The 72,089-nt window shown below is 36.2% G+C and overlaps 3 protein-coding genes, 1 long non-coding RNA gene and 2 pseudogenes across 5 annotated transcripts; 3 read left to right on the top strand and 3 right to left on the bottom strand.

The window, feature by feature from the left end:
* Window positions 1-1,681: 1,681 nt before the first annotated feature.
* Window positions 1,682-3,988, top strand: LOC126628551 (transcription factor DUO1-like). Its single transcript, XM_050298286.1, has 3 exons — window positions 1,682-1,939; window positions 2,397-2,652; window positions 3,376-3,988. The coding sequence occupies exons 1-3, from the start codon at window positions 1,749-1,751 to the stop codon at window positions 3,889-3,891; spliced, it is 963 nt and encodes a 320-aa protein (XP_050154243.1). The 5' UTR covers window positions 1,682-1,748; the 3' UTR covers window positions 3,892-3,988.
* A 106-nt stretch (window positions 3,989-4,094) lies between these two features.
* Window positions 4,095-6,471, bottom strand: LOC126628550 (uncharacterized). Its single transcript, XM_050298285.1, has 4 exons — window positions 5,904-6,471; window positions 4,956-5,114; window positions 4,755-4,863; window positions 4,095-4,571 (listed from the first exon to the last, which is right to left on the bottom strand). Exons 1-4 carry the CDS (start codon window positions 6,414-6,416, stop codon window positions 4,384-4,386), a joined length of 969 nt encoding a protein of 322 aa, XP_050154242.1. The 5' UTR covers window positions 6,417-6,471; the 3' UTR covers window positions 4,095-4,383.
* A 9,327-nt stretch (window positions 6,472-15,798) lies between these two features.
* On the top strand, window positions 15,799-17,612 carry LOC126630745 (uncharacterized). Its single transcript, XR_007626092.1, has 2 exons — window positions 15,799-16,215; window positions 17,388-17,612. It is a non-coding gene; the product is annotated as an uncharacterized LOC126630745 (long non-coding RNA).
* A 3,161-nt stretch (window positions 17,613-20,773) lies between these two features.
* LOC126630744 (60S ribosomal protein L9-like) lies at window positions 20,774-22,113 on the bottom strand (annotated as a pseudogene).
* Window positions 22,114-33,886: 11,773 nt separating this feature from the next.
* Window positions 33,887-41,067, bottom strand: LOC126627900 (uncharacterized). Of its 2 annotated transcripts, none has more exons than XM_050297468.1 (7): window positions 40,897-41,067; window positions 38,504-38,569; window positions 38,074-38,227; window positions 37,054-37,259; window positions 35,125-35,416; window positions 34,782-34,945; window positions 33,887-34,365 (listed from the first exon to the last, which is right to left on the bottom strand). In XM_050297468.1, exons 2-7 carry the CDS (start codon window positions 38,517-38,519, stop codon window positions 34,175-34,177), a joined length of 1,023 nt encoding a protein of 340 aa, XP_050153425.1. In that variant the 5' UTR covers window positions 38,520-38,569; window positions 40,897-41,067; the 3' UTR covers window positions 33,887-34,174. The 2 variants fall into 2 exon arrangements, with proteins under 2 accessions (XP_050153425.1, XP_050153426.1); XM_050297469.1 differs by having other exon boundaries at window positions 33,887-34,294.
* A 16,870-nt stretch (window positions 41,068-57,937) lies between these two features.
* On the top strand, window positions 57,938-59,683 carry LOC126630082 (peptide-N4-(N-acetyl-beta-glucosaminyl)asparagine amidase A-like; annotated as a pseudogene).
* The last annotated feature ends 12,406 nt before the right edge of the window (window positions 59,684-72,089 follow it).

Below are 72,089 nucleotides of genomic sequence, written 5' to 3'. Positions count from 1 at the left end.
AAGTACAAACCAAATGGCTATTTGTTAGTGATTTGTTATAGGCGAATTGTTGATGGCTTTGTCATCCACCACTTGTTTCTTCTTCTCTTTTCAGTACGTGGGCATCCATATTATTACAACACTGCCCTTTGATGCCTACACATCATTGATAAAATAGTACGCGTGTGTTTCTTTTCGAAGCTACGTACTTCTGGAGACTCCCCCATATCAATATCTCCCTTGATTATGATAAGGTTTAGTGAAGCAACATGTTCAATTGTTGGATGTTGATATAATATATCAGCTTTAGGAATGTACACTTTGATAGAGATTTTCTAAATAGGTTCGCCATATTACCATTAGAATGGGATTTGTCTAACTTCAATCACTTTAGCCTTTTTGAGCTCATGTGTATTGAAATTTTTAGGAGATTTGTATTTATGTACTCTTATAGTCTTTGATGAAATAATACAAGTTGCATTATCTCCGTGAATGATAGTTGGGGTGTTTGTCTCTAACGGTAGACCATATTGCCTCCGATTATGAATAGAAAATGGTCTTAACCAAATAGATTCATGAGAAGCTTCATGGAGAGAAGTATATTTGAGAGATATGAGATGTAGCAACAAATGTTTCTTTTGTTGAGCATTGTTTGATCAATCTATTTTTATATGTATGCAAATCATTTTTGTGAGCAATTTTTATGCAGAACATTGCATTTACAGCATGCCAAGGAAAATATGGTGACGAAGGGATGGCTCTTCATGCATCACTACTTGCCGGAGTCACTTTTCTTGCTTCCTATAATTTTTCGGCAGTTTTTTTGGTTGAACTTAAAACTAAACATTTTTCTCGACTCTCGCGGATTGGTGAAAATATTATAAGCGAATCATTGACGGAAAAAGACTGAAGACATTGAGAAATTTTTATCCCAGGATTTAGTTTTCCTTGTCCAAACCAAATAGCTCAATAACTTGATAGGTAAGGGTTTAAGAGAAATATTCTATCAACCAAGCCAATGCACCACTTTATGGATTCGATTCCTTTGATACCAATTTAAAACATTGTGCAGAAAATATAAGTTTTCTGTGGAACACTTTTTTTTTTTTTGGGGAACTATCAAACATAAGTAAAATTTTTTGGGAAAAAAAATATAAAGAAATACACATAAAATCTTCAAAATAAAACCTACAGGGTTTTTCCCTAGAACATGATCCTATCCGGATACTATTTGCGTGGATCTTATCCGGATTCTTGAGATCAATCCATTATATCCGTTCATCAGTCATTCTGCGGTAAAAAATTATTTTAAATTTTTTATTTAAGATCAAACACAAATAGTATCTAAAGAAAGCTGACCGTAAGATATACGATGAACGATTGAGATAAATAAATCCTTATGCTCCTCACAAAGAGGATGTGAAGACGATTCTCATCCTTTTTTTCTCCCTTGCCCAATCAGAGAACAATAAAGGCTGGAAATTAAAATTTGCCACGTGGTCAGGGCCATTTTTGCATTCCACCTAGACCATTTTTTAATGGACACCTAGACAGATTTTGAAACAGAGAAAAAAGTGGGAATGTGGGCACATTAGTGGGGAGGGCAGCGGAAGTAACCGCCTTAACCGCCACTACACAAAACGATAAAATAAGTTTTACAGAGAGTTGAAGAACTCAGTGAAGAACAAAACCCAGAAAAAGTTCCCCCCAACAAAAGATATTTACTTCTTCTCTGGGTGCATGAGACAGGGTAAGGTAATTAATTAAGAATGGAAGGTAAAAAAGAAGAGGGTATAAGGAAAGGGCCATGGAAGGCAGAGGAAGACGAAGTGCTGTTAAAGCATGTGAAGAAATGTGGTCCGAGAGACTGGAGCTCCATTCGATCCAAGGGTCTCTTGCAGCGTACCGGAAAGTCGTGCCGGCTCCGTTGGGTCAATAAGCTCCGTCCCAACTTGAAGAAGTAACCCAATTTACTGTCCGCCATTTCATTCTCTCTTTTGTTTGCACTTGTTTTTCTTTTTCTTTTTTGTGGCACTTTTGTTTCAAGAAGTTGGTGGATGATAATTTGTTCAGCATTTCAGAAACGGGTTGTTGGGTTCCCTTGGTAATTAGAATTTACGAAATGGGTTAACAAAACGGGTTATTTGCAAGTGGTGGATTACTTGGTGGTTAGGGTCTTCCCCTTCATCTAACTTTCGAATTTTCTCCTCTTCCCATATTCTAGTTTAGAGCAAGAATATCGCATATAATAAAAAAATGGGTTGTCGGGTTTGGTTGCGAATTAAGATTTATGAAACGGGTTCGCGGGTTTTGTTGCTAACTGAGATGTGGGTTTTTTTGCTAACTGAGATTTGAGAAATGGGTTGCTGGTTTTTATTCTAATTATGATTAGAGTGTGTGTGTGTGTTTTTCTACAGTGGGTGCAAATTTTCGGTGGAGGAGGAGAGGGTGGTGATAGAGTTGCAAGCACAATTTGGGAACAAATGGGCAAGAATAGCGACCTATTTGCCGGGGAGGACGGACAATGACGTCAAGAATTTTTGGAGCAGCAGGCAGAAGAGGCTGGCTAGGATTCTGCAGACATCAGCAGCAGCACCAGCCACACCCTCCTCCAAATCACATAAAACCAAAGGGGAAGTCTCTGTTTTTCATGAGCTTCCCACCATTGTGGAGGTAATTGTCCTTTTCTTCTTTCAAAAGTTAATGTACAAAAAGAATATGATATGTTATAGTAAGTGACGCAGTCAGAATTTTATAACAATAAGATCATATAATTTTAGAAAAAAAAACTAAAACTTCATCGATTCATTTTGTCGAGTTTTTAGTGAGTACCTGGCGAGTTATGCCACATTATGTCGGCTTTGACGAGGCCTATCGAGTGAAGTTTTTTATCGAACACAAGAAATTGAAAAAGAAAGACAAAGGAAAGAAAAAAGAAAATCTATAAACAACAATACAGGGGTTGCATAAAAGCAGTAGCAAACTATAATTTAGTGTTTTTGACTCATTCTTTCAGTTCATCGCAATTACGCATAGATTTCATACACAAATATATAGATAAATATACATTAAAGTTATAAAGTTATTGGGGTCATGAGCAACCAATGACCCATGTTGACTCTACCATTGTTATAGTGAGCCTTGTTAACATTTTATAGGAAATTTTAACTCGGTCGAAGGAAAAAAGGTACTACCACACACCTAAATGATGTTACAAAATAGTACTATCCTCTAACAGGAGATCAATGATTATATCTGGAGGCTTCTCAAACCACACAACATTTCTTCTTCTTTAGTAATTTTGGTTTGTAATCACTTGGGAAAGCGAATGAACTTTCTTCTAGAGACAGTTAACTGTGTTATTAGATGACACGTTTTATTCTTCTTTTTCTTCAGGCTACAAAATTCAATTGCCCATCGGAGGGAGAACCATCGTCGCAGGCGCAACCATGCTTGTCACCGCCACCTTACGTTCGGAACTCCGAGATCATCAAAATGGTGCCGCTGCCGGATATTGTTAAGCCCAAGTCTCTTTGCTTCGAAACAAACCCCGTTCAACATGAGCTCCCCATAACTGATAAGGATCCATGGACTGATTCCCACTCTGTAATCCCCTTCCTGCAGAACCCACAGCCCCAAACAGACCAAATATTCTCATCCGAAACGCAAGAATTCTTGGCAAGGTTCGACCCCTATTTCGACATGTTAGGACCTCTGGATGCTTTGGAGCTTGGAAACGGAGGAGAACCACTTGTCATGGAGCCTCCATTGTTTGAACCAGTAGGAAGCTGTCTAAGTTGTGAAGGGGAGAAAATCGACCATACCATGACTCCGGATTGTGTGTTCGATGACTTCCCGACAGACATGTTTGATCAATTTGACCCGCTTCCGAACACATCAGGATCAGGGTAGCATTGATTGACAATAACCTTGTACCTCTTCTATAATATTTGTATTAGTTTCTTTAGCAACGTATTGACAAGGACCTGCTGGCATGGTAATGCTTGTTACTGCCATTCTTTGTACTAGACACTCATCCGCTTTTCTTCTTTGTTTCTCATTGAAAAAAAAGACGAGTTGGACTAAAATTAACAGCAAAGGAATCAGATCAATAGTTCTGGTAAATCACAATTTCATTTATCAATGTTTAAAGCAGAATGTGATCATTCTGGTTCTGATACAAAGGAATCTATCGTTTCATTTCCTTCTAACCGGACCCTTTATGGTCTGGTAGCAAATACATGGGAATTCCGAAGTTGCGAAAACAAATGAAGAAAACTATTGTCTGATTAATTTGTAAATCCAGTAACCCTGGAATGATCTTTGACAAGAGGAGTTTGGGGGTAAAAATGCAGTCAAACGTGCTAAAGGGAATGCGATTATTACACTGCAGTCTTGTTACTCTTATGTTCCAGAGGTTGGGAGTGAGTAACTGACACCAGTCCGGCCACGATTTACCATTACCTCAAACTTTCCTGCAGCTGATGACCGGTTTTTTATGGGCCTTCTTAGTTCTGAATATGCGCAGTATTCTACTTCGTATACTGTGGCGCCTTCCAGGAAGGCAGAAATTGAAGAACCAACTCCTTCACCTGCACAAGGATGTTTTCTCTTAAATTTGAAAGGTTCTATGTCTTTCCTTTTGAAAGAGGAACTCATCACTAGAACTCGACTAACTAGAGTAAATTCTTTTAATGAACTCCCGGAAAAAAAATTCAAGAATATAAAACAGAACATGAAAGTAGAGAAAGTGTTGAACCAAATTTGAAGCATACCATGACTGACAAGGAGCAAGTTTTCTGTAGGGTATTTGTCAGCCAGAGCCTCAATGACATGAACATATCTAGCCCGGGCGCCCGTCACGCTCTCCCCCCACTGAGGCAGCTGGAGTTCATCACAGGAAGAGGCTCCATCAGACAAAATAGTCATTTTACGTCCATATACGCACATACGTACACCGAGAAATTCTCACTTACCTCTTTGTACACCCGTTCCGCAGTTTGATCCACTGTCCCAGCCGGGAACATAGCCTCAAGATCTGCAATGTTGAAGCCCCATTGTCCATCTTTCGGAGCCAAATCACCGCGAATCGCCTCTTTGTTTAGCATCTCACTTAACCCATATTCAATTGATACCTGCAAAATGGGAATAAGAGATGGGATACTACAATATCATTATCATTCATATATCAGTCCCAAGCTTAAATGTCAATAAAGCTCTTTCTTAGCCTATCGATATGTAGTATGTTATATTGTCAGACCGTGAATCATAACTTCTAATTGTGCAATTTTGTTTACAACGACAATTTAACATGTCAGATTTCTACCTTGTTTGTCAATAACATATACTGTGACAACGACAATATAACATACATACATATAGGAGGCCTTTAAGGGAAGGGATCTCTATTTTTTTTCAAACGATTCGAACATTTTATTTTTCAAGTTGAACCTCATAGATTATCCTTGCAAAATATGCCAAATCGAAAATATTTGAGACATTTAATTGAGTTCAAAGAAATTGACGAATACTCTGTTCTACAAGAAACAATGAAATTTCATCGTGATAATTAAATAGGCAAATAACTTTGAATTAAATTGAATTTTTGCAGGGATGGTCTATGAATCAGAATTTACAAAATAAACGAGATTGTTGAAATTCGATATGAAGTTGGCCCTACAACTAGTCTCCATTTTTACACAAAATTTGAAATTCTTTAGATAAAGGGGTCTGCATACATACATATTATACATATACATACACACACACATATATATAATATCAACGTCAATACATGTACATGTTGTTCTCACCAATAAGAAGAGAAAAAAAAAATTTATATATACGATGCAATCACAAAGTTTCAACATTAGTACTAAAATATCAATATAAGCATATGTATGCGTTTAAACGGTGGGACCCACCTTGAGCTTAGAGGGGTCGACTGGGACGGGCTGATCGCTCTCGTATTTGGAGAGAGACGGGTCTTCGGTGGCGGAGAGGGCGGTGACGACTTGGACGGCGGTCTCGACGCATCGCACGAATGGCGAGACGAAAACGCGGTGGATTGGAAACCCGAGACCCGATCGGAGCTTGGTACCGGTGCAGAAGGCCCGGACCTTGCCCTCTTCGACCAGAGGCGGGTCCCACGGCCTCGGCGATTGCGATGTCCACAGGGGCTCGAAGTTGTCGATGCGGTCGCCGTGGCGCATGACGACGACGTTTTGGAAGCGGTGGTCCGTGGGATGATCGGAGGCTTCGCTGATCGATTTGGATTGACTTTTGTCCGCGTCCATTTCGGGTAAGTTTTGAGAGAGAGGTCGAAGCCGGATGGAAGCAGAGTTGGCAGAAACGAAGAGAGCTTTTCTTGTGAATGATTGAGTTGAGAAGGAAGAGGAGAGCATGGGCGTTAGTTTTGTAAGTTTCGATAACCACATTTTACAAATGGAAATTATTCTTGTTGGGATAATTTCGAAATGATCGATGAAATTTTCATTTTCTCGTTTTAGACCGCAAAGTTTTAAAATGTACTACTTTTCATATGGTCAAACGTGTAATCATGTTAACGCGGCATTGAAAAGCTCTGGTTCGACTAAAATTTAAGAATTTCTTGGGTTGGAAGAATCAAGAACTAACATTATATTTGCACGATGAAAATAAATTTGGAATTTGGATAAAAATCAGAATTTATAAATTAACATGCATCAATTTTTTTGTTTGGATTCATAAACAAAGAAATTTAGAATTTTTGTGTGAAAAAAAAACTTAGAATTTGGGACCTCTAATTTCCAAGTTTAAATTCCATGTAAATAGGTGTCATTCCCAATTTCTATGATTAAGAGTATAAAAATAACAAATTTTGTATTCAATTTCATTGTTCTTTTAGGTTAACAAAACAAGAAAATTCACAAATTTTAGAAAATAAAATCTCGTCATTTCAATTATCATCATTTTAAAATCCCTTAGACCAACTCCAATGGTGGGTTAAAAGTCAAATTACCTCCCAAAATTCCCCCCCAAACCCACTTCAACCCAAGGGGAAAATTTGGGCTAAATGCTAAATACTAAACTAAGTCACTGATTCCCCCCGAAATTTAGCCTATAAATCAGAATTTAAAATTTTTTAGATTAAAATGTTCATAAAATTAATTTACAATAGTCTACTTATTTATTTAAAAAAATTAATTTAACAAAAAAATAGTCTAAGTTCATTCTTTAATAATCCCGACTAAAATTTTAGGCTAGAACGGTTGGAGCAGAAAATCTGTTTCTGGGCTAAAAGCTAAATTTTCCGGGTTAAAATATTTGGCTTTTAGGCCAACCATTGGAGATGGTCTTAGTAATCTTAAATTTCTTCATCTAAACATAGTGTAAATGAATTTTCAAAATAAGTATTGACGTCAATGCTTTTTTTTTTTCTTTTACAACAGCAAGTGACCTAGTGGTAAAGGCGCGGACTGTAACTCCTTAATAAAAAAAATGTGAGAGGTCTTGAGTTTGATATTTTGAGCTAGTGAGTCTGCCCGAGTTCAAAAATAATGATAAATCGCAACTTGTCACCAGTTGTCCCACTTTCAAAAAGAAAAAAAAAGCCTTATTAGTTAGTCATTGTGCAAGAATATATCCAACATCATTTGAGTGTGAGGGTTGATCGACGTAGGCATTTTGATTAGGAGATCCGTCATTGTTGAGCTAGAATGTCATTCTTATGCTTGGTGTGACAAAAATATATATAAAAAAAGAATAATTATATTCTCATCTTTCATTTTGTTACTCCATTAATTAAAATCTTATTCATTTTCAATTTTTGATTAAGGTCATTGGGTATTAATAACATCATTAATTATTTCAATAATAAAATATTTTTTATTTCTAAATATATTTATTTAGTGTTAAAAATGTTACAATTAGTATATTTATATTTATGGCTAAATTTTTTATCATATATTTTTATTTTTAGTTTGTATCCATTTTTAATTTGCAAACCTTTTTTAATTTGTACCCATATATTAATTTCTTTTTGTGCCCATATTTTTTAAAGTTTTATTTGTATTTGTGCCTATATGTTTACCGTCACGCGACATTGTATAATCAATCAATGATAGAAAAATTACATATGGTATATTTATGTTTTATGCCTAAACTTTGTATCATATATTTATATTTTTAGTTTGTACCCACTTTTAATTTGCAACCTTTTTTTTTGAAATTTGTATTATTTTCTTTTTAGTTTTAATTTGTACCCATGTATTAATTTCTTTTTGCGCCCATATTTTTTAAAATTTCATTTGTACTCATAATTTTTTAATTTTATATTTGTACCCTAATTTATTTATAATGTACCCATTCTTCTTTATTTATTTATTACTTTGTTATATGTGAAATGTACCAATTTTTTTAACACTATGGATACATTCTTTTGCCATTTATTATTTCTTATTGTTACATAGTTTTTATTCATTTATTCAATCAAAACGTTTGAATTTTTTTTATTGTAGCCGTTTCTAATAGTATTATAATGAGGGATTTTAAATTTATAGGATTATAAATCTCATAAAATATCAAACAATTAATGTCAAAATTATAAAAATATAAATATTAATAGTAATATAATGAGGTGTACAAAGTCAAGGAATTTTGATTAAATTTTGAATACCATTAAGGTTTTAGTCAAATAGTGTTAGGGACTAGGGACTAGAGACCGCATCTAAAGTATCAAAAAAAAAATTTAAGCTTTATTTTTTATACAAGCCATACATATTGTTGAATACATTATCCATATTGAATACATTGTGCATTTATTTTTTAAATTAAAATTTATCTTAAACTTTTTACCGATTGTACTCTCACACTCCGCACCTTTTACATACACCTGACACTTTCTACATACACCCCGCATCGACCTTGTGTATACCATATTAGTCTGTTGATTTCAAATTAGAAGGTGACGATACTTAGGGTTGGTTTGGTATTGCTGTGCTTTGAAAAAAAACTGCTGTGAGAATAAGCCGCTGTGCTGTGAGAATAAGCAGCTGTGAAATAAATCAGCAAAGTGTTTGGTAAACTTTTTTGTAAAAGTGCTTTTGAAAAAAAAAAAACAGTCTGATAGTGGGTCTTTTCATTAAAGGAACACTGTAGCTCCATGTGCTTTGAAAAAAAAGCCAGTTTTCCAAAGCTGCAAATAGACGCTTTAGCTTTTCCTTTGATTTCAGCTTATTCTCACAGCAGCTTCCAAAATAAGCCATTTTTTTTAGTTTACCAAACGCCTAAAACCCTCATAGCTTTTTTTTCATGGATGCTTTTTTTTTAAGCACCTCACTCCCAGACTACCCCTTACACTCCGGCTTGATTTTCAGAAATGGGGTCAAGACTGAAGCTTTGCTTCAAGTCCCTCTCACTTCATGCACTCACCTGGTGCTATTATTTTTGTTGTGCCATTTCTATCCTTTCCTGTCTCTGTTTGTACGTCCTTGGACATGGCCCTTCTTTTTATAATTCACCTGCATGACATAGCTTAACAGCAAAAGCAAGTCCTGGCTCAATATTGTCAATGATGTCGTTGAAATTACTCAAATAACCAAAAAAAAGAAAAAGAAAAAAGAAGTCTATGTGAAATCTATAAAATGTCTATTCTATTCTATGTTTCATTAAAAATAATTTTATCTTATTAACGTGTTTTTATTTTTATTGATTAGAGTTTTGTTCTAGAATAGATGGTTGGATTGCCTTTAAGAGCTTGAAAAATAAATTTGGGATACACGTTGAACATAATTTGGGGTGCATTCATAATTTTTGTTTTTATTATTGAAACCTTATAGGGTCTAAATAGTCATTTCATATTAGAGTATATATGCTATTTAATAATAAATCCTAATGTAGGTTGTATTAACAATATGCGAAGTAATATTAAAAAAATCTACAAAAAAGTTTATGTAGAATAAAGATTGAACGAAGCGCAAAATTGTGTGATTGTGCGTGTTTTCAATACCACCGAATACTAGTTATACCATAGGCTTATATTCAATGACAAATCATAAGACTTTGTCATATATTCTTATATTCCAAAGTGCATGTGTTAGGTTATAATGGTAAGTAGAATCTGATTCAAGAAGATATTTAAATCACTTTTGTAATTATATTGAAGAGTTTGATTCACAGTCTATCTTAAGTCTTGTGCTACTTCTCAGATTTCAAATTTGAATCCCTCATTGTATACACGCTATTAAAAAGAAGAAACAAAATTCATTATGATATGAATAAGTTGCATATAATAGAAATGAAGTTTGCACACTTGTTTTAACTACGGCTATTTGTGGGTTCCAGTTTGGGTTAACGCATCGCGATATGTTAGAGAATAGAGTCAAACATCGAAGATATAACAAAATATTGTACAGTTTATATTTGAGAGATTCACTATCATAATATCACCATGACCTTTCGTATGTAAAACCCCAAACCATGGGCTGAGCTAGTAAGGGACCAGAGTGCTTTCTGGCCCGTCCTGACTACTGTGTAAGAAATTTCTAGTGAACTTAAGCCTGCAGTTGTAGAACCATGAGATGTGAGGAAGAAGATGAATTGTTCTCCTAAAGAAGTTAAGTCGAAATGTGTCGTGTCTTATATTTTTCCCATAGTTTTGTTTCTTTGTCTTTTCGGTTTAGTAAAACTTAGGGATGAGATTTTAAAATCGACTTAATGTTATTTTAAAGCAACCTAATAAACTATTATTCGCAGCCCTCCTCTTTGCCCTACTTTTTCTATCAAACTATCCAAACTAGATTTCTTTGAATTTCCTTCGTATAATTTTAATTTTTTTACTGGTTGCCATGCTCTCTACCTCCCACTTAGTTCTATTGTACACTTCTTTTGATTATCGCTTTAAATTTAATGGGTCTTTCAGCTTTGTGAAGATTAATTCAATTGCACATGTTATGAGTTCAAAATATTTTCTCAATACATCTATTGAAGGGCCCTATCTCACAAAATTTTATGACTCTACCACTGCCCCAAACATAATAGATTGCACACGTGATTAAGTTGAAGATAATGTGCGTATAATAATAGTATACTACTGGACCGTCTATAAAACTTTATCAAAACTCCTTTTTAAATTTTCATGATCACGATGAGAATATCACTCTTTGGTTCCTTCAAATTTTACACTTGCGAAACTGAGTTTTTACTTACTTTTTTTTTAATTTCATTATTTTTTGCGGGGTTATGATGTGATTTTCATTGTCAAATTTAAATGGGATCGTTGGACGAAGAAAAACTTTTGAATCCGCCATTGATTTTTCTCTTGGTGATCATGTTCAGATACTAGTGATGGAGCCACTAAGTCGAGATAAACTTTTCTGCAACGGGTGCAATGCCCACTTCTCTCTGCATCTCTCATATTTACATTATAAGAAATGGTGAAGCGAAGGAAACTGCACCATTATTTTCCACAAGTATACATGACTCACAATGATTTAACAAAAGAGACATAATTAAAAAAAACAATTAATTGTATTTATTGACCAAGAAAATACCAAGTGGATCGGGTCTTAAACAAATAATATAAAAATAATGAAATCGAGAAACAAGTGGGTTCGGCAGTTTGGTCACCTGCCTGACTTAGACATACCAACGTTCATGCATTTTCACACAGACTGCCATTGGCACGTAGCCTTTGTTTGTTATTGGTTTATTAGATTCAAGATTCTTAAAAACGCTACGCTCCAATCGCACGGCATGCTGGGATTTAACATCTAGACGGAGCATAGGTGAGAATCTAAGCGGGTTTAACCGTGATCACACAAAACAGGAGGGCATGGAAATGTATAGAAAAAGAGAGGGTAGACAATCTTTGTCCAAGCGGGTTAAACGAATTAAGTAAATTTATTATATGTCATAAAAATTAAATAAATTTACTATATAGAATAATAAAATATTATGATTTTTAAATAATATATTTGTAATGTAAGGAATTAAATACATAATAATAAAATATGAACTTAAAAAGAAAAAGAATAAATAATAAAACATTGAGAAAAAGATAGAAAAATAAAAAGTACGATTGATTTAAGTGAAAAAAAGAAAAGAAATAAAGGACTATAAAACTTAATAAAAAAGTTAGTGGGGGAGTCGGACTAGGAAACCGTGTAATTCAATAAAGGTCGTGGGTGGGACCATAAAGAACACGACCATTTAAATTGAAAATGACGATGGTGGGGACCACCGGTTCATCTTCCTCGCGCATGACTCATGGCTCTGCAAGATTGTTTATAATGAAACAAAAGTGAGAATTTGGGCCTAGCTAGTGGGACTAGAAAGATATGGATCTGAATTCAATACGCAGTCAAAGGATGTCTCCTGTTTTGTTTTCGGAGATAATTAAATAGAAGACCAACTACATTTAGGGGCATTTTAGACCATCTTCAACTGAAGAAGGGTCAGATGGCTCGTTTTAGCCATCTGATTCTCCAAGAAATTAATATTTTAATGAATAATGCAAGGCTATATTTCTTATCATCTCCAACCGAGCGCCAAAGAGCCATATGACTCATTTTAGCTATGTCACAAAAAAACGTCTCCAACCGAGCGCCAAAGAGCCAAATATAATTTATTATTTAAATTTAAAAACTACAACAACTTAAATTTAAAAACTACAACAACTTGATTAGATATTGTTAGTGTTGGAAAATTTAATAATAATATTATTATATTAAATTTATTAATTGAATGGAAATTAGAAGTGAAGCTTTTTGGTAGATAGATGTGTACTAAAATAAATAGTTGCAACTTTTGACTCTTCATGAATAGTCACGTGCTTTCCAAAGAGGTATCTCACATTCTATAAATAGGGAAGCCCCCTATAATCACAAAATAACTTTTCATCATACATACATATAGTGCATTAAATATTAGAGAGTCTTATTAAGTTCATATGAGAGAGTTTTCAACACAATGGTGGTTCATGGAGCCTTGTGATTTGGAGTGCTACTATTACAAGGACGTGGTCATTGTATCTTGGAAGACATGCGCCGATCAACCATGAGAACCGTAGTGGGGCGTAAACTTGTCTTAAGGACGAAGTGTCCAACACTTGTCTTAAGGACGAAGTGTCCAACACTTGTCTCGACCGTATTTTCTAAGTTTTTCTAATCCATTATGTCATGTTCATTTAACATTAGTTACTCATGTGCATGCATTAATTTTGATAAATAATTGCATGAATTATTTCTTAAATTTTTATGTGATTTAATATAACAATTAGACCCCAATTATTCCAACAGTTATATCATTGCCTATGTTATCCAAAACTAATATTTTTCTTGTTTAATCAATTGTTAATGCATGGCCCACTCAGTCCTCATAAATTAATATTAGGGTTATTATACAAAATAGTCCCTGTGACTTGCATGATCAATAGAAATGGTCTCTGAGATTGAAAATCAATAGAAATGGTCCATGAGATTGTCCACCATCCATGATTTTGGTTATTCCGTTAAAAACTCTTTGGGCAATTTTCAAAGATTTGTAACTCAATCGTTTCTTAACCATATTTGACCCATAATATATCAAAATGAAGATAGGAAAGTATAGAATAAGATTATACCTATTTCGAAGCCCAATGGTTGCCGGAGATAGCCAGAAAATAGCCTGAAAGGTGATTGGTGCGTGGGAAAACTGGAAAACTCGCCGGAAACTGGGTAAACTTTAAACGTTCATAACTTCTTCAATACTCAACGAAATCGAGTGATTTAAAAAACGAAAATCATACTTCTTGACGAGACAAAGAGAAGGGTACCTTTTTCGAAGGCTAAATCGCCATGGTTTGGTCAGAAAACGGTTCGAAAGTGGCTAACCATTTTCGAGTTAGCCACTTTCGAGCAATTTTCCGGCCAAACCACAACGAGTTAGCAGTCAAGAAAGATGCCATTCTCTTCATCTCGTCGAGAAGTATGATTTTTGTTTTTGAATAACTCAATTTCGTTAAGTATTGAAGAAGTTATGAACGTTTAGAATTTACCAATTTTTCGGCAAGTTTTTCAGTTTTCCGGTGGATCAGTCACCTTTCAGGCTATTTTCATGCCATCTCCGTTAATCATTAGGCTTTCAAATAGGTATAATCTTGTTCTACACTTTCGTATCTTTATTTTGATATATTATGGGTCAAATTTGGTTAAGAATCGATTGAGTTACGAAGCTTTGAAAATTGCCCAAGAGTTTTTAACGGAATGACCAAAATCATGGATGATGGACAATCTCAAGAACCATTTCTATTGATCATGCAAATCTCATGGACGATATTGTATAATAAGCCTTAATATTAATCACTTCACATTGTTCACAACCAATTACTTATTACTGTAATGGAGAATATTGGAGACCAACTCGATGGATGGTCAGAGTGCATGTGCATGCGCAGTTGACGTGGTGATGTAAAAAAATGGCACTGGTGGTACTAGTCAATCTCTACTCTTATCATTTGTCCCAACATCGGCTGTGGGAGAGATTTAGGCAAGCAAACATGCTTATAAAAGGAACACTCCAACATTGAACTAATCATCTTTCTGGGCCTATAATTAAATATTTAAAAAAAAAAATTTGGCCAAACAAGAAACTCTAAAAAAACCAAATATGATGTCATCATGACGTCAACATGTGGCCCGGCCCGGGGCTGGCTGGTTGGGTTGGGCTAGCCGGTTGGCCCTTTAGCCCTTTTTTGTCCAGTGGGACCCACGAGCCTTTTGGCCTGGCCCTCGGTTGGAAACGATTTTCGGCCTATTTTCGGCCTTTTGACCATCTGGACCATTCAGTTGGAGATGATCTTAAGTCTAGGTCCAAACAATCAACTAGGTTTTAGGTTAAGTCTAGTATTATCTTTTCTTCATTTTTCTTCTTTTTACTTTTATATATTTTTTTAAATATTACAGTTATATTAATATCTTCTAATTTCACACATCTTCTAATTCCAATAAATTTACTTATTTATCTTTTAACAAAAAGATAGTATACTAACTCAAATCCATAGGCATAACATACAACCCTAACTCAAGTAAGATAAATATGAATATACATGATACCTATAAGTGAGATATAAAACCTAACTAAAAGGTATACAAACATAATATATCTACAAGTAAGACATATTAATCTGTAATACAAGTTGATTGTAGGAAAAATTACACATAGAGTATACTTTTAGGGGTGTGATATCCACACACCCCATTTTATTTCTCACACACCTTTTTAATTTTCGGCCGTCAAATCGGATGAATTGAAGAAGATAAACGAACAAAAATTATCAAGAAGAGACAAAAACTAATAATGTGAAAGATGACATGATTGATTTTTTTTTTCTAGAGTGTAAGTTACGAAAATACCCACTCTTTTTTTGGGTGCTTCTTCTCATTGCACATGGATTCTCAGTAACTCACTTCTCACAAAATCCACAACCTCCTCTCCATCTTCTCTCAAAATATTAATCATGCACTCGTCCTCTTCGCCACTCATGCCGCGCCCAATCAGATGTGGGCAGTGACTTAAATTTGGAGGCGCGTATTTCTCATTATAAATACCTCTCCATCTCATTTCGAATTGTTTTTCTCACCCTATCCATCTTCTTCTCCAGAATTCGATTACCAAATCTGCAAAACTCAAATTTTTCAAATTTCGCAATTCAACTGCCCTAGCATTTCTCCGAAATTAGAAATTCGAACTTAAACTAAAACCACACCAGAAGAAGATCCCTGTCAAATTCCATGGTTGATATACACTTATAAGTGCCAAAAAAAAAAAGGGAGCTTTAATGAAAAGGGCTTAGATCAAGATTATTTTAACCAAAAACCAACCTAAGATATTGTTTAATCAAAAGCTCCTCAAATTTAATCATAAGGACAAAGACCATAAATTATACACGGGCTGGATTACAAAGCCCAACACGCTCAAATTTAACTTGCCATAATTGCCCCTAACGGAACAAAACTTAGCCCGTTAAAAATTTCCAACATATCTACAATCCTGCCCTACGTTCTGACCAGCTGCCATAAATGCAAAATCACTAATTCAAACCATAACTTCCATTTCAATGTTCTGTTTCGCAAAACACAAGGGTCCTTTCAAATGCCAACTCGAGCGTTGATCACTCGCTCCATGGAGTCGTCTCGGGGAGCCATTCGCTACTTGAGCTCAGGCAAAGGCAAAATCCTCAGCGAGGAGGAGCGCGCCGCCGAGAATGTCTACACCCAGGTACGCAACCCCAAGCTCTATCTCCTCTCTTTTAATTTTTAATTTTTTTTAACTTTGTTCTATAATACTAATTTTTCAATCAGATTTGAATCTGTGTTTATGTTATTATTATGTTTTATCCGATCAAAAATGATATTTTGAATTTGTTGAATTTCTGTAATCGAATCAACTTGTTCTGTTTTTTTTTTATTTATTTAATTTGTGAAGAGAAAGGAGAGGGAGATATTGGGGATATGTGAAAGAAAACGCTAATAAGGTACGAATTAATTCTTTATTGAGGATATGTGTGTTTCTGTGTCTGTGTGTGGATTTTGCACTGTCCCGAATGAGACTGGCACAAATTTACAGAGATCTGTGATTTCTTGCGGTGTCTGCGTAATTACGAGATAGTTGAAAACTGTTGTTGTTGTATGTCGTAGTGAACTGTGCATTTAGTAAGCAAGAACACACACACATATAAAAATGACATTTGGAAAGTGTTCAATTGCAGAAAGTGAGGCGTAGCTTCGCGATGTTTGATCACTCGAGTTAGCGTTATAATATAATGTACTCAGAAATTACTGGAGGAAAGGACACGGTATTGAGTAAATGTATGCATGTAATATCATTTACTATTACTTTTATGTATGAGCCCTGCTATAATGAGGTTTCTCTAGTATATGTCTGTATATGAGATAAAACTGTTATGTATGAGCTCATAAAAAACTTTTTTTACTCATGCATCTTCTTTAAATTTTTCATGAATATGGAGCATTTTAAAATCTGCCTTGATGATGTCTTGTTCTCCAGTTCTTGTTTTCAGAGAAGCTTTTGTTTCAATTCTTGCATTGAATCTGCAGTGATGAAGTCTTGGAACGAGTCTGTTATGTTTTCTTGTCCTTGACTCCCTTTACAATTTGTGAAGATGATAGTGTATTTGTTGGATTGATTGTGTATCACCTAATGTTAAAAGTCTGTGTAATGTAATTGAAGTTTCTACTTCCCCATTCCAACAGAAGGATATCTTCTAATTCATATATATTGCTTCAACCAGATACTTGTGCTAGTGATGAGTTTTGACTGGTTTATTCTAATTTTACTCAGTTATTACTTCTAAGACATTCTTCCTATAGTATGACTGGATTTCATTCATTATTTCAATTCCACATAAAACGGTCGTTTCTCTTTTGCAGAAGACTGATGGGACACATTAAAAGCTGAAATGGTGATGGCACCTTGGCAGTCTTGAAAAACTTTTCCTTTGGAAGTAATCATGAATAATAACAGTGTACATAACTTTTGTGAGAATCGTTCTGCATAGAGTATCGGTGTTCTTCGTGGCATCTTTTCTTAAACATCAATGGGATAACTTGGTTTTTGTATGATCTTCCTGTCTTTTATGTGATTGTTTTTACTCAGTTCCATTGAGTCTGTTGAGTGTGTCATTTTATGCTCGTATCATGTTCGTGGCTTACTTTGGTTCATAAAGTTCCACATTTATGATGAAACTTATATATGTTATGCTGCGAGCAACGGAAATAGGATCTCATTCAAAATTCAGCTTGCATCGCATACTGTTTCTTAGTGATTTTTTTGTTTGCTTTTGGTTGATTTGCTTATTTTCTGCTGGAATGAATATTGACGAATTGCCTATTTGTTTCGTATGTAATAAAACGTTTTAAGCCTGCTAAGTTTTGGATAGTTTTTTACTAAACGTGGTTGATCCTTATGAATTTTATGTATTACTAGTGCTATGGTTGTATTAGATATACATGTCCTGTGTTTGGGGTTTTTGTGTTGACAGTAGGAGTGGGTTTTTGTGAAATGATTAAACTTGGGAAACGATTTTCGCACCCTCGTATCCGTCTGCACATGAGTATTATCATTATTTCTTAAACTAACACTGGTACTATCACTATCTCTTAAACTGAATACGGACTATTTCGTAAACTGAACCGACTATTTCTTAAACTGAACTGACTATTTCTTAAACCGAACACTAGTAGTATCACTATTTCTTAAATTGAACACGGGTACTATCACTATTTCTTAAATTGAATACGGACTATTTCGTAAACTGAACCGACTATTTCTTAAACTGAACACTAGTGGTATCATTATTTCTTAAATTAAATACTGATTATTTCTTAAATTGAACACTAACTATTTCTATAACTGAACACGAGTATTATCATTATTTCTTAAACTGAACACTGGTACTATCACTATTTCTTAAATTAAATACTGATTATTTTGTAAACTGAACATTGATTATTTCGTAAATTGAACCGACTATTTCTTAAACTGAACTGACTATTTCTTAAATTGAACACTGACTATTTTTTAACAGAACACCCACTATTTCTAGAATTGAACACGTGTATTATCATTATTTCTTAAATTGAACACGTGTTACTATCACTAGTTATAACTGAACACTGACCATTTTTAGAACTGAACACTGGTACTATAACTATTTTTTAAACTGAACACTAATACTATCACTATTTCTTAAATTAAACACTGATTATTTATTAAACTGAACACTAACTATTTCTATAACTAAACACAAGTATTATCATTATTTCTTAAACTGAACACTGGTACTATAACTATTTCTTAAACTGAATACTGACTATTTCAAAAACTGAACATTGATTATTTAGTAAACTGAATCGACTATTTCTTAAACTGAACACTGACTATTTCTTAAACTGAAGTAATCAATGTTCAGTTAAGAAATAGTGATAGTACTAGTGTTCCGTTTGAGAAATAATCAGTGTTTAGTTTACGAAACAGTGATAGTACTAGTGTACAGTTTAAGAAATAGTTAGTGTTTAGTTTACGAAACAGTGATAGTACTAGTGTTCGTTTGATAAATAGTCAATATTTAGTTTACGAAACAGTGATAGTACTAGTGTTCCGTTTAAGAAATAGTTAGTGTTTAGTTTACGAAACAGTGATAGTACTAGTGTTCGTTTGATAAATAGTTAATATTTAGTTTAAAAAACAGTGATAGTACTAGTGTTCCGTTTAAGAAATACTTAGTGTTTAGTTTACGAAACAATGATAGTACTAGTGTTCCGTTTAATAAATACTCAGTGTTTAGTTTACAAAACAGTGATAGTGCTAGTGTTCTATTTAAGAAATAGTCAGTGTTTAGTTTACGAAACAGTGATAGTACTAGTGTTCGTTTGATAAATAGTCAATATTTAGTTTACAAAATAGTGATAGTACTAGTGTTCCGTTTAAGAAATAGTCAGTGTTTAGTTTACGAAACAGTGATAGTACTAGTGTTCCGTTTAATAAATAGTCAGTGTTTAGTTTACAAAACAGTGATAGTACTAGTATTTAGTTTAAGAAATAGTCAGTGTTTAGTTTACGAAACAGTGTAAACAGTGATAGTACTAGTATTTAGTTTAAGAAATAGTCAGTGTTTAGTTTACGAAACAGTGATAGTGCTAGTGTTCTGTTTAAGAAATAGTCAATGTTTAGTTTACGAAACAATGATAGTGCTAGTGTTCTGTTTAAGAAATAGTCAATGTTTAGGTTTAGAGCCTGCAACAATTTTATTTCCCGCAAAATTTTCAATGGTATACGATTAACCCTCTATGATTTAGTCTACCAAATTAATATATGATAGTGCTGCTCATTGAACTTATATATGCATATTTACATTATATCATGTTTTTCTCCTCGATGTCTACCAAATTAATGGCTTAAGTGGACTTCTTCAATGAAGGCAGCAATAGCCTCTTCATTCTTTTCCTCCATGTCTGCCAAATCAATCTTAATAGGTTCCCAACATCCAGCAACATTCATTAGGCTCCATGTGAATGTCTTTGTTCTTTGTCCAATTATATACCCCTTGAAGGCTACATTATAAAATTAGATATCCAATTATTTTACAGGATATTGATAGAATTGAACACTGATTATTTCTTGAACTGAATACAAGTATTATCACTATTTCGTAAACTTAACACTAACTATTTCTTAAACAGAAAACGGGCACTATCACTATTTCTTAAACTGAACACGGGTACTATCGCTATTTCTTAAACTGGTTACATTGTGTGCATAACACATAAGAATGTAAAATGTGAAAGTTAAATCAAATAATAAATTGTAAGTAGTAGATTACTCTAATGAATAAGACAATTTCTCTTGAACTCACTGAGTAGTTGGTTCAAATATTTCATTTCTTCTTTAGCGTAATTTCTTGTAAATTATAATGATGAAAATTTATAATTAATCAAGTTCTTTAACATAATCGATCGATCTCTATTCGCTCTAAATGAAATGGGTTAAATCTCACTGTCTCAAATGGACATACATACGTAGGTACACACATAGTAGCAGTCAGTCCACACACACACAAAAACTACAAAAACAAATATTAATTCCTAAACTAAACAACGACTATTTTTGTTTAATAAAATTGAACATTAACTATTTCTAAAATTGAACATTAACTATTTATATAACTGAACACGAGTAAGATCACTATTTCTTAAACTAAACAACGACTATTTTTGTTATGCATGAAACAAAAACACAATTTCAAAACACCTCCAAATACACCACATAAATTTTCATTTACAAATTTATTATTTTCATTCACAAACTCACGACACAGCACCCCAAATGCACACATATAATGGCCAACCATCATCAAAGGTTTATAAACTACATCACAAAACAAATCCTTGAGAACATGAGATATTACAAACAAACAAAAAAATTAAACGAACCAAACTCTCATTTTTATTTTAGCATTCTAATGGCTTATTTTCCTAATCAATACAACTTTGCCTTAAATCTGCCTTCCATTCCAATCAATGCTTCCTCATTTTTATTTTAGTGATTACAAAAGGGAAGCTTTCCCTCAAGTACTTAAATCCATCAGTTTCTCCATTACTCCTCTATGAACTGAATCAAATATATCAACCATGACAGATATTTAATATTTTTCACTCTAATTTCTTACCAAAAACAGCAACACAATCAAACATTCAACAGAACCCGCAGCCCGCATCTACCCCTTGATATATTTTCTTCCACATGTACTTTTCAACAAAAGGAATAACTAGCCAATCCCATGAAGAAATTAAACTACATTCAGAAAGAACAAAAAAACAAACACCCTTCATTCCTCTGCAACAATGGTTCCCCTCTCGCTCACATAGATACCATCAAGAAACTTCCTAATATACAAGATGGCATTTCTGGTTGATCAGGGCACAAGATCGAGAAAAATTCATTTCCATCCAAGATGGGGTTATCCTTGACCTTTTCACATTGGGTGGTAGAAACATCATCATATCCACCTTACTCACCTTCTTTCAAAAAGTTACGTGTGTCAATCGACTTGGCCTCATTAGTGATGGAGGCATTGATAGAAAAATTAGCATACACAAACGCATCTTGTAGCGATACCCCTTGGTGATGTCGGTGATGAGATTTCCGATGTGGGAGAGAGCGGTGCGGATGGCGGGGCTGATTTTGAGGGAGCCGAACCAGGCCTTGAGCTTCAGCTTCAGCTTTCTGGTCTTATTCCCGTGAGGACCTCGATGACCTTAGCGTCGACCTTGATCTTGACACCGTCGGGGATGTCCATGGTCTCAGAGGAGAGGATGGTCATCATCTTCGCTGCTCTGGCTGTTTCTCTCTCTCTATCGCTTTGCAGCTCCGGTTGGTGATGAAAGGAGACGAGGAATTTGAGGTTATGGAGGCAGGGAATAGCAGAGAAGAAAGGAAGAGAGGATAAACGAACAAAGACTTGCCGTCAGGGCAAAATCGGAAATTTATAGTTTGGGCCATTTTAATTGGACTAGTTTAACATTGGGCTTTGTCCTAACCATTAAATAAAGTTATTACATGGTTTTTGGTTAACTTTCAAAGTTTTCAAGCCCTTTTCATTAGTTTTCCTAAAAAAAAAATATACACTTATAAGAATTGGGGTTCAGATCCCCATGTGTTTGATGTTTTCTTCTAGGCCCTTGTTGAAACTGGGATACTCAATGAAGCAAGAAAGCTTTTTGATAAATTGTTGAGCTATGGGTTGGTTATCTCTGTTGATTCCTGTAATTTATTTCTTCATCGGCTATCAAGCACCTTTGATGGAATTGAGATGGCAATAAAAATTTTCAATGAATATCCCGAAGTGGGGGTTCACTGGAACACCATATCATACAATATTATCATTCATTATCTTTTTCGATTAGGAAAAATAAAAGAAGCCCACCCCTACAATAAAAAATTGAACATGGAGGACTTGTCTCTGACAACGCTTTCGAGCAAGCTCGGAAGGTCAATCTGGAGGCGACGGAGTCCGATGATGGTGTGGATACACTAATATACACCATAAGTTCATAGTCTCGCTCTTTTTTTTTTTTTGTTTTCAAGTTTTCATTTTCATTTTTCTTATGTAATTAATTTAAATGATTAGGGGATTACTATTAGGAGGAGATAGAAAGGGATGCAGCGTTTTGGAGAAATGCGATGAAATGATAAGCACGAGTTGAATTGATTCTACAAAAATGGTTGAGGATTGATGAACTGGTTTTACAAAAAATGGTCCAAGACAAGTTGAACTGATTCTGCAAAAATGGTGGATGACTGATGAACTGATTATATGAAAATGGTCGAAGACAAGTTGAACTGATTTTGCAAAAATGATCGAGAACAGGTGCAACTGGTTTTGCAAAAATGATCGAAGACTGATGAACTGATTCTGCAAAAATGGTCGAAGATGAGTTAAACTGATTCTGCAAAAATGATCTAGGACGGATTGAATTGATTCCGCAAAAATGGTCGATGATTGATTGAACTGATTATGCAAAAATGATCGAAGATGAGTTCAAATGATTTTGCATAAATAGTTGACGATGGGTTGAGCTTATGACACATTAATTTTGGAGTTGTGAGGGTGAGGTTATTAACAACCCGAAACCCTTAGGGGTATGATTGGTATTTTAAAACATTATTTCCATGTTTTTGTGCTTGGTTTAGCTGTTTTTATATTTTTGTCTCTCCTTAACATGTTTAAAAACTAGTAGAGTTCCTTAAAATATAGTGAAATTTTTTGTCTCTATATAAAGCTCCCTTGATTGTATATAGAATTTGTCATATGAGTATAGATACATCCAATTAACCTGTAATATAGGTTGATTTTATAAATTAAAAATAAAATCTGTAAATTGGGCTTAGAGCATAAAGAAGAAAAATAAAAGAAAATAAAAGAAAGAAGATAATTAGTCATCTTACAAACGAACAACAAACTCCGACATTTTACATGATGTTCAATTTAATGGGCGTCACGTTTAGACAAGCATTTAGGTTGGTTAACCACACAAGCCTCTTTTTGAACATACAAAACAGATTCGAAAGGGATAATAGGTTCATTAACATTAAAAACCACATGATTAGAATTACTAAAGGGAATTGTTATTGGCACTCCAAAAATCTCATTCTACACTCTAAACTTTCTATATTTGGAAAGAAAACACTTGTGAGGAGTGTAGAATGAGATTTTTGGAATGCCAATAACACTTCCCATACTAAAAATGAGTTTCACGTTATTCGAACCTAACAACATAGGTTCACTAGCAATAAGCATGTACGTCTATGTAATTGTTGACCCTAAAAACTACCTAGCCTACGTGGCACACATGCTGAGTTACTAATGAGCTAACTACGTCATTCGGTTGAATGCGGGGCGTGCCAACTCATCGACCGAGTTCGGCCGGGGAGTAAAATATGTTGATGTAGCGTTGGGCGTGTTGCTGACTTCTTGATCTCGCGACTACAACCGAGGAAGGAACATGTCTCGGCCTTCAAGTTCTAAAGCCTAAAGACAAACCTACTAGTTCTACAAAGTTCAATATCAAATTCGGCTCTCAGTGTGCCTAATGTAGTAACTTGGTAACACTTCATTTCGCCAAGAAGGCTGATGAGATGACCTCTTCCAACAAGGATGCGAAAATCCTTGCTGGTCGAGATTTGGATAAATAACCAGTCAATCTCAAAGCTATGCTGTTTATCCAAACTGAAGGTGTTCCTCGAGGTGCATAGACATCAAAACGTCTCTTTATACTGATTGTGCCTTAAAGTTCGCCGTCACATGCAATTGTGCAACCTTAATTTGCGTGCTTTTCGATCTCTTCACCTGGATTTTTAAATTTCACAATGATTATTAAAGATTTCGACCGGATTTTCCCTTCAAACCTTAGATCTAGGACCGTTGATTTTCTCTTTGTTAGTCTTTCCTTTAAATTTTGCCTATCTAATGTTTCTTCTATGCAGCCATCCTATGAGGTCTAGCTCGACGCCTATTTTTCCAATACATTCAGGATAACTGGTCCTTTTATAGCCCTGACCGAGTCCAATGCTCTAACCAAGCTTCAAGAGATTATGTCTCTCTCAGCTCTGCAAGTTCTCCAAAACAAAGGCCTCGACCTTGTGGAAGAATGCTTGAACAACCTTGTCGCTGATGGTCTGGTGAGCAATGAAAACGTCATTCACCTGACGATCGTTTCGGAGAGAATTCGGCTATACTTTGATATTTTTGAGAAAGCTCTTCAAACCGATGAGGACCTGAAGGTTGCAACGACCGCTCAAGAAGCTACCCTACCAGAGCTCGAGGCAATGAAGGCAAAGAAGGAGAAAATGGCCGACCTTGATCGTCAGATTGGTGAACTTCAATCCCAAAGGTCTGCCATTGCCTCGAGCTTGAGAAGGACTTTGAGGTAAATAAACCTCGGCTGGCGTAAAACAGATACAAATGCTGAAGGCTGACAAGAGGACTCGACAGGTTGAGATCACTACGGGCGAAGTAAAATGACTGGAGCTAAAAGCTACACTTGAAGCTTTCTTTCCTTCAACCGTATAGATTATATTCCCGATGCCGACTTGTGGGGCGGTTGACTTTTGTTGCATACATGTACTTTTTACTGACTTAATGAAATATTTCCTTATTCTTGCATCTCCCAAGTAATTGTATAATACTTTTTTAAAAACTTCCCATTGATTGACAACTTATGTATCAAACCAGTTCGATCCTTGAGATGGTATGCTCTTTTGCCAAGAACCTTGTGAATGATAGATGGTTCTTCCTAATCTAAGATCCTTGATCCTTATTGGCAACACCAATTGCTAGACTAAGTCATATTCGCTTAACGTCTTTTACTTTACTCGTTGATTATAAGCTAGCTCGACAATCTTTTTCTGCGCTGCTAGCAGGTTATAGGCATCAAGTCGAGCCTCTTATAGATCTTCCAAATCTTGCCTCATTGCTTGACTATATTCGGCCCTAAACAAACTGCTTTGTTCGATAATTAGCAATGAATTTATACTCAACTTGACCGGTAACATTACATCGTGCCTATAAGTTAAGGTATAATGAGTTGTCCCTGTTGTTGATCGAAGTGAAGTTTGATATGCCCATAATGCCTCATTTAACTTTAAAATGCCACATTCCAGGCTTTTCCTTCACCATTTTTTTTGAGAACATCAATCAAAACTTTGTTGCTTGCTTCGGCCTGCCCATTCGTCTGTGGACAATACGGCATGGACTGTTCGAGCCAAATTCTCAAACTCGCTGTATAGTCTTTAAACCTATCAGCCGTGAAAATCGTGCCGTTGTCCGTGATAATCATCTCTAGCACACCGAATCTTGTAACAATATTTTCTTCTACGAAATTGCAAACTTTTTTGGACGTTAACTTGGCGTACGATTTTACTTTAACCCACTTGGTGAAATAATCAGTCGCTACGAGTATCCACGCATGTTTCATTGATCTAGATGACAACATGATTTTGCCAATTACATACATGGCCCACCCTCTGAACGACCATGGTTTGGTGACCGAGTGAAACAATTCGGTCGGGATTTTCTGGATAAGCCCATGGATTTGACATTGTAAGCAACTCCATGCATATTTTATGCAAGGTTTTAAAATACTCGGCTAGAAATATCCGTGTCAGGGAGCAGCCAGTGCATTTTTCGGTCAGATTGATGAGCATTGCATATTTCTTCATGCACATCTGTAATAGCTTGAGCGGCTTCTTTTGGGTCGAGACACGAACAACAGACCATCATCGCCTTTTTTATACAACACATTCTGATATACTACATAATTTGTAGCATGTATCGTTGTCTTGCAGTCGTGCTTGCCACCAGGATCGTCAAGGTACAGTACAATTGATTTTCTCGAATCATCTGGTAATGTCTTGACCACGCAGATGTCTATAAGAACCTCTTGTTCGAGTAACGAAGGCAAAGACATAACTCGTGTCCGGATTACACTGTCCTGTTTGAGAGCTTGTTGATAAACTAAGGTCGGGTATGGACGCCGATCAACTGGTATGACCCGGCCTACCTCACCCCCCATGAGTTATGCTATAAAAGCTATTTGGGCTAACTCATATGCATCAGTATTCTAAATTTAAGAGATATGTTTAAACGTGATGCCTGCAAATGATTCGGCTAAATAGGTGGCGACCATATGATAGGGTGCCAGAGTACAACTCATGCAACGGAAAGTCCAATTGAGCTGGTTAATCACAAGTTCTGAATCGCCAAGGGCAAGCACCCAGGTTGCCTTTAAGTCATGAAGAATATTAAGGCCGATGACAAGGGTTTCGTACTCGGCTTGATTATTAGTACAATTGAAATATAGCTTGAGAGAAAAATACCATTTGTAGTGGTCAGGTGATTAGACCATAATGCCAATTTCTACGTCGTTGCCCCCAAAACCGTATGGAGAAAGATGCTAAGCTAAGAAACTGGCTAGAGCCTAAACTTTGATGGCTTTTTGGGCACGTACTGCAAACTAAATTTGGATATCGCCATTGTCCATTTCTCAATTTGACCTTTTGACTATTGGCCAAGTGAGCATGTATCGAATAACATCAGTTTGGGCAATGACTTGAGTAACTGAATGGAGCATGTAATGCCTGAGTTTAGACGCGACAAAGAATAAAGTTAAGCAAAGTTTCTCGATCGCCGAATAATTCATCTCAGCCGAGTTAAGATTTTGGCTGAGATAAAAAATGACCTGCTCTCGACCGGTGTCATTGTCTTGCGTAAAAAGACAACCAATGGATTCTTCAGCAATCGAGATATACAACTTCAGAGGTTTGTCGCGCCAAGGTGGCATAAGAACATGGGGTAGTAAGAGAGACCTTAATTTGTGTAAAAGCATCCTGTTGTTATTCTCGCCATTTGAAGGTTGGAATCCTTGAGTTTCAGGAGCGTGGAAAAAGCCTTTGTTTTTCCCGCTAAGTTAGAAATAAATTGACGAAGAAAATTGATCTTGCCAAGCGAGGATTGCAATTGCTTCTTGGTTGTCGGGGGTGGGGCCCCGATGATCGCATGAGCCTTGTTCTTGTCTAACTTGATGCCTTGATGATGCACAAGAAAACCCAGGAAATTTCATGCAGATACGCCAAAGGCACATTTCGCGAGGTTCATTTTAAATTAGTTTTGGCGCATACAAAGGAAAGTTCGTCGAAGATCATCTAAATGTGTTCGGCCAGCGTTTCGACTTGACTACAACATCATCGATGTACACTTGAACAATTATGCCAATCAGGTCATGAAAAATGGTATTCATGGCATGTTGATATGTGGCGCCGTCGTTCTTAAGTCTGAAAGGCATAACGACCCATTTGTAGGTCTCGAGTGCCCCAAGGCATCGAAAAATGATTTTATGGACATCGACCTTGGTGATGAAAATGTGATTGTAACCAGCGTTGCCGTCCATGAAAGATAGAATCTCGTGGTTTGCTGCAGCGTCGATTAACAAATCTGAAATTGGCATTGGGTATTCGTCTTTGGGAGTTGCAAAATTTAGATTACAAAAATTAATGCAAATGCGTAACGCACCATTTTTCTTTAAGATTGGACGATATTCGCCAACCATTCGACGTATCGAGTTGTCTGAATAAAGCCGGATTTTAGAAGTTGAACAAGTTCATCTTTTATACGTAGTACGTGTTCGAAAGGGTTTACAGCCCGCTTTGATACGTAGTTCGTGTTCGACCAGTGTTCGATCACGACATGCATTTCATGGTAGCTCCAAGCAAAACAATCTTTAAATTCCTCAAGTAATTTACAAAGTTCGGCCTTCATGGATGAAGGCAATAAGGTGCTAATAAATAAAGGTAAAGGTTCATTAGCTATTCTGACATTTATTTCTTCCAAAAGGTATTTCACTTCAGGCCGATTATCTTTGAGCTCGGCTGGTGCAACTTGGACTTTATCTAGTGACAAGATTGGGCCATCACCTCATTCGACGATGAACTCTACTAAGTTCACGCCAAAATTCGGCTGCTTGGAAATGGTATACAAATGGGTCAGTAGTCGTTCCATAATAGATGAAACTGCGGCTTTGCGTCTGTCCTGTTTTGTATCAGTCATCTAGGTCGGTCAACCCAAGCCTCGTCGAGTCGTGATGAATAATCTCGGCGCCAACCTTAATGTCTTTCTGAACAGAGATTGGGGTTGGCTGTCATTCTTTGTTGAAACTTTGTATGGTGATATAGCTGACTTGGTCGTTATAATAGTGGGCTTCAATCATGTTAGCCTCGAATGACTGATTGTTGGCCAGATGAACTACAACCGATTTGCTATCCCAAAAGATAAGGACTTGGTATAGCGAAGAAGGGATACAACCACGACCTAGCAATGCCTTGTACTCGGTCTTCGAATCGACTATAACGTGGTTATGTAAGTTTGATCTGCGATATTTACTTCCAAAGGAAACGCTATTTTAGTTTGAGACTTTTCGCCTACAAAGCTACTCATGGTCACGTCTGATGGGATGAGCTAACCTTTAGAGTTTCACAACGCCTTCATAATGGAAACAGGCATGATGTCGACTATTGCTCCACAATCGACGAAAACTTTGGATATCGGATACCCTTTGATATGGGCCGTTACATATAATGGCTTCAAATGATGAAGGTTGATGGCCAAAGAATGGGGAAATAGTTAGGCTAAGGCTGCTATAAGCTTGTCTTTCTTGCTAATCATATCGACTTCTTCGGTGGCCACGAAGTCGATTTGCGTGGTCTATTTGGCAACCAAATCACCATCTAAAAAACTTGGTTGAGAGGTGGTTGGTTGGAACTCAGCAAATAGGACATGGACTATGCTGATTTCCATGTTGTCGAGTACCAAAGAGCCCATTGGGTCACGACCCTCGTCTTCTGGATTATTTGGAAGAATGTCCTGATCTTGGGTTGAGCCAATAACATCATCTTCAGCCACAGGTAAAATATGTTTACCTGGTGTTGGCTTGGCCATTTCATCCTCAACTTTGACAACTGGTTCGATTAATGGTGAAACTTGATCCTAGGCTTGCAATGTCTTGCGAGTTCGTTCTTGATATACGATGCGAGCATCTCGTGTGTCTAGATAGGCGTTTAGCCTTTCGACGAGATCGGTTTTTATGTTCGTGAAGCCGAAATAAAGATACGGCGGAAAAAACCTCAAAATAATGTCGCAAGTATTGCAAATCATCTAAAGAGAATGAGATGTCTCTGCAGGATCTAAATCGGTATATGGATCCACATTGAAGCCAAGAACACTAGCTTCACGAATGTGCTGAAACCTGGCCTTCATTCCCAAATCCGACCACTTTTGAATAATTTGTTTGGCTTTAGGGCCTGTCAAGGCTAAATCAAGAGATTCCTGGCATGCCTTTGGGAGGCTATATAGGTTGTTTGTCGAATTTTTCTTTTGAAATTCTCGCATGTATTCTAGAGCCTCACCAAAGAATGGTGGATGATGATTTTGTTTGACTTTAATCAATGGCTTTTGTGGCGGTGGTGGAGGAAGCTTGCTCTCGGCCTCATTCTTGAAATGCTCGATGAGAACTTTCATCTCTTTAGGCTGAAGAAGGAGTTTGATTCGTCTCTTAAACTCTTCAATCTTATTTTCAAAATCGCAATCAATTACCTTTTTTCCTTAAGGCAATTCAGTCATGATTGCCGGAGTTTGTCGACTATCCTTTTTTTTATGTCGTTTCTTTAAGTCGCCATTTTGTGATTGAAACTTCCTGAGCTGCTCATTGATGGGCCATGTAGTGTATTCTTTGTCAGCTACGTTTCTAAGACTTGGACAAAACATCTGAGTTGTGTCTGGGAACTTTAGTTTGCCATTGTCGATCTAGCTTTGGATGGCATCACAGAATACGACACAGTTATTTGTTGTATGCTTGTTCGAGTTGTGATGGTTGTATATTTTCCCTTCTAAATCTTGGCCTTGGGAATGTCATGCCTCGGCCGAAGCTTAATGATCTTTGCAAGTAATAGTGTCGAAGATAGCATCAGCCTTGGTTATGTTAAAAGTGTACACCTTTTGACGTTTTGACAGTTGCTTTGATGGAGGCCTAGCGTTTTGACGTCATTGGAACTAGCGTGAGCTAGTGCCTTGCATATATAAGGTTTGTCAATTACTATCTCGGTCATGTCTATACTAACATATTGGGACTCGTCACATCCGGCTGAAGCATAATTAACTGTTGGATTCTTATAGATCGTCCCACGGGTTTGGGGTTTTCGAGATTTTCCCTTCTTTGAGCAAGTAATCATATTGCTCGATGTGCTGAGCCAACTCATACATATCTCAAAAGTTTGCCACTAAGAATTTCTTCTTATATTCCACATCTAAGCTGTTCTGGGCGAACCTAACAAATTCAACCTTGGGGAGTGGTACTCGGCACCAATTCTTGGCTAATTTGAACCTGGTAAGAAATTCCATTGGAGAATCATCGGTTGACTAAGCCATTCTAGCCAGATAAGATACTGACACTTCCATTCTAGGTCGATAGAACTCATGAAACTTTTCGACCATCTCCTCCCAGTTTTGTATAGAATTGGTGGAAGGTTGATGTACCATGCGAACGTCGTGCCTGTGAGCAAAAAATTAAACAGTCGCGATTTGTGGAAATCACTATTGGCATTTCTACATTGAGAAATAAATCTAGCCACGTGTTCCAATGAGGACAATGACGACTCTCTAGCGAAAAGACTAAAATCTGGGATCTCGAATCCTCGGGGATTCTCAAACCTTTCAACAAATGCTGGATATTGGTGGATAAATTTTGGGAATTTCAACCTTTTTTTCCAAGCCGTGTTGATTATTCTCTAGACTTCAACCATATCAACAGATGTGGTTTATGCTCGCGGCCAAATTCAGCCGAACTGGTGCTTGGCTCACCTTATGTTTTTTTCAAGATCAATTGTTCTTGGCCAAGTGAATCCTATCTCAGCCTACATCGGTGGCAACTTCTCCCCTCCCAATATGGTATTCTTTAAAAAGGGAATCAGATTGGGCTGATTGATAACCCCCCTTTTGTGGGGTATGTTAACTAGGATTTCAAGTAAATTATGAATTGCCGAGGTGTCCTTGTGCATTGTGTCATATAAACTTTTCACTTCTCGGCTACATATTAGCTCAAACTGCTGAGATTATTCTTCCAACCATCATCGAAGGAAAGATTTAGATTGTGTACCATAAATCTCATCTTATTCGTCGTCGCAATCTTCTGCCAAGACTTCAATAAAACCATCTTTCGCCATCCTAGTAGTTTGGGTGATTACCATGGCGTCATGGCTCTGGCCGCCAAGATTAATTTCCATTTCTTGATGAGCCATGTTTGCGGCTTTAGGTGTCACGGCAACAGGGGAAGCCTGTGCCTATGACGTACCATCTTGTACTGGACTTTGAACTATATGTGGTAAACTGGCAGTCGATTTACCCATAATTGCTTTCTTTTTGATTGACGGTGTCTCAATGGTTATGAACTTCATAGCTTTAGCACTAGGTCCCACTGGGAATGCCAAAATGTTGACCCTAAAAACTACCTAGCCTACGTGATGCGCAGGCTGAGTAACTAATGTGCTAACTATGTCTTTCGGTTGAATGCAGGGCGTGCCAACTCGTCGGCTGAGTTCGATCGGGGAGTAAAATATGTTGATGTGGCGTTGGGTGCACTGCTGACTTCTTGATCTCGCGATTGCGGCCGAAAAAGGAATACGTCTCGGCCTTCGGGTTCTAGAGCCTGAAGACAAGGTTGCTAGTTTTGCGAAGTTTAATATCAAATATAGCTATCAGCGTGTGGAATGTAGTAACCTGGTAACACCTAACTTCGCCGATAAGGCTGATGACATCTTCCAACAAGGACTCAGAAATCCTTGCTGGCCAAGACTTGGATAAATAACCAGTTGGTCTCAAAGCAGTGTTATTTATCTAAACTGAAGGTGCTCATCGGTTGGCTGATTCTACAGTTCCAGTGTTATTTGTCTAAATTAAAGATGTTACCGGTTGCCTTCACAGTGCTGTCTATCCAAACTGAAGATGTCTTGGCGGGGAAAAAGAAAATAAAAATCTCAAGGTGTTTGAGAGGTTTGCGCATGGCAGTTGTGTGTTGAATTGGAGGGGCTGTGAATGATGCACTCCCTTTTCTATTTATAATGGTAATATCCCTAATGGCTGAGGTAAAATTTCACTCAAATTAGAATTCCTTAAGCCAATCTGATTAAGTTTCGACAAATCCTAACTCCTACAGGATTCTGAACCAGGCTCCTTAATTGCTCAGATTCAACCCTTTGATCCTCAGCATTTTCCCGTGATTCGAAGTATTCTTAACCTTTGAAGAATCCTTATTGCACCAGGATTCGACCACTTCACCCTTATCCATGTAAGACCATCTTCTGATAAGATCCGGCCGAACTCTACTAGACTTGGCACAGGACAAAGAATATTCCCGATGTTCCTCCCTGGGCTGGTAGCGATTCTAAGCTTGGCCCAAAGTGTTATTTTGGACCCAAACAGTAACAAACCCATAACATATATTCATTAATTTTAGTAATCCTCTCCATTGACTAATTATTCGTTGTAAGGAAGGGGTAGATAAAATGACCGTGCCATTAATTTTATCAAATACAGAAACCAATCGATAAAACTTGGTTTGGATTTAGGGATGAGGTGAGGTATTGTTAAGAGTCGATGGCTTGTGGGGTAAATGTTACAACATATTAAAGAAATGGACCGGAAACTACCCCTTGTTTTCGCTATGCTTGTGTTTGGCACTCCTTCCTCATAGATCTGCATATCGAAAATAAATAAAAAAAGATTTCTTATGCAGTATAAATATTTGATTTTTTTAGCATTTTTAACGGTTTTTTAACGAATTGTTTAAGATTGTTAAAGGAGATAAACATGGGGACTAAATTGATCAAAATGAAACACATGGACTAAATTAAGCGATATGGTGAAAAATAGAGACCGGTTTGACATTGAAGCCTATAAATTATCTATATTATTACCAAGAGAACATGGCTTGGCAATTATTTTCTCAAAATACCAAGCATGTCCCTGCTTTTCCTTCCTTCCCCTTATTTTTAATAAAAAACATTTAAATAATACGGTTATAATAGTAATTTACTTAAAATATCAAAATAAAATGTAATTCTTCACTTTTTTTTATTTTTCTCCCACCTTTTCCTCACTAAGATTTTCCCCCCACATGTATAGCATGTGCGAGATTTGCAAATTGGAGTTTAAAACGGATTTAGCATTTACAAATTATATTCTTATTTTTAACTCGTATACAATTTTTTTAATTGCGAGAGCAGACAAAATTTATATTTGTCGAAGTCAAACATAACAAGTAACAAATAAAGTTCAAACAGTACTTGATACAATCTTCGCAGTTTGAGCACCCGCATATACATATATGGCATGGAATACGGTTCACATATTTTGAAGAAGCATGCATGTTTATTTTACGAGGCAATTACATTTTTATACTATATTAGTGTACCACGTGATATAGCAAATGATTCATATAACTAACATCTAATGAGATAAATCCATTAATTGACATGATATGAACACACCACTTGCCAAATCATATGGTACACCAATGTGATACATAAAAGCGGTCTCCCTAGCATTTTTCTTATTTTACTTGATCACTAGTATAGGCGTTTTGTTTGTTGTTGCAGGAGCTTTAGCCACAGATATAGCAAGGATTTCAACTTCAACAGATAATGCATCATCCTGAATGAATCCTTTCGATGAGTCCTGAAGAGTTTTAAGTGGCATGAAGCTTTGACAACCATGTTCGCAGTTTGATGAACTGAACCAATGACTAACTGAAACAAGAAACTAAATTTTTAAGAGAAGACAATATATACTTGCATGCCAAGTAATATTTTTCTTTAATAATACTTGTGTTCTGACCCACTTTCTGGGGAATTTTTTTTTCAACAAAATCAAGTGACCTACACACATTAGGGTTGTATAAAAGTCAGTAGTTGTTTATTCTAAATTTTAATTTTTTAAGAGAGCTGTTATTGACACTATAAAAAATTCATGTTGCGCTATTCTTTTATACTTTTAAATTAATGCAGAATTTGAACGTAGATGAGTGCAAAATAACTTTTTAAAGTGCTAATATAACAGTATCCAATCAAAATTAATGAATTATTTTTTTCTCCAACTGGAGTTGATAAGTCTTGACTCATGAGGAAGATGACAGCAAACATAGGTGTAAATTTAGTGGTGTTACCTGTTTTTTCAATATTGTCATGGCGGACTTGATCCAATACCCTAAGCTTGAATTCTGCACAAATACTCGGAAAAGTCTTCAAATCTTCGGTTGATCGTAAGAAAAGTGATAGTGATTTGTCCTTCTGTTTCTTCCCTTCTCCTCTCGGACACACCCTTAACTTCCTAGCAGCGTACGGAAAAAAAGAATAATAAAGTGATAATTAATCATTATCCCCACAGTTAGGTATCAAATTCGCCATTTATATGAGAGAATCCAAGTGGAAAAAAACACTATTAAACTGGAATACTAGTTACAAAAATCTAAGTCAGTTGATTTCTGCATATATGTATATTTTGCATACCATTTTCTTCCTTGAAGAGTGAATTCTGGAGATAAATACTCCGGGTCATGTTTTGATTGGAAGCTCTCCAGTCTAAATTGGGCAGCACGCATGGGATTTGTAGGTTTCCAAAGGATAAATGGTTCTTTAGAGATTTTCCTGTTGTTTTTATGAACAAAAACCTCGGCCCCAAAAGTGCAGCAATCATTGAAAAGGTATCCCTGAGATTCGAATGTTGAACGAGGAAGAAATTTTGCAAAACCCCACTCCTGAGTCCTCCGCTCGTTAAATGGCCTTACTTTTCCAGAACCATCTGTAGTAATAAGCATGAAGATTGAAATGTAAATTAGTATGTATACATAGGGTTACACAATGCCATGAGGGGTGACAATCGAATTAGATTTCTTTCTGGCTAGTGTTTCGCTAAGATGCTCAGATATTTTGGTTGACTTGAAAGAGATTTCACACGTCTTTTTTAACTTCTCATACGCCCCTATTTATTTATGGCTTTCGAATTGAACAAATCTAACGAAAATAACAAACATGATTAAACACAAGTGTATGAAAGGCTAAAAAAAATGTCTTTGACCTATCCAGTAAGACTGGTCGAGGCCAGCACAACTTCAAAATTCTTAGGTCCACTACTTTGTGCTCTCGGTCTAGTTTGGTTAAGCCAAAGGTAAAGTTAATTCAGGAATCATATATACCTTTCAGAATTTGGTAGGGGTGGGTTCGGTTTTTTGCCAAAACCGAAACCAAACCGAAATTTCGGTTCGGTTCGGTTCATTTTTTTTTCGGTTCGATTTTTTCCGGTTCGGTTTTGGTTCGGTTTCGGTTTTTTGTTTTGTTTTTTTTAAAAAAATGAAAAACATTGATATTTTAAATTTTAACATATCCAACACAATCATAACATAAACATTCTAACTAGAATCAAAGATAATGAAAATAAACATTTAAAGTTGAACTAAAATCATCAATCAAGTCTTCCAAAGTCCAAACTAACAACCTCACAACACAAAAATCGTACAAATGACTTAAAAAAGTTAAATTGTATGATGTTGTTCAAAGATCAGGGTTGTTTGCTTGTAACTGCATGTTGACAACTTGATTAGTAAAAGTAATGCGTGGGTGGATTTATTTAGTGTGTGTTGAATTTTTTTTCCATAACAAATTACCCAAGTAATCTACCTGAAATAAATGTTTATGGATTCTGTTACATGTTATATGAAAGTAGATTTGGAAAAGAAAGCTGTGGCAGAAGGAGACAGTGCTATGGAGATGGATATAGGTACTTCAAGAGGAGGTTTGGTTCCGGAACCTTATATGGGGGAGAAATAATAGGTTAGGGTTTAGAGTTTTTATAGGCCTTTTTTAATATTTTGAGCTTAAAGTTTGGCAACAGATTGGGTTTAACACATTTTAATTTACAAATTGGGTTTAGAAAATAATATCCAAAACAAATAATTAAATAAAAAAATTAATTTAATTAATTCGGTTCGGTTCGGTTTGGTTCGGTTTCTAGATCACTAAAACCGAACCGAATCGAAACCGAACCGAACCAAAATAATTCGATTCGGTTCGGTTTTTTCAATTCGGTTTGTTTTTTTCATTCGGTTCGGTTTTTTCAATTCGGTTTGTTTTTTTCATTCGGTTCGGTTTTTTCAGTTTCGGTTTGGTTTGGTTTTCGGTTTTTTTCGGTTTTCGGTTTTTTGAACTCACCCCTAGAATTTGGTATTAAATCATTTTTTTAAAGGAATGAGCTGGTGGTAAAACTACGACAGTCTATTATTTCAGAAGCCGGAAAGATTGGGATTTGGTATTAGATAGTTCATATCAACATGTGGGATGAACATATTAGTCAACATTAAAACTTGTTATGGGATGGGATGAAAGAATAATAGAATAGAATACATATGCAGCATTAATTAGATAGGTATTTGGTATACGTACCTTCGACGGTCAAGTATTTGTCCTCCACACTTTTATTATTAAATACAAACAGTCTAAAAGTGGCATATACGTCGACCGGCTTCCTAGATCCAGGAAAAATACTTCTTAACGTCAATGAAGTAGAAGGATTTGTAGATGCTAATGCCAAGTAGAGGGAAATATAGCCCTTCCCATCTATTGTTTCATTTGGGTAAAGTGACAACCTCCTACAACACAAACTTACAATTATTCAACTACATATTCAAAGGGGCTAACATCTTTGATAAAGGACTAAAATCAAATTCAATTCAACTAATACTTAGTTTCAATCTAAAAAGCATCTTATGTACTGAATCTAATTTATCTATGTATCAGTCCATTTTTATTGAGGTATCCTTCAAATACACTGATTTAATTGAGAGAGACCTTTGTTAACTTTTTTAATGATCTGAACGGTAGCGGTGGCTCGGAAAACCAATAACCAAAAATTATTAGTTCAATTTTGGTTTTGGTGGTTCAAAAACTAAACCGAACCGAATAAGATATAAATCATTTATTTATTTATTTATTTGGTTGCGTATTCATTTTCCAAGTTCAATTCCAAGTCAACTATAGTCTAATTTCAATCCAAGGCTAGGTAAACTTAACTTTAGGCTCAAATATGTTGAAAACCTTATTCTCTATATTTTTATCTTCATTTTCTCTCCAATTTCTAGTTTAAAAGGAAAAAAGGAAGAAAATTGAAAATAACGAAATTGAACCGAGATACAAATTGTAAAAATCAAACCGCTTCGAATAGTAATTTCAGTTTAGTTTTCGATTTTGACAAATAACTAATCTGAATAAAACCGAACACACCCCTACCAAACGGTCTATATTTCAATTCATCATTTATAAATTGTCCTTTGCAAAAAAATAAATAAACAAAAAAATCATTTCGATATCTCTTTCATTAAGCACGAATATATGAGAATGCATATAATTTATTCACCAAAAAAAGATCATTCCTAACAAGTCAATGAAGAAAAGAAATTAACCCACCATTTGTATCCACCAGCTTCAAAGACACTTGACTCATATATTTTTGCTTGCGGGTTTGATAGTAAGGAGTAAGGCTTTATTTCCATCGTAAAGTGATCTGGCGGAAAGGATCTTTCGTATCTTTTAATATTCTCTGGAATATCTCCAACTCTATCTGTACATGCAAAAGCAGAAGAAAATTAGGGCAAAGAGCTGGTACTCTCTCAAACGTCAATTGTTGACAATACAAAAAATAATATCATTTTATGCAGTGTTTCTTCAATGGGGCGTAATAGTTATATGAAAAATGAATGAATTAATATTGAAATTGAAAATCTAATTTGTGGAAATCAAATTTAATACTAAAACACCCGTAGCACTGTGTGTTACGTAGTATTGAAGCCAAAACCCATTTTATGATAAGGAAACATTTAGCTAGTAAAAAACATACCAATTCCTTTTGCCATTGCAGAATACGAGTTATCAAATGCAAACTGACTCAGCTGATGATGGATTACTGCAGAGTTAAGGCAGGGTCATATATATGGAGATAGAGAAAGACAACAAACAAAATTAAAATAAAACGACGCTGTGGTTGACTTTACTATAAGGTCTATTCAAATACACTGGCCAAATATAATTTCTATTAAAATATAGTGATGTTAAGCCTTCTCAAGTGTCTTATTTTACCACCTATTTTGAAATAATAACTTTATTGACAAATGTATCCTAATATAAAATGACTTTAAAAAACCTAAAGACCAACCAATCATGTCTTACCTCATAATTATTAGATATATTGACAAAGAAAACCTAAAATATCATAAATAAGAAAAGGCAAAAAAACATGATAAATCCCTTCACCTCCACAAGCTTTACTGGGAGAGATTTTTCAGTGTGACCGGTACACGAGATGGTACATCACGTGTCACTATACATATGAGGGGATATGTGTGCTAAAAAGTTAATAGGAAAACTAATGAAAAGAGCTTGAAAACTTTGAGTTTTAATGATAAGGACAAAATAAAGAGTAAAGTGAATAGTTCCAGGATTGACTTTTTAGTGTAAAAATATGGTTTTTCGTTAAAGTGAACAGTACCAGGTGTTTTTCGTTAAAGTTCCCAAAGTTAATAACTTAAAAATTAAAAATTTCCACCACTCCTATTAAAATACGTGGTATATCATTTGTGTTTCCGTCACAACTAAAAATTTCTCCTTTATTGGGAGAGATTTTTCAGTGTGACCTAATTTATCAGGAAGAAGTGTACAATTGGCATGATGTGGCAAAACGGACAGAAATTGTTTATTACCGTGCTTTGAAATGCTCAAATCCATATCTTTTACAACGCCTCTCACGGTGTGTTTTCAGAATTTACATCTAAATTGCATGCTCATAGAGATGTTTGGCTGAGTCTGGTTCTTAGAACAAATTCATTGTGCATAGAAATGTGATCATCTATTCTCTACATCACATCATTTGGGGGTGAAAAGGATGCATCAGTGGTTATTTTTGCATTCTAAAGGCTGAATGTTGCATCTCTAGATCCATTAGCTTAGTAATGATTGCAAGCTGGAGTGGGAGAGCAAGTCTTTGTCTACTGTTTTTGTTATTAATTAAATGGGATGGCGATTTTTAGTTAAGCTGCCTTAATTGGATGCCAAGACGTAAACTTGATCAGGAGGCAGTGATGTTTTGAGAATGCAAAAACATCTTAGGGGCAAGGGTTGCTAATTGCTTAATTTGTTTATTGTAGATACCTCTGGCGTGGAGCTTAGGCTGGAAACATTTTCTGCTTGGTGCCGTGGCTGAGGATTTGGGGGTGTTTTGTAGTTACAATTCTGGGATTTTTTTGGGGAGGGGGATGCTGTCTGGTGATATTTGGAGTTCTTGGTAATGGTGATTTTTTAAAAAAAATTATAATAATTTTTCAAAACAAGGAAAATTTGAAGAAGAAATATGTAGGGTTATTTTGGAAATAATGGTGCATGGAAAAGAGTTTATGTATTTTTCAACTTGTTATGGTGGGAATAAACATAAGGTGAATGGGAAAATAAACCATTAGGATGGGTATAACACCACTCTTAAAATAACTTGATTATGTAAGAGAGCTGTTATCCCGTCCAAATGTTTTATTTCTACACCACCTGTTTATTAAAAATTTTAATGACCAATTTATCCTCTTGTAAAATGTCATATAAAGACGGAGAAAAAACAAAAGCAAATCGTTCTCTTCCGCCCACACCCCCTAAAAACTTGTAAGAGAAATTTTATTCGAACTCATATAACCTTTTTGTACACCCAGCTTACTCTTTACCTCTATGTTAATTTTATAGCACGTTTACGTAAGGGTAATCGGAATCGGAAAACAGAATTGAATTCTGATTACGGAATACTCCGATGTTTACCAAATTTAAGGGAATCAAAGTTTAGTGGGTCTCACACAAATTTTGGAATCCAATTCCGAAATTTGGAGGAATTAGACTCCTAACAATTAGATGGTATTTGGATTCCGGAGGATTGAGGGGGTGAGGAATCCATTTTTCTTACCCATTGTGCCCTCGCATAAAAGTTGAAATTCCAAATAAACCCAAGTCTCGTCCCCAGTGTTATCCCTCTCCTTCTCCCTCACCAAACAACAGCAAACCCAAAACCAATTTAAAGAAAAATCTGAACAGAATCGACAGCTCATACAAATGAAAAGGATTGAGAGGAACTCACTCAACATGAAAGTATTCTAAACGAAAAAAATGGGAAATTGATTCGGAAGCTGGCATCAAAATTCGAGGAAACCCATGTACTTGGATAATTCCAATGATGGATGATCAGATGAGAGAAGCACGTACCTCAATCAAGCAAAATCGAGGGTAGCAGTCGGATTGAGGAAGATCGAATGGAATCGAGGACGCAAGAAACAAAGACCTCTTCTTCCTCTCAGTCTCCAAGTCGTCCTTTCTTCTGTCTCTCTCTTACTTTCCTCAGTCTCCAAGTCGTCCTTTCTTCTGTCTCTCTCTTACTTTCCTTTTTCTTTTTCTGTTTTCCTATTTTTCAATACTATGTAGTAGCACACTTTTAAATTTGTGTCGTGTTGAGGCAAGTCTACAACATATGCACATCCAATAACTTTATATGAACATAATTTACTTATTCAACTGAATAAGTAAACAATTTATATGAACTCAACATTATTTATACTTCGATTTCAGACAGTTTTAGTAAACAACTTCAACAGGAATCTGATTCTGATTCTACTTCATTTCAATTCCTCCTCAATCCAATTCCTCCTCGATCCAATTCCTCTCAATTTGATTATGGATTAGTAAACGCGCCATTAGTGAAACTATCAATATCTCTTTAGACCATATTTACTACCTAAACTACCCTTACAAACCCAATTTAATTTGTAATTTATCTTAAACCCATTTAAAAAAATAAAAAAGCAAAAATCAATGCATTTTCTACACATCCTCTCGTTCCAACAATTGCTTTTTGATGGAGTCTTCATCAACCTCTACAGCGTTGTTCTAAAAAAATCTTAGAATACCTTGCATAACGATGTATGTTGCAGATGAACTTGAGTTTTTATGGTTTGATGATATAAAAACTTATAAGTTATAACCTATAGGCATATATTGCTAGATGAATCATGTCTTATCGAACAAATTGAAGGAAGTAGAGGAAATTAAAAGACATACACGCACACTTATGAATGAGAAGGCCACTTCCTTTGCCTACAAAATAATACTGAACACCAGAAAAAGGACAATCAGTTGTCTTGTAAATGAAGCAAAGCTGACCACAGGCCAAAAAGAACAAAAGAATAGGGAAACTTGCACAGGCAACGTTATATATGACATATAAAACAATAATTCAATTCTTGCATAAATCCATTCATACTTAGTTGAAGGATCAAAAACTTCAAGATTAATGTCCACCTATAAAAAAAAGTGAGCTTTTTCTCAATGGGAGAGTCTTATGATTTTTGTCAGAACAGAACGTAGAAGAAAAATTATGTAATAATTAGAGTTTGATTATTAAAGGTGGGTTTATTGATAAATCTTATTTTTCTTGTTACTTTTATTTTGTACTTGATGGTAATTATGCAATAGGGTAATAAAGAAAGTTCACATTTAAAATTTAAATTGGGTGTAAAAAGAGGTTAGATGGGTTCAAATAAAATTTCCCAACTTGTAATCTCAATTTCCTAAAACATCTCCTCTTCATTTTATTCCTTATAATTTTTTATTTGCGTTTATTGGAACATAAATAAATGAATATATGATTGAATCACGAGTTGATCTTGTTGTATTCGTCGGGCCAGTCATAATACGCATCCCAAAACGCGTTGAATGCATCAGTTACCGTATCAATTGTTGGCCTCCGGCTTCTCTGGTGGCAACATAGATAGAGTCGCTTTCTCTACCGATTTCGCTTCTTATTCTTTTGGCTTGGATTCTTTGATTGTTGAGCAACTGTCGTTGCATCACCTGCGTTGTTGGCCGTGGGATACTCGGGATGGTGGTAAAAGTGCAGAAGAGTGGTCACGGTCTTGCTTCCGTTATTTCACGCATATAGATATAATCATTTATAAAAGAAAAAAGTGTTTAACAGTAAAAAATTGATTCAAATATTTGAAAAAAATAGAATGGAAGAACAGGCTATAGAAGAAGAAATCATGCAACATGAAGTCATGGATGTGATCGGATTTGGGCTTCTCATGGGCAAGGGAAGAGGGAGTTGTGCTGGTGAGCCATGTCGAAGGCGGAGATTGAAAGGGTACTTTGGGGATAATGGTAGTGGGTGGGAAGATAGTAGGGTGTTTTTATTTTATTTTTTTATAGTAGGTGTGAATATATGGTGGGTGCGAAGATAAGACAAAGAAGTGAGCATAATATCACTCTTATGTAAATAGCAATAATTGGATGATAAAAAAAATACCACATGTTGTGACATAAATTTACAAAGAAGAGAGGAAAATCGGCAAAGAGAAGATCGAGAAAAGGGTTTGAAGATTTCTATGAGTTGATATTCCTCATTTTTGTGCCTTTCACTACTACAAAAGTGGCTTATTATGTCAGTGGTTGGTGTCTGTTTTATATAATATACTGACGGTTAAGACATTTCCGACAACTTTTTTACATGGTGTCAGAATTACTGTTGGTTATAACCGACATAAACTGTCTATGTCGCTTATAACCGACATAAACTGTCTATGTCGCTTATAACCGACATAGATTGTTAATGTTGCTTATAACCGACATAGTTTTTAATCTTTTTAAATGGTGGTGTTGTATAAAAAGAGAATCGTGTCGCTTTTGACCGACATAAAGTTAAAGTCAGTTAAATAAATTGAAATAAATTGATTTTAAATATTTTAAAACTTCTTGTCAATTGAAATAAATTGATTTTTTAACAGTTTATCCAAGGGCAATGGGCGGGAAATTTTCTGTGTGCTAAATTTTGGGCGGGCCATTCTTTGCATAGAAAATATTGATGTCGGTTCCATCCGACGGTGTATTTAAAACCGACATAGAGAGATTCGGTGAGGGATTTGAGGGGAAATTATAGAGAGATAAATAGAAAGGGAGGGATTGGGGGATTTGAAGGATGCTTACAGAGAGAGAAAGAGTGAGGGAGGGAGGGGGGTTGATTTTTGGGTTCTTCCTTCTAGATTTTTTCCGTAAAACCTCTTGGGTGCAATTCAATTTCCTCCCCCTTTCCTTGAACAAAAAATTTGAACCCCATAACTCAAAACTCACTCATATGTTGCCACTCCTTGTCTTGTCGTTCTACTCTTCTCCCGGTTGTTCTTTCTCTCTGCTTGATTCGATTTTGGTGAGTTCTTCTTTGTCCTCATGATTTTCCAATGAGATTGAAATTTGGGACTTTGTGGTACTTTCTCTCTCTCTCTCTCTCTCTCTCACTCTCTCTCTCCCCTATATGTATGAATCGAGTTCTGAAGTGCGTGTGCAAGTGAGCGCGTTCTCTAACCAAGCTTTCAAGGGGAACCCATCAACGGTTTACTTGCTAGGGGAAAACGTAGACTACTAGAATAGATGAGATATAGTCTCAAAATTTCATCATATATCAATAATGGCTTTACGAATTCACCTGTAGAAATGGAGTAGATATCATGCCTTGACAATTTGTCAAATGACACCCAAAATTTAGCACGTGGGAACGGGGTAAAATTTGAAGACCTCAGAAACAGGTGAAATTTGCTTTTGAACTCTTATGAATGTATATTTGCAGATAATTATTAGTTTTGTTTATTTTTATTTATTCAAAAATTGAAATTGTCATTTTTATATATTTTTTTAATTACTAACATATTTTATGTCGGTTATGAAAGACAAAATGTGTCTTTATCCGATGGGAAGAAAGTGTTAGCTTTGTTTATTTTTATGTATTAATGGTTAGTGGTGTAAGTTAGGAGTGACACAAACCTGCTTTACCTGACAGTCTATTTCAGTATTTAAAGTCGCCTGTAACTGACACTACTGTCCTTTTTTTTCATTTTAAAACACTTTGCGTTTTCTTGGCTGTTTAAGGGGACTAACTGACATCAAAAGGCTTTTCGTGATGCTAGCAATGATGTCGGTTCTTTTATCCGCCAGTACATGATTTTGTGTCAGATTTTTGCTAATATCCGACAGTAATAGGCTTTTCGTGTTAGCAAAAACCTAGTGGAAAAAATGCTTCTGATATGAGGGGAAAAAAGTATTTTAATGTCAAGTGAGTATACTCCAGGATACTCCCCCTAAGTCGACAACCTTGAGAATTACAAGCATTGCAAATAAGAAGCATACCAATTTCTTGGACTAGTTTTTGGAATGTTGACTTCGGTTGTTACTTTGTGAAGAGGTTGGTAAGGTTGTCTTGGCATCATATTGATTGACTTCAATCTTTTGATGCTTTGCTGATATGAGGTAGACGAAATAAACTTGGAATTGATTTTGTTGATGTATCCTTGTTTGTTTTGGTTGAGACACGTGGCGTTGTCTTCATGGATCATTGTTGGGACTTAACAATGATGAAAAACTGCAAGTGCTTTGAATATCCTCATAGAAAACGGCTCTCACAAACTTGAGTGGTTTCGTGCATGGTGGTGAGCTCAGCACGGTTCAAAGATGTCATAACTAAGGTATGTTATGTGGACCTCCAAGATATTGTGATGATCCTAACGATAAAGACATGATCCATCTAGGAACATGCATTATGTACGTGAGTCAAACAAGTAGTTAACATCAACAAATTTACAAGACAAACATCATTGGAAGACCAGGGGGTGTGATGTATTCTGAGATGCATTGTGCTAGAATAAGCTTAAATCCATTAGTAACAAAAAAACGTCCTTTATTACCAATTTTATGGTGGCATGATGACGGATTGATGCATCTTACTAAAAGATTAACAGCGAAGGAGATGTCTAATCTAGTGCACTGATTTAAGTACAATAAATGCCAATTGCACTCATATATGGAACTTCAGGCTCTATTACCTCTTCAGAGGTCTCATTTGCATCTAGCCTAAATACATAGGTCTTGATTGCGGGTCGATAGGGTTGAGGTACAAATCCCATTGAGATTCATCTAGAATCTTGGTTTTAGTCGTTGAGAATGACAAGATATCACAAGGGGGATGGCCACAGGTAGTGGGGGGTGTTAGGTTCACCAGAAAACGATGAGGGAAGGTCAGAGCTCGACTATAGGTGATGTGAAAAATAAGTTAACACACAAATTAAACCCTCTTTTTATCAATTGTAGTAAAGTATGTAAGTAGGGATCGTTCTAGGCCGGGGATTAGGAGGGATTGCTAAATCACTTGGAAACTGACTTGAAAACGTGAAAACAAAGTTTAAAACACTAACTAGACTCAAAGAATGCAAAACTATACTTTAAAACACTAAAACAAACCAAAAGACTCAAAACAGCCCCTAAACACTCAAAACTACCTTAAAAACACAATCTGGGCAATTTTGGGACTCTCACACAAACTTGGACAAATTTTGGTTTTCTAATGAACTAAAACACTTAAAAACATAATCTAAGACAAGTTCTAATTAATATGACTCAAAGAAATAAGATGGGGTTGATTTTCGACGAAAATAATTAAATTAAGACAAGAACAAAGTAAACAAATTCTTAGACAAATTTGGGTGAATCAAAACACTCTAACACACAACCAAAACAGAAATTAAACACTTTGAAACAATAAAGTAAAAGGGGGATTTTGGTTTTAATGAATTTGAAAACAAAACAAACTTTGTAAAACAAAACAGATTGTAAGTGAATTTGAATGAAACTTATGGATGGAAGATTAGCTAGGAGGTTCTTCTCCACATATGTCACACTTGCATACAAAACGATTTCCAGTTGCTTTTCGATAAGCTATGAATACTCAACGCCCCAAATTAACCGTGAATTGTACTAATTAACCCTCAGTTTTTTTCCACAAGTTATTAGGTTGGATGATTGCATACGACAACCCAAAACATTCCCTACAAGTTCCCTACATGAATTGCATAATAGAGATACAAGCAAGAATCATTAAGTTCTATGAAAAACATAAGCATTGACGAGGCACTCGTTACTATGATTTGCATGAAACTTATGCCAAGAGTTTACTTAACGTGATTGTGACTAGCAACCTTCACTACTTGTGAATATAAGTTTATAACGATTAGGTGAAACTCCCTTATATTCTAGCGTCAAATTCATGCATGAAAATTAAGCGTGCACTCTTAACCAACATACACAAATTAGTTTTTATATGAACGGATAAGTAAATTGAATTCACAACTTATGAATCACAACTGGATGTAATCAAATCATATTGCAAGTATGAACATAGTTTCGAATCACCCCCTAACTAAGAGGGGTTTAGTTCCTCATACTCACAAAGCAAAGATACATAAAATTAGACATTAAAATCAAAGGAAAGAAAACACTAAAATGCTCCAACTTGGTAGCAAGTGCATCCAAGATTCCTCCTTTCCCTTGCTTGCGGCAGATTGGGTTATGGACAGATTTTGGGTAGTTTTATGATGTAGAATGGATGGGGAATGCTATGGAAGGGTTTAGGGTGAGTGTGGAGGAGTGTTTGATGGTTGGAGGGTGGTGGAGAACTAGGCAAAGAGGGTGGAAGAAGGTGGAGTGGCTGTTATGTTTTCTAGGCACTAGAATGGTGTTTTTGGGGTGTTTTGCTTCCTAGGGTGTGTATGGACGAATTTTTGTGATAAAATGATGAATATGGGGGATTGTCCTTTGGCCAAGGGGTGTAAACATGTATTTATAGGCCCCAAAAACCTTAGAAAATCAGGTTAGGTTAAGGATGAAATGCATGGCAATTTGTGTGTGTGGTGTGCAATGGTCCAAGGGTGAAAATGAAGTAATGATGCAAAGTGTGAAGGGTAAAATGGAGTGGTGTTGTAGCTAGGGAGCATGAATGATTGTGTACATTGCATAGAGATGGAAAGGGAGGTGAAATGTGTCAACAAATGGGTCAAAGGTGCAACAACATGTGTTGCACATGGCATTGGATTCCAAATGTGAATGATGGAGCATCAATTGGTGCATGTAATGGATGTAAATGTTGTCTAAAATCTAATGAGTGAAGGGAACAAGAGGTATCAAGCAATTGAGTGTAATAATTAAATGAATTGAAGCATGAAATTAGAAATTATGTAGGGGACAAGAGTGATCAAGCATGGCATAGAATCCAAAGGGAATTCTATGTGGTTTGCATGGCAAGAAATGCAAGTTGGGGTGACAGATTTTTGGGCTGTTTTCTTCATCTTTTGGACCATAATTCTTCATATTCTTGGCCTCTTTAGTTCTCAAATTCGTCCATCCACTTTGGCCCATGCATTTGACATGCATTCCAAGCTCCATTTTGCTCCAAAATGCTCCAAAATGCATCTTCTTGCCTACTTTGTCCATAAAATCTGAAAACACACGAAAATGACTTTAAACATTAAAATAACTAAGGAAACACGACATAAATGCACAAGAACAAGCTAACTAAGTCGCATAAATATGCTCCTATCAATAGGCGAGCTAGCAACGACAGCCAGATCTGAAGTACAGGGATGACACAAAATGACATCATTTAAGGTCTTGTAGGGTTTTGGATGAGAGTAGCTTGGCTTGGCAGCGTAATGTGCTAAGGTTTGAAAAACCCCCTTTTTTCTTTGTCTTCTCTTATTCACATATATTCAAATCACCACAATTATAATATAACGATAATAATATATAATTGGAAACAATAATTTAAAACGAACCTAAAATTCGATACCAAAAATTAGGGTTCATTCATCATGGTGAATGTTTCATGAAATCAAAGCCAATAAAATATTGAAACTGAACTCTTGTTTTAGAAGGTACTTGGATTTCTTAATGAATATTGTGAACGAGTTTGTAGAAGTTCAACCTCCAATGCCTTATTGATATCTTCAATGCATTGTATCACGTTCAACATAAAATAAAAAGGAGAAATTAAATCAATAGCAAGTATATTAATTAAATAAAATAGAAAGTTAATCATAATAAGAATGATTTAAACATAACTATCATGGTTGAATATGATCAAGCTCTCTTTAGTGCATCGACAAAAGCATGCAAATAGATTGTTGTGGCATAAATTTAGAGAGACAGAAGAGAGGAAAATCGGTAGAGAGAAGAGAGAGAGAAAGTGCTTGAGAAATGAGCTGATATTCCTCATGCCTTGTGCATTTATTTATACTAATAAGGGAGATATAAACTTGCTCTCCAAGTAATACAATCACTAATAGGAAAGGTCTTCTACATCTTATAGGATCGTATACAATTTTTTTTTTAAATTTTTATTATTATTAAGAGAGAGGGGGGGGGGTTCACTATTACAATAATTTGGGAAGAGGGAGTTTCGAACCCAAAACGCATGAGTGAACACTTCAGCCACTAGGATATTGGACCACATACAAAATTTTTTATACATAATCTACTAGGATTTACACAATCATTTGGTTAAGAAGTCAGATTTATGAGCAACTTTCACAGATTCGAGCCAAACATTGTTGATGAGAGGATTTTATATTATATATTTAACCCTATTCTTAGTATATTTTGGAAGAATTTTGATACTTTGAGTTGTATTTTTGATATAGGACTTTCGACTTCCTCTTGAGCAAAACAGGACCAAATGCATGAATTTTGGAGTAATTCTAGTTGGAGGACGTTTGTGAGTCACTTGGCTTGATCATATTAAAATATCAGATTTTTCTACCAAGCAATGATTTTCTGGCGATAGAATAAAGGAGCAGTGAGCGGTGCTGGAAAGTGACGTTTTGAGCTTGAATTGCGTTTTTGGAGACCAAGATGATCTCGGATGGCTTTGTGGCCTTCTGGAGATGTGTTCAGAACGTCCCGATCTTCAAAACAAGCTATTATGGGCCGGATTGGGATGAGATTTGAGGCTAAAACGTGGCTGGACAGTTTCTGTGCAGATTCTCCTAGCTTAATTAGGACTTTATTTTCTAAGTTATTTTATTATTATTTAGTTTCCTAGTTGGAATAAGAGACCTATGTCTTAGGGTTTGTGCAAAGGTTTAGCAAATATATTGCTTTGCCGTTCTTACTCTTTTCTACGCTTTCTTTTATGAAACTTTGGAGACAGAGATAATTGCTGGAGTTCTTGAAGATTTTCTACTTCAAGGTGTTTTCATTCCTTTTCTTCTAATGATATTTTCTTTGATTTTAATTATGTGTATGCGTAACTAATTCTTTTTGCTAGGGTTAGGCCATGAACCTTAGCATGAATATGTAATTTTATTAATTTTCTTATGAATGGATGCATGCTTGCTTTGAATTATTAATCACCGCGATTAAAACTATCTATATATTTTAATGATTGATCACCATTAGGATATTTAGACAAGTAATTTGATGCAATTTCTGTTGGAACATCACCCTGAAATTGAGAAGGGCTTCTTGTGATTAGTAATTGTAAGTTCACTTAAGGCGAACATCACGCTCTTAAGGGTTGCATGGTTTTTCAAAGGGTTTTTATGAAACTTAATGAGTCTTGCATGTTTATATTTGATCTGAACATCACAAACAGATTGCATGTTAGATATATGTTTTCGCTTGAACATCACAGAAAAATATGCATTAGGAAAACCTAACCTTCAAACCATATATGTGGAAATTCATAAGTAATTGATAGAATTGCATAGGATTGTGACGGTGACGGCTAAACCCTAGATTTCTCTAAATTGCTAATTTTAAAAACGTTTTTCTTCTTTGTTGCCATTATTTCCCAACTTTCATATTTGTTTTATTGTTTATCTAATCTTTTTAAATTCATAAATCTCAAATATTTGATAAAATCTTTTTTAATAATTAATTAAGAGTTAGTTTAATTACAAATTAGTCAAATAATCTTTGGGGACAACGACCTTGCATGAGCATTTATACTAAAATTATCTTGCAAGAATCTTGTATTCTTGCAAGTATTTTCAATGATTTTAACCCTATTTGCACAGGTACTAAAAATCCTATCAATTATCTTTGGCAGCGTACGCCAATTTTTTCTCCCTCAGTCATCCTGTGACGTCTACACCGAAAGCAACACTCGGGGGCAGATATGCGTTGAACTGAGTCCAGATTCCGTCCGAATTTCGATACCAACAACATGGTTGTCGTTAGCTTGACTATAAGATTGGTTTATAATACACCAGCAAAACAACACATTGTTACGTTTAATTAACTCAAAAAAATACCAAAACCATCAGAAACTGCACGTGTACACGTTTATGGAGATCGAAAAGACAATATATGCTACATTAACAAGACACTTTGTTAATTATGCTCCGTTTACGTTAAATATCTTTAGAAGTTGATCTGAACTAAGAGGTTCATATCTTAAGGTGTGCGAAGTTTCCAGTGTAAGCGATGCAACCATATTGTTGAAAGATATTATCCAATGGTTGCGAGTGGCTTGACTTTAAGGCTTATTTGAATACACCGACTAGCAAAGTAAACAAATTGAAACAGAAATTGAACGATTAAAAAACGACTATACGATGTAATACTTGTCTTAACTAGTCAGCTCAAAAAAATACTAAGGGTCCATTAGAGACACTATGTAGATATTTAATGGTTTAACACCAGCCAGTTAGCTAGGTGATCTAACATAAGATGCTTGTCTATCCTTAAAATGTTTAAAAAATTTTGTCTTTGTTGCAGTCCTATTAGATTAGGAATGTGATTGTGTAAATCCTAGTATATCTTGGAATATCTCTTATATTCCTATTAGGAGTAGATTACCTATTAAATATTGTAATCCTAAAGGGAAATGTTTTTACCTATCCTACTACTATAAATAAAGGTACAATGGGGTGGAATAGAGGACACCCACAATTACACATCTTTCTCATTCTCTCTACCTATTGCCGCACCCCTCTTTTTAAGGCCTCCATAATTGTTCAGTAAATTATGCATACAACACGTTATCAGCACGCTCTTGACGCTGCGCTAAAGAGAGTTTGATCTTCAATCAGGGGAGTATTACATTTTAATCATTCTTTTTATGATTAATTTATTATTTTGAATTGATCTACATGCTATTGATTCAATTTAATTTTTCTATGTTGAACGTGATACAACGCATTGAAGATGCAATTCCGGCTTTCCGAAAAGGATCTTCTACAAATTCAAAGACTTTTGTTGTTTTCTGCCAATCAGGTACGCTTAAAATAAAGTAAGATATTTGAAACGACCATGAAGCATGAAAACATTCCCCATGATGCATGAACCCCCTATGTTTATATTTTCCTTCCGATATATATTGTATATGTTCATATATTTGTCAATATATATATTTGTTTCATGCATTACGCAATTATGCTATGTGAAATATGTGAGTAAAAAAATCGAAATAAATTAGAAGCAATTAGGGGTTTTCAACCCTAGGTTCAAAAAGAAAAAAAAAACAACAAAATTGGGTAATTTTTTGTGGCACCACCGTGCGACAGACACTGGGGTATCTATTTGGACCTTGTGCAGCCCTATGGGTTTGCTACCTTCCTTAAGAACTCGACCAGGCCTCGGCCTGGGATGACAATCACATGGGCCTGAAGCCTTATTCCAAAACCTGACCCACAACCCGCATGCCTGAAGCCATGCTGGGTTTGCCACTGTCACTGGCCTGAAGCCCCTCCATCTGCAACAACTTGTTTGCTTGCTGGACTAGTTACCTACCACAGCCCTCGCTAGCAAGCTTTCATGCTTGCTGGGCTTTGTCTTAGCCCCAACATGCAAAACCAAAAGCCAGCCCAAACGGCTGGGCTTCTTCCTTAAACCCAAAACCACAACCGGCCTGCAGCTGGTTTTTGGCTCGCATGCCTGCATGCCCTTTTTGGGCCTTGTTGCGTGAGCCTACCCAAGCTCAACACGCCAGCCTTCATGGTTGGGCTTCCCAATTGAGACCCGTGGCCTGTAACCATGATTTTGGGTCTGCTCCATACAGCCAACCCGAGCCCAATAAACCTATAGGGCCTTGCCTGCTCATGGCTCTCATGCCCACTGTGTTTGGGCTATGATTTTTTGAACCCAATGCTAATTTTTGGCATTTTAAATAATTTTAACCCGAATGTTATTATTATTTTTGTTTCTACAATCGACCATGTATGGCCCGATTTATTGAATTATTTAAAAGTGACATGCAGTCCATTAATCTGATAATGAATCCAAAATTATTGACCTGAAGATCATTGAACCTGTAGTTTCAAATTTAGTGCCCTTGAAACCCGAAGTTTTCATAAAACAATACACCCATGAAAACCCGACGTTTTTCATGAATACCATGTCTTAGAACTCGAATGTTCTAACTTTGATGCTTATGAATGATTCATTCCCATAATACCGATCACAATCTTGTTCCCTCCAATTCAATGGATTGTCGAATTGTCACAAGTTCGATTTTCCTGATTTGGATGTTTTTAATAGAAACCACTTTATGTGGGTATAAGACGTGAATCTCCACTTGACTATCAAGAAGCTAAGAAACCATTGAAGCCAACAATGGCATGGAAGAGCTGAATAAGCCTCTGCCATGATCTTTAATTGAAGACTTATGCTCAAAGCATTACAAATGGAAATACCTCCTGATTGAGGATTCTATGGCTCTTTGGCTCGCTCATACGAACTGTTTAATCATGAAAGACATTGCTTGAAGCACACCATGATTACGTCCATGAATGAGTACAATTCTGAAGTTTATAAATCCGATCAAATTTTGACTGGAGAATACTTTTCTCGTCCTTCCATGTTTCTAACTCGCCCCTGAAGCAGTAGTGTAGAAAGCAAAAGTTACCAAATTCTTAGATCTGATTACTACCACAAACATATGGTAGAATTAGGGTCTGCCAAGGTGTGGCATCATGCCCGAAGTGTGATCCTTGGCACCGAAGACCTAAAACTTCAAGAATAAGGGATAATATTCCTGAACCTCAACCCTGCATAATCTACTTCCGTCTTAATGGAATAGATCATTGGTTATGCACCTGTTCGTGCCCCTACCAATGTTGTTGAGGAGTACCATTCTAGTAGTCAATATGTGAGATTATTTTGCTCCACCGCACATCGTTAGAAGAACAAAATTTTGACATGGATAACCTTGTTAGCCGAATCCCTTTAGTAAACCATTTACTTTGTGAACATTTTTCCATGTTCTTGGATTCATGTTTGGTTTATGTTTTACTTATGGATAATCTTATTGATATTGTCCGAATATGAGTTAATTGAATCATGTTTCTTAATACATGTGATCGATTCAATTAAACACGTGATTAGGTAGGAATGTGGGAAAGTTAGTTGTCTGAATAAATGCGTACTACGCACACTAACTTTACACCTAAATCACATCTCTACCAATGACTTCAGGTCTCTCCAACCTGATTAAAAGCATTGGCACACTTCTCGTTGTATGAATGGTACTGAATCACCATTTAAAGGACCTTAAATTCTCCCTGACATTGAGTTTTTAAGGATATTCGAGATGACAATGATCGTAAATGAACCACTGAAGAAAATATAGTGAAATACCTTTGCACCACTTCAAAAAATGAGCCTGAAGCTTTGATTTGGGGCCAATGGGTTGTCTCACAACTGGGAACACACCACATGTGGCCGACCTGGAGCTGGGTGATTGAGCAGTTTACTTGTTTTGGCACGACCTTTTGGGACACTTAGGTCGAACAATGATGCTATAACGTATCTTCTTACCTGAAGTAAGGATCTTGTGCCTATAAGCACACTTTGCCAAAACCCGCTCGTTTTGGGAAATTTGATTTCTAAATCATCCCTAGCAAAGATACAAAACGACTCATCTTTTCACAATGGATTCAAGGGAATATATGTGGACTAATCCAACCAAAATGTGGACCATATAAATACCTATGGTTTTGGTTGATGAATTGACAAACTAGTCACATGTTTGTCCACAAACATTACTGCTAAACCTTATGGCCGATTAAGGGTTCACCACCCTACTTATCCCTTAAGGTTCGGGAGACTAGATAATACTTGAGAGTTTATATCAACGGTTTTCGATAAAGTATTGCATGTATTTTGGGTTTATAATTGAACATTGAATTCCCATGTTCACCTTAAAGAGCATCGCTTAATGATCATAAATCGCAATTTAAATGATCACCCAAATTTTGGTAAGCGTACCAAGTTTTTAGTTTCTGCCTAGGGCTATGCAATCCTTGTACGCAATTATATTGGTCTGCCTTGAGGCCCATTGCCACCCAACCTATATGACGTTACAGTTGGTTACTGGGTACGATCCTGACGATTTTCATATTTACGCATTTGGGTGTGCATTCTATATGCCAAGTTGCACCGCCGCAACGTACCAGCATGGGTCCTCAAAGAAGGATGTGTATCTTTTATCGATCATGATTCTCATTCACACTAGCTCTCTTCGAGCCCTTGCATGTGATCTCTTTACCACTCATTTGCGGGTTGTCACTTTAATGAGACAGTCTTCCCGTCGGTAGGGGAAGATAAGAATGTCAACGTTCCTGTAGAATGGCGTGAATTTGCGTGGGCGTTGCCCACTATGTCTCATCTCAATCCCCGTACCGTACAAGTGTGATAAGCAAGTGCGATAAATTCTTGATTTCAGAATGTTGCTCTAGACGTATTCCTCTGATCTAGCTAAAGTGACGAGATCATATACCAGCTGCAAACATGCCTGCAAGGATAGATGTACTTAACGGACGTTGAGTCAACATCCTTGGAGGGTGTGCCGCCTATGTTGGATGATTTAGACGCCCCTATTGGACGATCTGGTACATTGGCGGATAGCCAATTAATCTGTCTTGGCCTGGAGCATGACAGATCACTCGGTTTGTAGGATTCACTTCCCTAGAAGAGGAAGGCAAGGTACAAAATGAATCTACACTTGATCGTTGTCTCAAATCATTTCCATCTCATGAGATTAATCTGGATTTCTTTCGAGACTTAAAGTTCTTGGTCCAGTATACTAGTTTGGATGAGCTAAATGGAATTGAAATGAGATTATCATCGATGATGTTTTCACTTATATGGTAGCTACCGACATAAATGAAAAACAACGATATTGAACCGTGTTCCGTTGATTAAGTGACAATTTAGAACTGATTGGACAACCGAAATTACAATCCAGCTCAAATTCTTTACCAAAGTGTATTTGGACCTGTCGTTCCTACACGGCCCAAGGTAACTTTATTGTGTTACAAGTGGGAAATGAAGCGTTATGAGATGAATGAAATAGTGCGATATGATGCACATCTTACGACGCAAGGTTTCTCTCAAACGTTCTATGATTAACAACAACATTATGAAATGTGGTTAGTGTTTTCTCCATGGGGATATATAAATACGAAGATTTACATGTAAGTTCCCGAAGAATTACATGGACTAGTTCAAATAGTTCCAAACCATGGAACACCCTCTTAACTCGTTTTGAGGCGTTCACTTATGGATTGAAAAATCCGACGGATGTGGTATACTCGTCTAAGTGATTATTTGACCAGTCAGGGATATGAATTATGCCCTTGCGTGTTAAAATATGAAGTTTTATTCCAAATTGCTAGAGTTACAGTTTATGTCATTAACACGAATCTCACTAAGACTCTAGAAGAGTTTGAGAAAACTACCTCGCACCTGAAGATGGAATTTGAGATGAAGGATCTTGGGAAAACTCATTTATGCCTTTACCTGAAGTTGAAGCATTGTTCTGATGGTATTTTGGTTTACCAGTTGAACTACACCCCGAATGTGTCACTTTTGAGTATACCTTTGATCGTCCATATGTTATATGCAAATGAGACCCTTGAAGAGGTTATGGAATCCGAAATTCCATATCTAAAGTTCAACTTTGCACTTTGTTGTACTTAGCTCATTGTATTTAGATAGGACATCTTCTTCGCTGTTGATCTTGGTAAAGATGCAGCACCGCGCCTACACGCATCCACTGAATTAGTATTAAAGACGTACCCTGAATGCACTATAAGGGCAAATCCTAACGCATCTCGAGCAGATCCAACCCCCTGATCCTCGGAATGATGCTTGCCTTGTTGTTATGCTGACGCATGTTACTTATCAAACCCACACAAGGCAAAATCCCCAAATGGTTATGTCTTTACTGTTAGGGATATTGCAATATCTTGGAGGTCCACGATATGACCTTAGTTGCGAAATCTTCGAATCGTTCCAAGACTCACCTCGCTTCACTGCGCCACAAGTGAGACATGGTTAGGAGTTCTTGTTGAGCATATTCGAAGTACTTGCTATGTTTTCATCCAACGTTGTGTCCTAACAATGATCCATGAAGATTATGCTGCATGTATCCACCCGACTAAGCCATGATACATCAACGAAGTCAACACCAAGACATATTGCGTCTACATCTACATCAGTAAAGCATCAGGAGATTGAAGTCATGCAAGCCGATCCCAGACAACCTTGCTGACCTCTAAACGACGTCACTGCCGAAGCCAACCTTTCAGAAGCTTGTCCGAGGATTAGGTATGCCTAACTATCATATGCAATGCTTGTAGTTCTCATTTGGAAGTTATGTCAAACTCAGGGGGAGTATCCAGAAGTATACTCACTTGATCTTAATGTACTATTTTCCCCTACGATTAGGAGCATTTTTCCCACTGGGTTTTTGCTACCTAACTAGGTTTTAACGAGGCAACCATCCTATGTTGATCATACCTTTGTGAGCTCTTCTACTTGCGTCCAAAAGACGTATAGTTTTTTACTTAATGCAACTTCTCACTTTTATCCTTAGCCTATGGGTTTTCTCCTACCTTAGGTTTTACCATAGCGAGGTTTTGTGAGTTTTACTTTTTATACATTCTTCCGTTGATTTGAGACTCGCATTCACTCATTATGCCAACGACTTCATAAACTGTACTTACTTTATCGTTGAAGACCTGATGCGCCATTTACTTGAGTATTTACACACATGAATGTAATTGTGTAAATCCTAGTATATCTTGGAATATCTCTTATATTCATATTAGGAGTAGATTACCTATTAAATGTTGTAATCCTAAATGAAAAGGTTTTTACCTATCCTACTACTATAAATAAAGGTACAATGAGGTGGAATAGAGGACATCCACAATTACACATCTCCCTCATTCTCTCTACCTATTGCCGCACCCCTCTCTAAGGCCTCCATAATTGTTCAGTAAATTATGCCTACAACAGTCTTAATATAAAATCAAGTATTAAAAGTATATTCTACATGTAATTTTTTTTATATAATTTTTCTCTTCTACTAAAATAATTTTCTCTTCTTTATGTTTTGGAAAATAATGACGAAAAAAAAGAAAAAGAATGAGGAATGGGAAAGAAGCCAAAAACAAGAGGAGATTTGAATTGGGTTTCGCCAACGCCAATGAGAGGTGATGCAAGAGTACGTGAGACCACGTCCTAATTTATTAAATGTTTTGCCAAGAAGCCCATGTTCCATGTTATTCTCTCTTTTTATTAATTAATTTGTTAACAGTAATACTATTCTTATGTGTTTATATTATATTGATATACCATCTTATGTGGTATCTAATGTGATTGTCCACATCATTTAAATTAATCAAAATTATATTTAAATTAAAAATCATTTAATAAACCAATAATTAAAAAAAAAAAATTAAATGTTGATTATGGCATATGAGAAGTCTTCTCCTTCCTTCATTCCCCGTTCAATCCTGTTTTTCTCCCGTTTCTTCTTCCATTACCGAATCAAAGAACTTGCTAGAACGATCTTCCATTTTTTCCTTGGTGGGGTATTGTCTCTGCTCTGTGAATAGCTCTAGTGTGGTGAGTCTGATTAGTGGACTACCAATGATCGGATTTTTGGGGTTTGGCTCAGCGGCGTTGAGCTTCTCAAGAGCTGTACGACTGAGCCAATGCAAAATGGGATTGTTTGGAGTGTCAAGAAGGACATCACAAGGTACTATTCTTTGCTTTAGAACAATCAAATTATCTTGGGAATTTGGTAGATAAAACAAACACAGGGATACCATGTGAATATTAGCATCCATTTTTACCCTGCTGAGAAGAATTTGAATTATAACTACGAGCAAAATTTAGGAAATTTGGATTTTGGGTACCATTATTGGGCGGATTTGATCTTGCCCATTTCGAGAAATCTGCCTTTAAATGATGATGCTTTATGGTTTGAAATCCAGAATTTGACCGATACATAGTTGAAGCAATTTAAGATTCCACATAATGCTTATAGGGCTGTGTTGGAGGTATATGTTTCATTTCATGAGAATGATGAGTTTTGGTATTCAAATGCTCTGAATGAGTACATTACTGCAAACAATCTTAGAGGTACTCCTGGAAATGGGTCTTTTAGAGAGGTTGTGGTGAGTTTAGATGGTAAGGTTATTGGTGCTATCTGGCCTTTTACAGTGATTTTCATTGTAAGGTTCAATCCCCTCCTGTGGAGTCCAATTACTGCAATTGGCTCATAAATCTCCCTTCTTATGATATTGAAATCACACCTTTTTTAGGGAAGAGCCACAAGTTTGGTTTTAGTGTCACAAATGCCTTGAATGTTTGGTTCGTTGACACGGATTTGCATCTTTGGTTGGACAAGCAGAGCACGAAAACTAAAGGAGAGCTTTCGAAGCATAGTAGCTTGCCCCTTGTTGTTTCATTGGTTTTGGATTTCAAGGGTTTAAACGACACATTTTTGACAAGGGTCGGCAGGTATATGTCATCGACTGGATGGGTGAAGTCCTCTTATGGGAATATCACAACTGATACAATTCAAGACCTCTATAACAGTAATACAATGGTCATGAAGAATGATGGCAATACGTAGATAGTGAATCAGACCATCTATTTCAACGATATAGTTCATATCAGGCCGCCATCCTCCATTATCCACTCAATGTCATCAAACAAAAAATTTTCGCTTTACTTGTACATTGACTTCTTGGAACAAGCAAAAGAAACATATAAGTACATTACAAATGTCGAATTGGGATTTCTGTTATGCACAGTTTATGTCGACCGTTTGCCTTGGCTTAGGTGGTAACTATAAAATGTGCCCGCGCTTTGCTGCGGGGATTGAATGTGTTAGTTGCAACATAACAAAGCTTCAATCCAGTACTTTTGAATATTTCGACTAATTGATCAAAAAGAAAACAGAACAAATATGGCTGCAAATGTGTTAACTCTTGTAAATATGCCATCTGTTTACTGAAGAATTGTTGAGCTCCTGTGAAGACTACATTACCATTTGTAGAATCCTGAAGACACGAATACGAATTGCAAGCACAATTTAAATGACTCCTCTTTCAGTACAACAAGAATTAGAAGAGTAACATTTCTGCATACTGGCTGCTGTTACAAAATATTTGAAATCTATGTTTAGAAGAAATATGATCCAAATCCACAAAAACTCAAACTGTAAAACGAAATTGCTTTCATTTTCCCTTCCATTGCTTAGTTGAGCTCCTGGTCATCGTTTCCTCTTGAAGTAGAGCTATGCATATTGTACATACTACAACCTTCATTCCAGTATGTGTACTGTTGACCTTAAATAAAGAGAAAAAAAAACCATAGGAACTACAAATATAACATTATACTATGTGATGTAAATAAATATTTAATTAATAACAACAAAAAAATTATATGTAACCTTTCAATGTTTACCTGGATATAATTTCCATGCATAATATGATAACTTATATTTCCAATCTCAGACTCTTTGTACAATGGGTTTGGATGGCCACCTTGACTGAGTCCCAATAACAAAGCCATGTTTTCCTACAATAGGTAATATTTGTTCAATAGCTAACACAAAAGCCATTCAAATCTAGCAATAAGACAAAATGCACAACTTACATTAGTATGGGGGGAAATAGGATATTGGTTACCATGCATGCAAATTTGAACTCCTTGTGTAAGATGAGAATGCTAAATCCCAAAGAATAAAAGTAATTACAATTACAAAGAGTAATTATAGTAATTATAATGACAATGATTATTAACTAAGAAAAAAGATAGAAAGAAGATCAATATATTTATCGCATACCTTCACAACGACATTACTCTCTTGTGTTGCAACTATGTGATCACTTCTACAAGGAGGTGGACCATCAATATGGCATATTGCATCACTTTCTATGGATTTCTACAAAAGTTGCAAGTGAAACATGTTATGATTTATCAACTTATTAGTTATATAAAACAAATATGTTTGTTACATGTGTTCCTTCCTCATCTGTATTGTCCTTACGATATGTAATCTTTTTTTGTCGTTTTTGTCTTCTTTTGATTACTTGCTCAGCCTTGGATTGTTTCCTTTTAGATGGTGGACGACCTTTACCTCTAGCCGACAATGGCATAAGTATACGCTGACTTGGGTTAGGAAGAGGATCAGAGTTCATAGCAACAGGTGACGGTGGTGTTGGTTGAGTGCTACTAGCCGCTTCGTCATGTTTACATATTTGCTCCTTTAGTTTATACATCCATCTCACCACAAGCATACACTTATCATCAGAATCATTGGCTAATTCCTTAATGTCATCAAATGTTTTCTTCATCTTATCAGATCTTTGTGCTTCAGGTGTAGCAACCCAATTACTGTAACTTATCCTAACCCTTATGTGGCATCTATTCACATCATTCCTCCATCTCCGAATGATATACTTATCTGGCATAAAGTCAATGTCATGATGACCTAAAACATAATGCGCGTGTCTACATAATATGCCTTTAAACTCAAACTTGCAACAATTGCAATTAACTTCAATCTCACGCTCATTAAACTGGACCTTGAAATTGACAGTCTTCTTTTTGTTCTCCTTGATCAGAATACGTTCAGCTATTTGGTACTCCAAAATTGCATTATCAGTTTTAACTGAAACCCTGTCACAATACATTATACTTGTCAATTCCTTTTGGAACTCCTTGAATTTTGAAATCGTGTAAACAACTTGAACTTCTTTTTCCATGTCATAGTGAGTTGCACAACGAACATTTGAAGAGAAACAATCAGAATCTGCAGAGGCCTCTTTTAGCACCTTACTCCTTAATGCATTCTCATATTGCTCCACAAATTGTTTTAAAGTAGTCTTGAGTTCACGTGGCCATCAAAAAATGCATTCATGCTATCGCTCCTTTGTGTCGTTGACATTCCAGCCTAAAATTTATTTTTCACATACACAAGCACCCAATGATGTCTCTTTGCATACAAGCTTCTTAACCATTTACGTGCTTGTTTTTTAAACTTATATTTTCCAATCATCTCATCCCAACGTTCTTAAAAATCTTCAGAAGTCATTGAGTCATAAACAATGTTATCTAACGAAGAGCTCATGGACTCATATTCCTTATAACTTTTGAGCTTATCAGGAACCTTTTTCATTATATGCCACAAGCACAACCGATGTCTAGTATTAGGAAAAACAACTTCAATCACTTTGTCATAACTTTGTCTTGATCTATAATTATTCCACTTAGAGCATGACCAGACATGCAAGCAAGCCAAGTCTTAAACAACCAAATAAAGGAGTCAGTATCTTCCCTTGAAATCAATCCACATCCCAATAAAATTGATTGCCCGTGATGATTAACCCCCACAAATGGACCAAATGGAATATCATACTTATTAGTCAAGTACGTTGTGTCAAATGTTACAACATCACCGAACTCTTCATATGTTGCCCTACTTCTTGCATCTGCCCAAAATACATTTCTTAAATGACCTTTTTTGTCTAAATCAATTGCTTAGAGGAAATTTGCATTTTAAGCTTGCATGCTTACAAAGTAGTTTTGAACTGCAGTGGCATCCCTGATGGAAATTTTGTAAAATGCATGTTCATTTGAGCAACATCTATGACATGCAATTAACAATTAAAGGCGGAATCATGCTTGTATGCACTTAAAAAAAAACATTACCCATGAAATTCAAAGCCTAGTAGAAGGGTGAACCAAGACTCAACTCAAGAACAAAGTGAGTTGAGAAATCTTATACCTTTGTTGATTTCTCTTTGCATAAGAAAAGGCTAATCACCCAAGGAGAGGGCCTTCATTCCTTGCTTTTTAGCTCCATGGATTTCTTAGATGAGGATGGTTGAAAGGATTCTCCAAGTTCCCAAAGTTAAGAACCTCTAATTTTTCCACACCAAGGAGAGACTCGAAGAAGAGATGAGTGACCTTGGAGGAGGTAAGATTGCTAGCTAATCTCTTCCAAGGGGGCCGGCCTCCTAGAGAGAAAGGGAGAGATATTGTGTTCTCATCTTTTCTCCAAAAGAAAACCCTAATGAAGAAAAGGCTATAAAGTCATATTTATACCTACCTTCATTGGAGTGGCAAACTTGCAATAAGTCCAAAACCCACTCCTTTATCAATATGGCTGGCCATAGGGTTTTATTGGGCTGTTTGGGCCTTTGTGAATTATTAGTCATTAAGTTGTCATACAACTTAAGTCAATGGGCTTGACGTTCGAAGCCCATTGGGCCTTGAGGCCCAAAACTAATCCGTGGTCTTTAACGAACTTTATTCGTTTGATTAATTAACATATTAATTAATCCTTGCCATAAATAATTAAACCATTTAATTATCCTTACTCATCTCCGTTGTTTCGTCAATCTCTACCTTACACGGTGTACGATCCATTAGGTTCCTTTTAGCGAGGCAGTGGGAGATTAGAACTCTTTCAAATCGATTGTGAATTGAAACTTACTTTCAATTCTCCCTTTAGTGATTATACACGTTTATGGCTTCCACAAACCATGAGTGACACCTAGCAGTATATCATGGTTACCCAAACTAATCAGAAGAGGTGGAGAACCTATTCAGTTTAGGATTACAATGCAATACGGTATTTCTCTAATACAATACTTTTGACCACATTGTTTGGTTTGATAGTTTATTCATGTCTACTATCCAATGCAATTCATTTACTTATATGATTACCTTGAATGTGATTTGGAACGACTTCCTTAAATTTCATTCATACTCTGGCCAGAGATTCTTAATCATATCATAGAGTATTCTCCCTCAAACAATTTGAAGGTTAGAGATCCCTTGTTGCGCATTCACTTGCCTCTATGGCTAAGTGGCTTAACCCTAACTATGTCGTGGACACCTTCGGATGGAGTGACTTTGACATAGTCAAAGATCAAGGACCTAACCACAAGACAACTATGATGCCTCAGGTTAAAGGACTACTTTGCATTATCCCAACCATGAGTTCTCATGTGACATGAGTATGAGAACTCCTTGTTGATCACGTTTAGTGAACTCATTCTCTATTGAGCACCTACGTACTTGTCTTGGTGTCAGTCACACCAATGACTTGAGACCAGTCATTCTCCCTAAGAGAAGACATAGCACGTACTGATCTTAACGGACTGTCAATGCCCAATTGGCAATCCTATAATCAGCAACCTTTAGGATATGTATACGAAAGAGAATGGCCTCATGAAGCAACCTTGAGAATAACGACGTCACCATTATACATGATTCTTAATCATGTGGTTTAGTCTCTAATTTGAGTTCGGATCATAATGAGACCTTGATTCCTTAGCTTGAGCTATCGCCCTATTAGTGTCGTAGTGTCGGTACACTAGAGACACTTTCTAGTTGGAACCGAATAGAGAGTTCATGAATGAACTTTCTCATCTAAACAACATTGTTGTAAGCTTCTATATGGCAATATATTTTGCATTCACAATGGAACACACTAAAGTCATTACTTTTTATGTTTCCATCTAAATATCTCTTTAGTCATAATAAAAAGATATCTGATTATCTCTTCATTCATAATGAAGAAACATCCAATGATGGATTAGATTCATAATCTAATACATTTACGCTTCCATTACGTTACTCTAATTCTTCCTCATTCTTTGAGGAATATATCCTTTAGTATTTCTTAAATACTTAAGGACTCACTTAACAGTTGTCATGGTTCTTATCCTAGGCTTGCATTGATATCGTCTTGTACCGATCTTGGTACAACTCATATCAACGTTTTTCATACAATATGAAATATATAAATCACCTTTCTGCGTATACATAAAGGATTCTATTTACACATTATTTCTTTGGGAGTTAAAGGCTACGTTCGCTTTGAGAAAAGCTACCTCCTAGTTTCACTAGAGTTGTTCTTCTGATTGAAGTTTATCATCATATGAGAAACTTCCTAGCATCTTTTTGTAAACACGGAAATTCCTGCGATGAACGAGACAAGAACACGTGTACAAAATTATATTTGTATTGATGATTTAGGGGTTACAATCTATTCTACAAATTTAGCCTCTGATTCTATCTTTGTAATGGGTGGATTTAATGTTGTTGATCCAAAGGGCCGTCGGGGCTTGATCTTGGGATAAACAGTTGTGCGGATTTGTTGACGTCGTTGATCCAAAGGGCCATCGGGGCTTGATCTAGGGATGAACGAATGATGAATGATGGACACTTTCTTCAAGGGTCGTCGGGACTTGATCTTGAATTAGTGGAAGTTCTTCAAGGGCCGTTGGGGCTTGATTTTGAATGAGGATTTTAATTAAATTAGTTACGAAGTTTGAAGTTTGGAGATTAATTATTTAAAATCCGTAGACCTTTCGAGGTCACAATTTATATCGTTGAATAGATTTCGAGATCACGAACGTATAGGCGAAAGCCGCTTGCGAGTTTGAGTTTTAACGGTATAGTTACGGATATTTGAAGTTGTGTTACTAAACTATATATTTTAATTTATTTTAAAACTCCCACATAGTGGGAGAGGGACTAGGGAGAAATGAAAAATAAAAGGGAACGGACAGAAGAAAAAAAAGGAGGAAGGAGGGTCTGGTTTTGACCCGTTTTTGGGCATTTTCGACCCTTTTGATCCACAAACTTGACCCGCTTGTATCTCCTTCATCCGAGCTCCGTTTTGGGTGATCTTGGTGTCCATGGAAAGCTCTTGGTGAGCCCTACATCTCTGTATTTTTAGATTTCCCATTTTCTTATCCATTTTTCCAGTTCAAGGCAGCAAAGTTCCGTGGGTTTCCGGCGGTTTTATCATTTTTCCGGTGAATCCGGCAATCATTTCCTTCGAGTGAGGTATGAAACTTTACCTACTCTTCATAATCTTCAAGTTAGTATGCTTGGTTTGTGTTTTTGTAGTCATTTTAGTGTTGGGTGTTTAGAACCCTAGAAATCCGGTTTTCCCCGATGAAATTGGATGGCATACGGCTTGAATTTTTCATTGGGCTAGTTGTGAAAAGTGTTTCCCTTGTTGAGCTCTAGTTACCACGTAAATTTGAACTCATTTAATTAATATTGAAAATTTGGGTTTTCTAAACCCTCCACCTTGGCTACCACTACGTGTAGCGGTGCGTGGGACAGTCCACGAGTGTTGTTTAAGTACCAAATACCTTCTAGTAACCCTGTGAACCTATGTCTAGCTTGGTTTTGCTGAAATTCAATTGTTTGGTGTGGTGATCAAATTGGACTGCCACTTGTTTGTATGATTGATGACAATCCGATCGTTGGATCATCGTACAATTTTGTGAACACCCTAGTTATCAGTTGTTGGACCTTTGAGAACTTACAGATCGGAAATCTGATGTACGGATCTTCCGGATCGAATAACCTTAGGTTGTTGACCTTAATGGACCTACCTTATCGACGGTTGATGTTCTAATCATCGTGCTCTACTCTAAAATGTCGCTTATCTCTAAAGTTGTCTAGGCTTGATGGAGCTTAGTTGGCTCATCACGATGACGTGTCGTTCCCAGTTAACGTGTGTCTCGATATATGTATTAGTGGCACCATATTGAGTTATACTTGTTTATTAAATGTGCTTTCTATTGAATTGTTATTTTTATTTTTAGCATCGATCTATGTTTAGTAATTGTGAATCGACTATAGCTTGGAAACGTTTATGAAGTGTGGTTAGATATGTATGAGGTGTATGATTATTTTCATGACAATGTGATCCTAGAATCCTATTAGAGGTATGTTGTAGCACTTATATGCTTGGGTGACATATTAGTGGTGACCTTGAGAAGTTGATGGTGTAGGTGACTACGTTGTAACTCATAGGGGTTGAGATGTGGATAAGTTGAGGTGTTGAGTTTACTGCACCATGTAGTAGTTGTACATTGATGGTTCTGCTTGGTATCTCCGCATTGGGGGACCATACGCATTCTAGGAGTGATCATGCTTGGTATATCTGCATTGGGTGATCACTACCTACTTGATTATCTTGACCCTGCTTGGTTAATTCACATTGGGGGGTCATTAATGGTCCTGCTTGGTTAATCCACATTGGGGGACCATACTATATATGGATCGCGCTTGCTTAATCCACGTTGGGTAATCCTTATGGCCATGTATGCTTAGGAGTGATCATGCTTGGTTAATCCGCATTGGGTGATCACTTCCTAATAGTTGTAGGGGTGACTCTGTTTGGTTAATCCGCATTGGGGGGTCACTGCTTACTTGGTTACTTTCTCAAGGGTGGCTCTGCTTGGTTAATTTGCTTTGGGGGAGGGCACTTCCTGTTTGGTTACTTATGTGGGCTTCAGTTGAACTGCGTCCTTCTAGCCCTAGTTTTAATGTACATATAAATGATGGTTTTTGAGAATCTTGATGGTTTGAATGGGATAAGTCGTTGGACGTCTGGGTGACTCCTTCGGAGTTGTTAGAGACTTAATTATGTTTTCATATTTATGAACTTATATTTGAGGTTATAAACTATGATCAATGGTCTTTCTTTTTATTGATTATCTCATACTTGTAATTTGGTTTCATTGAGTGGTCCGGAACCCAATGTTGTTGGATTCTGTTGAGTGGTCCGAAATCCTTGCTTTTGCTCATTTCCATAAGGTTATCTTAGAATCCTAGATTCGAGTGAATGAGAATTATGCACAATGGATCTTGTGCATACAAATTAGAATTACCATGTTATTATTCATAACCCAAGTAGGGAATTATGTAGAGTTCTTTAATTAAACTCGTGAAATGATGCGCTATCTCACTGATTGATTAAAGTAATTAAATATTAATATTGTGCTTCATGATTCCCTGATATGTTACAAGCTATGGATTGAGATATAATGTTGGAAGCATACTGATTGGTATGATGTAGTGAAATGTGATTTGACTTGTGTATTGGAAATGGTTGTGTCATCTGATTGAAATGCATATTGAATTGCTTGGGAGATGTGAAATCTAGTAATGGACCGATAACCTATTGTGATGGGGATTTATTGCTCGATATTAGTTCATTTTGTTGAGTCTTCGTGAATTGTGTAACTTGAATCCTGTCTTGTTTATTCGAGCCGTAGTTATGCTTCTGGGACTTCCGTTCGGTTCTATTGAGTGGTTCGGAACTAAGTTCTGTTTGGATTCCGTTGAGTGATGGTCCGGAATCGTATCCTGGTTTGGATTCTGTTGAATGATGGTCCGGAATCGTATCATTGACTTGTTAGTTCCTTGGATTGATATCAACTTCAGAGATGTAGGTTTTGGCTAAACTGTGTCGCTCTAGCCCTGCATTTTGGTATATGATGTGTTGTTGATTGATGTGATTGTGGAATAATGTTGGTTGTGATTTTTGTTATTATAATTAGACTCGTTGACTATTTTGGCTAGAGAATAGCATGGTGATCCGTTGATTGTTCTTTGAGATGTTGCATATTATGAAATGGAGAATCATGTGAAATGTAGTGATTTATATGAAGGATGAAGTGGAAAATATATTTGTGGGCATAGCATACCTGCGTGCATGACAAGATGATATTTGTGTATGGCTTATGGTTGATGCGTAGTGTGGTACCCTATGTTTTTTTCACTATAAGTATTTTACGAAAAGATTAAAGTTTGACGAATGTTGAACTACGAATGGCTTGATCCCTATTAAGGGTACGTAGGCAGTCTAACGAAGAGGTTAGATGCAGCCATAAATTGTACGAAAAATGCTATGAAATTTGAATCTTGATTTATGCTTTGTACATATCCCGGAGGCGGGGTATGTTAGATGTACGGGTATTGGTGACGTCACGTGTCGATTTTGGACGTATGTTGGGATCGGGGCGTGACAATCTTAATAATGGTTTCGGAAACCCATATTATGTCCAAACATTGAATCACCATTTAGTTGTAGCTAGCAATCTTTGAATTAATTGAAACCAAGATTATGTCAAAGATGGTTTCTTCCAAGTCAACCATTCTCTTTGATTGTAGTCACTGTAAGCTACCAATTAGCTATGAAGGTTTCATTATTTCGGGTCAAATGGTACTTTACCATTTCCTTGAGTATATGTTGTATATACACTCAATGTAGTTATAAGGATTTTCATTCTTATTTCTTTCGAATTAAGAGGTGTAACTCTATGACATAGTCATAAAGTTCAAACCATTCAACTGAGACAGTTTATAAATCCTTCTCGACTACCTTGGAGCTTGTGGTGTAGGAACTAGGTTGTTATATTTGTTGATTATCATATTGTCTCTCAAAGAACCCATTCTTTGAGTTCTATCTCTCGTTCATTTGCGCTTAGGCAAATCATATTGTAGGATTACAATGAACTACCCAACAAAACAACATTTGTTAGTTGGTTTATAGAAGTGATATCCAAAGGTTAATTTAAGGATATCCACAGATAATTCTCAAACAAATATTGCTTATTAGCACACAACCCCAAATCTTAACACGATTAAGACTTATCTTTCTTTCCAACTACATCCTATGGAGTCATGAAAATTTTGGAAGATCTTCTAATTGACAATCATATTGTCTTAGAAGTATATATCCTATATATGGGTAAATTGATAACATCTAACGAACTAAATCTTATTCAAGTTCGTTCTTCTCCTAATGGAGAAATCCATTATCTTATGATGCTTCTTTCCTTGATATCTTTCAAGGAAACTGTTCTAAAGTGTTACCTTTCCTTGGATCAAATCTATGGAGGTAAATACTTTAGACGTCTTACTCATCAAATTACATTCTTGAATCTTTTGAAACCTTTTGCAAAGTATTCGGACTTGTGTTTATTCAAAATAAACGATAGTCCAACCGAGAGCGATCTACGGTGCTTGGTGAATGTCATACAACATGAGTAGTATTATGTTGTGGACAAGTGCCACTAACATCTAAGTGAATTAACCTCAACAACTTTGTGATTCTTTCTTCCTTTCCAAAAGAATAAAGATTCAAACATTTTGCCTCTATACAATTTTAACAAAAAGGCATTGGATCCGGATCTAACGATCCAAAGCATCCATCTATGACCAACTTGTAATTTATGTTTTTAGAGGTATCACAACTCAGTTGGGATTAGTCACTACCTTGTAACCTTTTGGGTTTTAAGCATCGTTATATTCTAAACAGTTAACACTACCATATCATCTCTACTATAGAGATAATCAATTAGATTACAATAATCTAATCATTCATTAATAAAGAACAATGTTTTGTCAAACAAAACATTCATCCATTTCTCATACGGAATTATGTTCCTTTATTCAAATTGGAATGTAAAGACAATCTTTGTTTTCCCATTTTCTTTGGTTGTTCATATGAGGAAGTAAGTACTACCTGCTTTCGCAGAGATCTACATTTGATTCACGTTCCGAATGTGAAGTACTTTCTCTTCTCTCATTAATCTTCTACTTCTTATTAGCCACACTTTTACAACGATTGTAAAACATAGTTACCAATACAGAATCAAGCATTCAAGTAGAAGAACCAACTGTTTTGAACTATTCAAGAACAATTTACAACACCTTCGAAAGGTGTGTTCTTGACACTTGCAAGACATTTCTTGCAAATACCCCTACCAATGTCCATCCTTTCATAAAGAAAGTTTGTTCCCTTGGAGTTATTTCGCCTTCTTCATTTGACTTCTTCTTTGACTACAATAGTCATGGTCCCTAAACTCCCACTATCTCTCTTGAAACTTATTTCAATTATGTTATACACATCAAACAATTTGGAGAGCGTGTGGTTATTGTTCACTATATAGTTTACAATAAACTTAGTGAACCATTTGGATAGGGACACAAAAGTGAAGTCCTTGCCTAGTTTCCATCTCATGAAGTGGTTTAACACTTCAACACTCAATGATTCAAAAATCATCATAAGTCCATGTTGATGGACTATTTTTGTCAACCAACCATTATGTTCTAAACATAATTACAAACTTTCAAGAGTTGTTCAAGGCAACTCTCATTTCTTCATACAACAATTTGTAAGTGAAGAATCATGGCACATAAAGTGTACATGCCCTTGTGCTTACTTCTCAAGTTCCTTGTTCATGTAACAAAGAAACAAGCACTAATGTTTGTGTTAACTAAGAGTTGTTCAAATCAACTCTTATTTCTTCCTACAACAATTTGCAATTGAAGAATTATGACATTAAAAGTGTTGTCCTCTTTATGATAGACTTATCTAACATGTTCTTCCAATGATACATTATCAATAGGAAGATTGTGAGGATGAGACTACTTAGGTACATATACAAGCCATTAAAGACAATCTATGGGATTGTAGTACCAAGTCCGGAAAATAAAGCTTTTGGTTTTTTCTTTGTCAAGTTTTGGATAGCGTTTGCAAATATATCGGTAAATAAATACATAACGAATATAAATTGATTGATTTTAAGCCATTTGATCCGGGTCTTTAAATCAAATAGCACCACCCACTATTTTTGGCAAATTCCATATCCCTCATCGGAATTCGAGAGTTTTAGAGGAAACTCTTAGTAGGGTATGGGAGACTCACCATTACCAAGCCCACCTCACAATGATATGATGTTGGCTAGCATCAATAATAATGAGAGAGTACGCTTACTCATTTGCATCTCTTGCAAGTACCCATCTTATTTGGCCTCTAGAGAATGAAACCTCACAATGATATGATGTTGGCTCCATTGCACTTAGTTAAGTCATTCCCACCGTGCAAGTTCGAGTAGGGGTTCAAGAACAACCTCACAATGATATGATGTTGATCATTCTCGTTGCCTACCTTCACAACATCATGTATGCATATAGAACTCCTCCTGAGTGTAAGCACGCACTTTGTACTCCCCCATGATAGGGTGAAGTCGGTGTACGAGTCACAAATGATTGGAGCCTACCACGGTGGAAGGCCACGAAAGAGTGTTCAAAGCACTCTCACGCTTATCAACTTAATAATGGTTTAGTTGAGGGTTTTAGATCTCATCACATACAAGCATGCATTTTAATCTTATTAAAACAATTTGGTCCTATTACAACTATTGGTCCATTTGATTGATTTAGTTGTATATGATACTCCCACTATACTTGTAAAACGGTTTTTAAAGCAAGAGTATATGGTACTACTAACATAAGGTTTGCATTCATTGATGGACTATATAGTTGCCTTAGGGCCTTAGGATGACTATGAACCTTTGATTCGATCCAACACGAGCCTAGTGTTGAATCTCGGTCTAGGGATGGTGATTGATTTTAGTTACGCGTTTAATCACATTAAGGCATGTTTTCTTATTGGG

The sequence above is a fragment of the Malus sylvestris genome, chromosome 7, assembly GCF_916048215.2.
Source record: "Malus sylvestris chromosome 7, drMalSylv7.2, whole genome shotgun sequence".
NCBI classification, from domain to species: Eukaryota; Viridiplantae; Streptophyta; class Magnoliopsida; order Rosales; family Rosaceae; genus Malus; species Malus sylvestris.
The sequence above is the reverse complement of the archived record's forward strand: the minus strand, read 5'-3'. Positions and strand labels throughout refer to the sequence as shown.

Excerpts from the sequence above, each read along its gene's own strand:
- LOC126628551 (XM_050298286.1), top strand. The coding sequence starts at position 1,749 with ATGGAAGGTAAAAAAGAAGAGGGTATAAGGAAAGGGCCATGGAAGGCA. Across the intron at positions 1,940-2,396 it reads CTCCGTCCCAACTTGAAGAA|TGGGTGCAAATTTTCGGTGG; the intron begins GTAACCCAATTT and ends GTTTTTCTACAG. Across the intron at positions 2,653-3,375 it reads AGCTTCCCACCATTGTGGAG|GCTACAAAATTCAATTGCCC; the intron begins GTAATTGTCCTT and ends CTTTTTCTTCAG.
- LOC126628550 (XM_050298285.1), bottom strand. The coding sequence starts at position 6,416 with ATGTGGTTATCGAAACTTACAAAACTAACGCCCATGCTCTCCTCTTCC. Across the intron at positions 5,115-5,903 it reads TCGACCCCTCTAAGCTCAAG|GTATCAATTGAATATGGGTT; the intron begins GTGGGTCCCACC and ends CCCATTTTGCAG. Across the intron at positions 4,572-4,754 it reads CTTGCTCCTTGTCAGTCATG|GTGAAGGAGTTGGTTCTTCA; the intron begins GTATGCTTCAAA and ends ATCCTTGTGCAG.
- LOC126627900 (XM_050297468.1), bottom strand. Across the intron at positions 37,260-38,073 it reads GAAGCTGGTGGATACAAATG|GAGGTTGTCACTTTACCCAA; the intron begins GTGGGTTAATTT and ends TTTGTGTTGTAG. Across the intron at positions 34,946-35,124 it reads ACTCTTCAAGGAAGAAAATG|GAAGTTAAGGGTGTGTCCGA; the intron begins GTATGCAAAATA and ends GTACGCTGCTAG.